Consider the following 61,810-nt stretch of genomic DNA (forward strand, 5'->3'; position numbering starts at 1 on the left):
TCCGGTAAAAAATGTTATTTTTCGACGCACCATAGTGCCCATACGAAAGTCATCTGCAAAGTATCCCGTGGAGCGAATGGTCCGTTGTTCGATTCTCGTCGAAAGGAATTTTTACCCATGGCAATTAATTTGAATTTCACCGCCGCACTGGTTTGCAAGATACGATACCATGCGATGTCGATTTGGAACAAGCTTCTTATATCCATCTCTGCGGTCTTAAATACTGCGGAATCAACCTACTGGCGCCATCTGTCTGGCTTTTTCTCATCGCAAACCCTTCCCTCACCACACTTCGCTATATTCTCCTCCTCCCGTAACCCATTCCAGTGTCTTGGCGCTGCCTGTGCGTGACCGTTGCCCACCCTAGCCGTCCCGGCATCCTCCTCTTCGCTTCGCCTCCCGATAGTTTTTTTTTTTCTTTTGCCGGCCTGCTATCTCCCGTTCTTCTCCGCCTTGACGTTTCAAGATGGCTGCCGCTCGCGACCTTGGACACGGAAGATCATTTTGGAAAGCGGAGAAGATGCCACGCCTTTCTCTCCCTCCACCTCCGACTTCGAGATTTTTCATCCTCCCTCCCCCGTTCCATTGCTTTCGCTTTTAGCCTACGCTTACTTTTTCTTCTCATTTCCTTCCTCTACCGTACGACAACTACTGCTTTTCACTTTCTTTCTTTCTTTCTTTACGTTAACTTTTTTCCTTACTTTTTTATGGATACAGTTCAAATAGGTGTTAATTTCCGCTCTTTGTTTCGTGTGATAAGTCCTTTCAATTTTACCGAAAAAGTCTGAAACGCAGATTAAATAATAGATTTTAAAAATATTTTGTTATATTCCTCACAGTACAAGTTTTTTAACCTATAATTGTGTACATATTCGCTTCATTTCACTCGTCATCTTTGGAATTCTCGAATTATGCTCCCTGTCTTTCAGCGTGCTAAATTTTTTCTTCGCTCTTTTATGAAGCCAGTTCAAATAGATGTTGATTTCGCTTCGGTTATGTTATAAGTCATCTTAATTTTGCCAAATAGGTTGGAGACGCTGATGAAAACCTAAATATGCGACAAGAAGAACAGCAAGAAACGTTTTATAGCGTAGTTGTGTTTACATATTGACTTCAGTTAAAGATACAGTTTATGGGGTAATTCGGTGGAAGTCTTTAATATTTAACATGATGGAAGCACTTTTCTATTTCCACCGAGGAGGTTGTAATATACTGGAGGGGGCACCACCGGTTCCGAGCGTTGAGCGCAGTGTGGCAGGAATGGAGGTGCTTGGGTAGGATTAGCCACGTCTACTTTGACCGAAGCATTGATAATTCCATAAGAGTCTATGCTATTTGGTGAAATATTCGGTCATGATCGTTGCTACGTTAAAATAAACGATCGCAAACGAGCAAAGTAAACCTTTTTTCTATCATTATGGGATGGCTTCGTGAAAATATGCCTCGAATATCTTCGGAAAAATTATTATCAATCACCACGGTTCGGCTCTGCAACTAGCTTAGCCGAAAATAACATTTTACAAGTGTAAAATACAATCGCAAGCAGAAACTTTTCTAGACGGAAATAGGTCAAGAATAAGCAGGATAGGTAATATATTGGCCAGGATTGCCTTAAATTATCTTAATTTTGCCAAAAAGGTCGGAAACGTACAATTAAAACCAGAAGATAAACAAGGAGAACCGGTATTAAAATGTTTTAAACTCATATGGTGTACTTATTGGCTGCAGATTTGCAATTCTAGAAAGAGTCCACGTAATCGAATCTGAGTGTGTGAAGAAGGGTATGCATTTTTCGTTACGATTTCCAATTTGAAGCGTAAGCATCAGATTGGATAAAAGCATTACTATTAGACAAGCAACCCGGAAATTAGTTTGATGTTGATATACACTGAGTTCCTGTAACAACCATACAATTCGTGTTTACTCATTTCTTTATTTTTTTCAATATATTAGTCTGACGATGTTAAAACTGCAACGACGTTAATTACGAGAAAAATGGTCTTGATTTCTCGATTTAGTTTAAATCACGACACAATTTTGTCGCAATTTTCAAATTATTTTTTTCTCTTTTTTTCTCTAAAATGCAAGTCAGTTCTACTTGGTTATTAAATTAATAGTTAGTGGAAAATTTTCACAAATACTTTGATATACCTGTAACGACCGTTTAACATACGTTTTTTTATGAATTTCAGGTTCACCAACAGCAGGGTACCAATTTATTACTGCTCACCGAATTTTGCCAATACTTTGTTAGAAGCTATAAATTTTGTCTCACTTGCTCACTAGAGATTCAACCTCTAGGCTGGATTTGGATAGGCTGCTTAGGTAAAGGGCTCATCTTAGAATAAGCAACATACGTGTGATACAATAAATATCACCATTGGGAGCCAATTCCTTACCCTGGGTACATTGCCCTTCGATAATATTTTTTTTGGAATTTCCGAAAGCTTCAATGGAAATTTTCCACAAATACAATAGTTTTCTTATGACGTCCGGGTATCAATACATTTTGTATTATATTTATGTTCACCGGTAGTTAATAAAAAATGTATTTGTATTTTCAATTCAAAATTTTGTATCATGTTCAAATAATACGAAATGTATGAAAATCGTTCGTGAAAGGAAAATTTAATTATTTGTGGGAAATTGCCAGTAACTGCTTATCATTTCGTAACATTCTTGAAATTCAGATTAGTCTTGAAACAACTCTCTTCCTTTCCACGAAACGTTATCATCGATCGTAAAGTCAGTTGGGGCATCGTCAAACAAAAGCAACAATTTGTTCTACTCGGCTATTTCAAGGGGCTACCAGCAGTATTTCGAGGATTACCTTCCTTACCGTCTCCTTTGGAAGTTTCAGGGTATGAAAGTACATTTACTTGTGCATCCGGCTTCTGGAGCGTAACCTCTAAAGATTGAAAGACTCAATACCATTGTTGGCTTTTCATCTTAGAAAAAATTTGTACGAGAAACGAAGCACGTTCATGTCATTTTCATGATAATGTCTTAATGTAATTTAATAATTGTTATTTACCGAAAGTCACTCACAAAAGTGAGTGTTTGTTACTAATTTTTCTGGAAATCGAATTTGAAAATGTGCATTTTTTATAAGCAGTAATAAAGTACTGAAATCCCATTATTTTGTTGTTATTGTTCATTTAAAAGTTATTGTTGTGGCGATTGTTGATTTTAAAAATTGAAAGAAATTTCAGTTTAAATCAAGATGAAATGGACTTCGTTTTTTACTCAATAGCAAATGAATACTGTAGTTTTGATGAAACCACGTTAGGTATATGAAAATGGCGCTACGAACAGCACACATAGTTGGAGAAAGTGTTAAATTATAATTATATCATTGAAATAAAAATTATCGCCACTTATCGTATAATTTTTTTATCTCAATGGATTCTATTTGCATTAGCGAAGGTGGCGTTCATGAACAGGAAGGAGCTTCTAAGAGGATCGTTATGTAAGAGTTTAAAGAAAAGGTTAGTGAAGAGTTTGATCTGGAGTGTAGCTCTCTACGGTGCGGAAACGTGGACACTGAGGAAAGAAGACGAGAGAAGATTGGAGGCATTCGAGATGTGGGTATGGAGAAGAATGGAGAGGGTGAAATGGACGGAGAGAAAAAGGAGATACGGAGGAGACAGAAGGTATGGATGGAGGGAGTACTTAGCGGTGAGGGGATGTTGAAAATGGTGTTAGAGGGTAGAATGTTAGGGAAACGGGGGAGGGGAAGGAAAAGAATAGGATTTTTAGATAGATTGAAAGAGAGTAGGCCTTACTGTGAATTAAAGAAGGCAGTGCTGGAAGGAAGGGGAGGCTCCCAGATCGCTTCTTGAGTACTCCATGGAAATCTACCTTAATCGGTAGAATACTATAATAATAATAATGGATTCTATACATGGTGACAGTATGTTTTTTATCTACGTATGTAAAAATGGTTTGTTTCAAATCGTGCAGTAGTGAAACTAGCTTTATTAGTGAAATTAGCTTCCCTTAATTTCATTATATTGTCTTTAAACTCGACATATGTCCTTGCATGGGATTCTCAGTGTTGATGATTTTTTATGGCATATTTTTCATGCTAATTTCGATTTTTAATTTGATTTTCATGAACCAACTCTATTTTATTCAAGGAGGAGTGTGTTTTTCACTCTCGTAATGTAATTTGTTTATTAAAGAAATTTGGCAGCCATAGTTTTTATTTTAGGAAATAATCATCGGTGACTGAACTGTAAAATTCTCGCAATTATGGCACATTTAGTTTTATACGCCGCAAGATTTCGTGAAAGATATTGCAAATAGTCCTTATGATACGCATCTGCGACTTTTTTGTTACTCTCACGACCTTGACGAAATATAAAAAGGGCAGATATCCTAAATATGTTATCGTATGATACAGGTAGCAAATTTTTAAATATTCAATGAAAAGGGTTTCTTATTGATAGCTCCAGTATTGCGGGGTTAAATAAATCATCAACAGTGATAAATTCATTCAAGGAGGTTGCCCAATCAGTCAATCGGTCCAACCTATGATGAAACATCTTAAAATACCAACCATGAATCAAATTACGGCTCAGTAAATGCGAGAATAATTTCATTTTTGAGTTCTCAAAGCCTGTATTCTTCAGTTTTATGATATCAAACTGTATAAGAAAGAAATAATCATTTCGCACGGAATCAATCAGCTCGCACGGAAGAGAGCCTACTGTGAACAAAATTTCAAATTGATATCCAGGCGTCGTAGAAGTCTTGATATTCGCCGTCGGTGTCGCTAGTCAACGATGCCTTGGATTAAGAGCGCATCGTCCAATGTCTTAATAATGGCCTGGTTACACAATTAATTATCGCGTACGATTAATGTGTGATTTAATGAACGATGTTGATGGACCGGAAGGGAACATGTACGAATACATGAGCAAATTTAGATCAGGTTATATTTTCTATTCACGCCTGTGCACAAGTTTTGTGGTTACAATGTGAATTTTTGCGTTTATTCTCGTGTTCATACGTTTACGCATTATTTTTTACGTGTTAATGTATCGTATGTTCATGTATTTTGTGCCTGTTTATGTATCGTTCAACAAGGCCTTTGGAAGATAAGAAGGCTCCGTTAACTTCCTCCTCAAGGAAACAATTTCTCGGCAGTGAATAAAATTTTCTTGCCGTACATATTAATGTTGGAAATTTCGATTCATACATCATTCATCATTTGCTTTTTTCACTTACCGATTAAATGTTATCAGCTTGCAGTGGAGAAAACTACCTTAAATTATGTGCTAAAATTCAATTTTTAATTTTCTCAAAGAAGCTTAATTTTAGTCATTCCTTTATTTTCAGATATATAACGGAAAGAATAATTACAATATGAAGAGTCCTTATCGCATTTAGTTATTAAATTTGTAATCTGATGTTAGCCGATGTTTCATTGATGCGTGAATCGAAAACAGTTTACGCACGATTACATTATTATCCTCTTTCTTTTGCTGCATTTTAAAATGTTCTCTAATTTATCGTGAATGTATCTGTGCCGGAATATCAGTCCAAAGGATGAATAGGGAGATGCCTTGAGATATTTCTCAATTAATGAGGCATCTAAATCATAATCCTTGACATTTTTGAGGTCAGAACTCTCTATTACGATTTGAGTATGAAATTCACATAGGGATTTTTCTTTGAGACTGTCTACTCGATAATTCGTTTTCATTATGCCTAGAATCCATCATCCACAAAATCTTCACAAAAACGCTTGTTTGTGTAAAGTTTTGATTACTTCACTTAAAAATTACTTTTGAACTTAATTAATTTAAGGATAAAATTTTGATGTAGCTATGTTGGTCTTCGAGATTCTGTGTGGCTAGGAGCAGTCAATATGTTGAGAAGGTGAAGCTAAAACAATGCATGTTTTCTTAATCCATTCTAATGTATTTGTACCGAAACTAATTTCATTCATTCCTTCTCTTTTCTTTGTCAACGTAATTTTTTTGTAAATATCGAGGAATAAATAATGTGGACTCGAGTATAGTGCATTTTTCAGCATCATGTCTCGAGCCGCCGAGTAAACTCTTATTAAGTTAATATCAGGGCGATTCCACGCGTCACGGACTGACCGTCACAATGCGTTTTTGAACTTTTAAGAACACACGTAACGCGAACGGACTGACATACAAACCTTTTTCAACTTCCAAATTTCTGCACAATGGTGTGAAGTTTAACTTTGGTTGATACACTACTTTGTCTTGAAAAATACAGGACTTACGTGACTTAAAATTCACTGTCACGGACTGACAAAAATGAAACGAACTTTCAGCTCAGAGTAAAACCTCTGAGGTTTACTCTGAAACAAAGAGTGATCAGAGTTTCAGTAAAATACATCTCAGAACACCAAATGCAAATTTCATAATGCTGCAAAGCCCATTACAATAACTGATTTTACAGAGAAGTAATTCCTCTTGAAATGCATCGTCACTGACTGACCAGAAATGTCACGGACTGACTTTTGTGATTCCCTTCTGGTATAAATTTATTCACTGCCAAAATATTTTACAAAATAACTTCTTTAATTCAAAATAAACAAAACAAATCTGTGCAAAAACCCTTAAAATCATTCAAAATAATGAACGAACCTCAAAATAGAAAAAAATTATAATTACAGTGGCCATAAAAATCAATTAGCGAAACAGATGTTTTTTGCACGTAGATGACTCATTAAATTTAGTATGTGGCTAAAAACTGTGGTGAGCACATAAAAAAATTTCTCTTATCAGAGACACACGCGACTCATGTTAGTTCAGCACTTAATAACGAATGTCTAGACATTATAGCACAAATTTTTATCCATATCAGAGCCTCCAACCACTTTTTTTATTTAACCAGTCAGTATGACATTTACGTGGAATAGCTCCTCATCAATATGATTTAATTCTTTGTTCTGTTTGACCATTAAATTTATGTATTTGTACTGATAAGTTGAAGAATAACTAAAAAGTTTTCAAAGATAATCTATGCTTCTCATGAAGAGAGGAAGCTACCTAAAAATAATTGATATATAGAAGGAGATACGTCGGATTAGAAATTGAATAATTACGGATACGTTTCAAACAACGTAAAAATGGAAATGTCAGAGACTCAAAAATAGTATGTTTGTGTCTGGCGCTGTATGTTAAAGTTGCGATTGGGAGATGAAAATAGCTTTCTCTATTCAATGATGCGATAGTTTAGGGTAACATGAATGTAATTTAATTATTCAAGAGATTGATTTAGATAATAGGCTACATGGTTTGAGTTTTTATTTAATATTTTCAATGAAGTGCAGATTTAATTGAGTTTATTCAGCAAAGGATGCGATAAAGAACAAATGCATGAAATTATCCACGTCATGGAGTTTGACGTATAATGTCCAGAACCATCCTATATCTTGAGATTCCTTGGCATGGAAATATCGCAGCTGATTTTATTGATACTGCCATTCCTTCATTTTATTTTATCCCATTGGTTGTTCATGAATATAAAGTTTCATATATCATGTCAGGTATCATGTCGTCATGATCTTTAACCCAATTTTAACACTATAAGGCGTGAAATCTATGTTCTTTGCCGTCAAATTTTGTCCAATCTTGACGGAAAAGATCACACAATCCATTCATATTGGAAATTATAATTTATGAATGGAAACAGCATTCTCCAATTCTTTCCGATTCCTTTGTTCTGCGTACAGAAGTATGATTGAGCATTCTCAGATAAAGTCCTCACAGATTTATGCATTATTTGATTTATTGAATGAATTTTCGATTTTATAATAGTCAGCAAACCATAAAAATGGAATATCCAGAATTATATGCTTGGTAATGTTTATCAGCCGGCCATCTAAGGTGATGTTTTTGTGGATTTGAAATAATAAAATTTACTTTGATGCCAACATATGATGCATTAAATACATTGTATGCATACATGGTAGACATTGTTGAAGTAGAAATGAGGATTGCGTAAATTGTTTAAGGAGTAAAATATTATTAAAAAAATGACGAAACTACATGCACAAACATTTATTTCATTACAAAAGTCGACGAAGCATAACACACACACGTATTCCCCTATACAGGCATATATTACAGAGAAAAAAGATGGGATCTAAGAACTGATTGTTTCAGAGAGATTTTAGGATAGCCAGGATGTCGCTACATTCCGTGAGTATGTTTGCATCGAACCATCAACTTTCCTACCATTGTTTTTGGAAGGTAGATGCAACTTAAGTGGGTCTCGATACTAGCCAAAGTCCATTTTGATTTTAAAAAAACAAATAGATGTGTGAAAGTTCTTGTTGCAGGTGCAAGGTCATGATTCATATATTGATGACATTCTACCACAGATTCATATCAGGTTATTTTTCAATACAAACACGATCACAGAACACAACTTTCCTCCTTCTACTCCGAGCATTCCTTGGGACGATTTTGAGTAATATTTCGACAGTCTTTTTCTTACGCTAACAGAAATTTCACTTTTGAGTTATCAGTCAAATCAGTCTAAAGATTTGTAAGAGTCCTTGGTCTCTTCGATCTTCTTGCCAATGGATGGTATCCGGACATGTCCTAGTGGTGAGAAATGGTTTTGACTCCAAAAACTGGATGATATCTGTAAACGAAAAGAATAAAACAAGGTGAATGATGAAATTTGACAAAAATAACATGGTGTTGCACATTGAAGTGGTATTATTCATATATTAATTGATACGTTCAATTAAATTCGAGACTAAGGAATTCACGATTATGAAAGGAGCATGGAAATTTATGCTGTGAAGGAAGTTAATTTCCTATTGTTGGTAAAATACGTGATGATGTTTAAATTTTAATGGCTGAATAAAATTCTTTAAATAACATCGCAATAACTTTGTCGTCTTCGAATGTGTATTTGTATCATTCTCGTCCCTCATATTGTACTCCGTTCGGTTCTTATGACTTAGATGTTCGATCAGTCCCTACACGAATGATCTTACGGTTTGAAATTAGCTCTTAAAGGCAAACATGTGCCCCGATATCGACAATAGCGTTGTTCATTACATGATTTCTCTATGTTATGTAAATGCATTGATTGTTATTCAATTATCAGTAAGTCGTCAAGCCTTAGAGTGAAACCTCCATGGAAATAGAAGAAGAGGGAGATCGAAGATAACCTTGAGGAGATCCACCGAAAAAGAAGTTAAAAAGAAGGAAAGAACTGGATAGAAATAAAGCAAATGTCCTAGAAAGCAGAGGACGGCCAACAAAGCAGATGGCACGGTGAGATTCTTTGATGAGTCATCTCTTCTAGACTTAATTTCTTTATTACCTAAAGGTTATAAAGGAATTTAGTCTAGGAGAGAAGAATCGTCATAATCACTCGTCTAGTTTAATTTTTAAATGAAAATCAAGGTTCTTAAGACCGAAATTTATCGTGACACAAGGGTGGATTAAGTTGTACCTACCCGTGGGTGTTAAAAGTAACCTCCTGGGTGCTAACAGCATCTTCCTGCTGAAGTTCGGCGACTGGGACTCCACCTTGCACGTAATAGCCGTATGATGCATCATCGGAAGCAACTTGTGTTGAGACAGCTTGGCCGGTGGGAACGACGGAGTAGGCCACTCCAGATTGGTGGACGTAGGTGGGATGTGCTGCGGGTGTCTCGGCATGGACGGAGTAGCCGAAGGCTGCAGACCTTCCTGCGATGGCGACATTGCCGTGGTCAACTGCCTCGTAAGCCAGAGCAACCGGTGCGGCCGCGACAACTTGGTGGTGTGCCACTGGTGCGGCGGCGACCGGGGCTTCAGCATGGTAAGTATAGCCGAAAGATCCGGAACTCTTTCCCTCAGCGATCTTGTCTCCATAGTTGTACAAGGCGTGCTCGTAGGCGACTCCGACTGGTGCGGCTGCGACATAAGCACCGTGGTAGGCTTCGACTCTCTCACCGGCGTCCTTGAACTCGACGGCTACATGGGCTGGGACGACGGCATGGTGTGCCACCGGGACAGCAACTGGGGCTTCGGCGCTGTAAGAGTAGGCAAAAGATCCAGAGGTCTTTCCTTCAGCAGCAGCTGCACCATCATCGGATTTCACCACGGTCTGCTCGTATGACACAGGGACCTGAGAGTATGCGACCGGGACAGGGGCGACCACGGGAGCCTCGGCGTGGACTGAGTAAGAGAACGCTCCAGACTTGATTCCAGACACGCCTTCACCCTGTTCGACGGCATCTTTGTATTCTACGGCAACTGGGGCAGCGACCACGGCGTGATGGGCTACTGGAACTGGAGCGGCGACTGGTGCCTCGGCAGAGTAAGAGTAAGCAAATGCCTTTGAGGGCTGAACTCCAGCATCTACTTGTTCAGTCTTCACAACGGTATGTTCGTAGGATACAGGAACTTGTGAGTATGCCACTGGCACTGGGGCCACGACGGGAGCCTCAGCGTGGACGGAGTAAGCGAAAGCGCCAGATGGACCGGCGGCTTCGCTGTGTTCGACGTAGTCCTTGTGTTCCACGGCAACTGGAGCTGCGACCACAGCATGGTGGGCAACTGGTACAGAGATGGGTGCTTCAGCTGTGTAGGAATAGGCAAAGGCCTTGGAGGGTTTCTCTTCAGCTACGACTTCAGTGGATTTCACAACGGTGTGCTCGTGGGATACTGGAACATGAGCATAAGACACTGCAACTGGTGCAACGACTGGGGCCTCAGCGTGGACGGAGTAGGCGAACGCACCAGAGTTTCCGGAGACGGCCTCGATTTTCTCCCCATAGTCCTTGTACTCTACGGAGATCGGAGCGGCAACGACGGCGGGCTGGAACTCTGGAGCTGCAACTGGAGCTTCAGCGGTGTAAGAGTAGGCAAAAGCTCCACTGGGCTTTCCTTCAACACCAGCATCTTCGGTCTTCACGACGGTTTGCTCGATTGTCGTGGTGATAGGTGCAGCAACGTCAGCGTGGAACACAGCCGGGGCTTCGGCGTGCACGGAGTAAGCAAAAGATCCAGTGTGTCCGACATTTTCCAGAGAATCCTTGTATTCGACGGCCACTGGAGCTGCAACAACGGCGTGGGCGACAGGTACGGGGGCAGCTACGGGTGCCTCGGCGGTGTAAGAGTAGGCGAATGCCTTTGAGGGCTTAACTCCAGCATCGACATCTTCAGTCTTCACAACGGTGTGTTCGTACGATACTGGAACCTGGGAGTATGCCACTGGAACTGAAGCCACGACTGGAGCTTCGGCATGTACTGAGTAAGCAAAGGCACCAGACTGGCCGACGGCTTCGCTCTTTTCGGCGGAATCCTTGTATTCCACTGCGACTGGAGCAGCGTACACAGCGTGATGGGCTACGGGCACGGCGGACACAACGGGTGCTTCAGCGCTGTAAGAGTAGGAGAAGGCCGAGGACGGCTTTCCCTCTGCGGAGACCTCACTTGACTCGACAGCCGTACGCTCGTGCGAGACCGGAACGTTGGTCCAGCTCACCGAAGCAACTGGAGCTTCGACCACGGCATGGTGAGCCACTGGTACAGCCGCTGCAATGGGTGCTTCAGCGCTGTAAGAGTATGCGAAAGATCCCTTTCCTTCCTCGGCAGCTTCTCCTGACTTGACAACTGTCTGCTCGTAGGCGGCAACCAATGGAGACTGGACGTGGACGGCATCGCTATACCCCACAGCGACTGGAACAGCAGCAGCTACGACAGGTGCCTCTGCCTGGTAGGAGTAGGAGAAAGATCCAGAAGACTTGTCGCTCACGGCTTCCTCTCCAGACTTGGCGATCTTCTCTCCGTAGGCCACAGCCACTGGAGCGGGAACGAAGATGGGTGCCTCGGCTTGGACAGAGTAGGAAAATGCTCCAGACTTTTGGGAGATTTCTTCGGCGTTCACAGCGGCATCCTTGACTTCCACGGCAACCGGTGCGGCAACGACGGAGTGGTGGTATACGGGAGCTGCAGCCACTGCTACTGGAGCGGCGGCGTGGTAGGAGTATCCGAAGCGGCCAGAGGTCGCGTCCTTGGAGTCGGCAGATGTCTCTTCGTGGGACACAACAAACGGAGTGGCGTGCGCTGCAACCGTGTTCTGGACGAAGATAGGTGTAGCGGCCTGGAAATGGTTACATGCACTTGAGTTACATTGCCTTTAGAGACATTTATTCATTATTTAACACAAATAGTAAACACATACAAATAAGAGTGATTAAGTGGCCAAAAGGATGCAGCATCCTTATTTTTCACGGAAGAATTGAGGGCCCTGGAAGTCAAGGCGGATAAGTGCGAATTATGTTTGGTGGGGTACACAATTATGTTTTAATAAAGAGATGGGTGTAAATCTATATATATATACGCTTATTACTTATTAGTGATTCACTTGTAAATATTTGCCACAACAGTAATGTATTCCCCACCAAAAATTATCTGCACGTATCACCAAAATCATAAAAATAGAATTTATCCCTCTTGGCTACTAGAGTCCTCAATTATTGAATGTCCCGCTAGTATAACCTGATTTTTTAAATTTTTTTTCCTATTTAGGAACCGTCATTGATAAGAATATCTTTATTAAAAACAATTTCAGATTTTAGCTTTTTTAAGTATAATATTTGGTGTATTTAACGCAATTAGATATCTTCCCAATGATGAAGATAAGTTTGGGGCTTCAAATCATGGAAAAATAAAAAGGTAGATTATTATGTTTTTATAGAAAAAAATAATTTATTGAATATTATTGCGAAATATTGGCCAAATTTCTCGTCCCGAGGCATTTTCCGCACGCCTAAGAAGAGCCGATATATCAGTTCGCTGACAGTGAAAGGGTTCAATTGCATTAAAAATGTACGCGTTAAAATAATTAATATCGATCGCGGTCTTGCGTTTAGGCAACGCGATTTCGTTCTCCAGTGGTCTTACCTTGACTTTGTATCCAAAACCACCGGTCACGTGATCCTCGGACAGAGAAATGGGCAGGGCGTCGACTGATGATGTCCTAACACGGTAACCGTAAGCTACCGGTTTGGACACATCCTCGATGAAAGTCTGTTGAGCATGGCCTAGGAATCACAGCAAGAACATTAGATCAACGTAGCATCACAAATTTTGCATAGTCATTTACAAAATAAATTAAAGAAATTTATGTGTTAAATTTTTATTATTTTTTTTATTTTTGAAATCATTAATTTAAGAAAAATTATTACTTTAAAATATCTAGACGTAAGTCTGTTGTAAATTTTCAAGAAAAAACAGGAAAAAAGTCTAGTAAGTAATGCATAAAAAATCAATATTGCATCAAAAATATGGCATAGTCATTTACAAAATACTGTAGATTCCGTTTAATGGGTGAACCGGTTACTTTGGGCAGCCGCTTAATTGGGGCAGATCTTCAAGAACAGAATCCAATAGAGGAATATCCCAGAGTATTCTCCGCTTAATTGGGACAGCATGCCGCTTTATGGGGCCATGAGTCTGCGACATAGACTATATACTAGCGAAATTAAATTGTTTTGTTTTCAGAATGCTATTTTTTCATATTTTACTTCTTTGATTTACTCTTATTTTTCACAAATTTTCCCATTCTTGCCCTATTTTGAAAGCTCCTGTTGTTATACTATCCGCAAGAGGATAGGACTTAGTAAAAGACATTCATTCAGCGTCGCCCGAGGCTGTGAACAATATTTTTAACTAAATTGTTATAATTTTAAAAAATTGTCATAAATTTACTAAACTCGCTGATTTATTAATCAAGGTAATGGTTTAAGAAACTTATGTTGCATTATAAACATTCTTTAGTCTTCTTTCTATCATTTCAAAGTTTTTTATGCCCACATACGAGAGAGTTTGCCTAATTGAGGCAGCCGCTTAATTGGGGCAAAGTGCACTGGTCCCGATATGTCCCAATTAACCGGAATCTACTGTATATATTAAAGGAAATTATTTATTAAATTTCTTATTTTCATTATTTATCTAAGTGAAATTTATTATTATTTAATCAATCAAATTTAATTGATAGGTAATCATACATTGTATTAGCTTATTAAACGTTGGAGAAAAGGTATGTGCCGAAATCTACTTTTCATTTGAACCATTTGAAAAACTGAACTGAAAAAAGGTCCACGGTAAAGGATGATGTTGGGCTGATGTTATTTTATGAAATCTTTTAAGTTTCCGTTATTGGATTTTATGCAGTAAATATTTTTAAATTGTACTCCATTATTTTAAAAAAATATTTCTGACGCGTGTAATGACAGTTTAGGATACGATTTACTCACCAACTTCAGCTGGAATGAACCCAAATGGAGCTCCATTCACGGCAGTTAACGCCAAGATGACAAAGAGTGACACCTATTGTAAAGAAACCAAGAAGGAAACAATTAAAATTGAATTCTGATATCGAGGTCAGGAAATAGATATAATTCCTTATACTAAGAATGCATAAGCATACATTACTCGATTAATTAAACTCAAACGTCAATTTTTATTCCAAACAAAATAATGGGTGCATAGATTGAGAAATTGTTTTGAATAACTTCAATCAGTAATTTGATTTTTATATCATTTTCCAGCTATATGTATGTTCAACATTCTCATTTTCTTGGAATGATTTTTAGCTGCTGGTAATAGATTTTGAAAATTTTGCTTGGAAGAGTTTTCATTTTGAGCTAACCCTGCAATATGTACTATAAAGAAATAAATCGTTAATGCATATTTTTTGTGATAATGATAAAATTATCAACGATAAATATGGTATACACTTTTTATCATTTTTTTCTGAAAAATATTTTCTAGTTAGGGTTAGATATTAATATTGCGTGCACACCTTTATTCACCCATTATTTTTTCTGCACTTATTTCTAATAAATGTAATTAGCACTAACGTTGTACTTTCGCAATGATGAAATCTTATTTTTTTACTATTTTGCGCAATTTATATGGTTTTTGGAGAAAGGGTGTTCTTTATAAATCTTTTTTAATTCATTTTTTTCTGGCGGATTGCCCGCGTAAATATTACACTATCGCTTGCAAGTTTTCAGGTTATTTCCCTCATAGCAATGAATGTCTCGGAAACATATAATAATCTGGAATATCTCGAGCATAGCGAATTATAGTCTTCATTATAATTTTCTGCTGGCTGGTTCCACGTGACATATCAAAATATCCCTTTAAAGTATATCAAAGGCACTTGACTTTGAGAAAGTAAGGTTTGTGTTATTTATATATGCAAAGGCTAATTAAAATTGTTGGTATTTGAATTCCGATTAATTTGTTTGATTTTGCCGGTATACTAGGTCCACTAGTATGGCATCGTCTTCGAATTAAGACCACTGAACGATTCTAGCAATAGCAGAAGATTGATAATATACTTTTAATGTTTTTCGTAATACATATTTTATTGTTATAATATATTAGTTAAAAAGGTAAAAATAATTGTAATTGTCCCATGGACTAAGACCTCTCACGGACGTTCCCGAGATGTCTCGGATGCAGTTAGAATGTCTCATGAGACACACAAGTGACTTTCCTGAGACGTCTCCTGTGAGATTTCAGAGACAATTTTTTGAATTAGAGACAGAGGCCTCAGAGATATATCTGTAGCTCTCAAGAATAAATCTCGACATCACATGCGATATTCGTGATATCCGATTCACAGATACATTTGAGACGTATTTCTATTAGGGATGGTCGGATCGGATACCTCGGATCCAAATATCCGCGGATATTGCCCTTCATCGGATACATCAGATCCAAAGTCGAGGAAGACATCGGATCTGGATCCGAAATTTAAAATAATGGTTCAGTGAATGCAACGCCCCATAAGGGTGGAAAGAGTTCCGATTCTCTCTTCGAATGCGCCGTCGTATGCGATTCTTGTCCTACTCATGAACCGTTTTTTTAAAGCTCTCACAGAGGTCACGTAGTAGAATTTCAGCCGTGGAAAATAAAAAAGGCAAAATACGACTGGCAGATAGTGTGACTCTTCTTAAGAGATTGAACAATCATCGGGGGAATATAAGCGTCAGGAATTTGAAATTGCATTTGGATCCGAAAATATCCGATCCGAAAGATCCGGCTCCGATAATCAAGGATCCGATCCGAATCCGGATCCGAAAAAAATCTTGGATCCGTCCATCCCTAATTTCTATTTTGTGAGTTTAAGTAGATCGTTGTCATCTCGTAATGAAATCGATGGTTTGCGATTTTTCATTATTTGAGATATAGTGAAATACTGACAGCGGTAATTCATGTTCCCTGAAAATTTCAAAACGGTAGGATAGTTTTCAGCGAGCAAGAAAGACCGATCGAGAAAGAGGTATGGGCCTTCTCCAGCACAACAGAACTCCTCCCTGTCCTTGGAGCGACCGTTTGTGGAGACGTAGCGTGACTGGCGAAGCGTACGAAATTAGATTCATTATGAGTACCATCCCATTCGGAATTTTTTCACCCAAATTTGGTCCTTTTCTTCGTTTCCCGTAGGCATTCCGAACGAGTGAGGTTTTTTTAAAATTATTTATTCGATTTTTATCCTCTCCGAAGGGAACACTCTTCATCACATTCTTTCCGCCCAACTTCTGAGGCTCTTCCGAAAGTTGACCTTGACGAGATTCGCTCTCTGAGAAAACAAATGGAGTTTTAAGAAACTGGTTCGGGAGGAGCCGACCTTGAGTGGGACCCGCCCTGCTATATCACGTGCAAGACATCCCCACACCTCTTCCTGTATTCTCCGCTTGGCTCCGAATATATTTTTATACTTTTTTTCGCGATGCCTTCTTCCTCCATAGGCTCATTAAATTGAGTGGAAGAAGCCTTTAGCTACGTCTATAGTGACTTAAAATCACTTTTAAAATAACTTAAGTTTAACTAATAATTTCAGGCTATACTAGTGAAACCTCTCCTTATTGGAAATAAAGAAATAAAAACTTTGTATGGTTCACTGTTATTTAATTATGGGCACGACCCGGCTTTCGTAATTTGGTTACATCGTCAGGTGTAACCATGGTGACCTCGTCAAGTAAGACTTCAAGCCACGTTTGAAATAACCTAACTTTGCGGTATGACCGGTGTGTGGAAAGAAATTGCGATGAATTAACGGTAGATTATAATAAATGAATTATTAATGCGGTTATGTGGGATTTATAATTTATTCTTTAGATTTCAAAGTTTTTATTTCTTTATTTCCAACTTAAGTTTACCTAAAGGCAAGTGTACTTGGAAAGAAATTGCGATACATCAACGGTAAATTAAACCATTTGAATCAGACAAATTAAATTAGTGACTATTGTTGTAACGAATTGTTATGGGATTCCAATGTCGTATGGCCAATAGCGGATTCCATTGAATAATTAGCACAAACGCAAGCGAGTAAATGAAAGGATATGTTTGTTTTGTTTTGTTGTACAATAATATTATATTAATCTTCCATGAAGTAAAATCTTTCGTAAGCTCATTAAATTAAGTGGGATAAGTCTTATGGAACGATCATGGTGACTTCAAGCTAAATTACTATTTTTAGTCGAGTCACGCCATATATATTTGTAGTGAACTAGCAGAGTTATCTTCTTAATTTTCCACCTTGTTGTGTTGGTTAAGTTATGTTGTTGTGTGTTTGGCTTATCTGGGCTTAACATGGCGTGTCTTGGGAGCTTAGTTTTTCTTCTTTAGTGTTAATTCACTTACTTTGTTCGATATAAGGATTTACACTAAGAAAAGCCCCACTTGTATACATTATTCGGCCTCGGTGGCGGTGAGGTAGGTAACGCCCTCGTTTGGTTACATAGGAGTTACGGGTTTAGTTCCTGTTGTGAGTTCACCTATGTTAGTTTCAGCTGTCGAGGGTATGTGTGTGATTGTGAAACTTGTGAAATGTAATGAAGGACAATTTTGTTCTAATTTTCAATTTAAACAAATTTCAATAATGTTTCGACGAAATATATAAAATTCAACGATTGGCTTTTAATGACGAAAGTAAAAGAATTCGGCATCTAAATGTTTGTGTCTATGCAAAATAAATACTGAGAGCCGATAGAAACAATGAAATAAGTACATACGACAGTAAAATTATCTCATTTGCTTCAGGGGAAGTAATGCAAGAGTTCATTGGTGTATTCACAGTAGGTATTTATTTAAATAAACCGTAAAATGGCTATGTGATTCAAAGTTTTGATGATGAAATATCTCTTAAAATTTCCGCCAATAGCAAGGCCTCTTGGCACTAATGAAAACTAATGTAGGGCCACTGAAATTGATGCGCGCCCTTCCCCGGGATAGTTGGAAACTTTCACACAATTTTTTCCGTCATAATAAGCAAAGTTAAGTTACAGCAAAGATGGCAACCGCTTTGAAAAAATAGTTTTCTTAGCCGGGATTCGAGCCCAGATTTCCTAGTTGTTGGTCCAGATTGATTCCAGTCACTCCCAGTGATGTAATTGGTAGCAAACTTCACCGAATGTGTTGGTATAATTAAATGTCATAAAGGTGGTGTTGCTATCAGCGAACGAGTTAGGTATGCTTCGTTTACACGCAGTTACCGGCAATTGGGAGATCCGGGTTCGAATCCCGGCTAATATTTTAGAAATACGTCAATTGCTTTTTAACCTTTTTTTTAAGCTGGTGAAATAGTAATAATCGTAATTTGAGCGCCTTGATGATTGCCATGTTATCAGTTTTCCTAGAAATATCGTGGGGTGGCGGCCCCCTCCCTTAAATCACTACGAAATATATTTAAGAGTCAGGGAACTGTTCGGGGAATGTGAGGTAAAAGTATGGAGAAACAAATGAAAAATTTGGTAATGGTCGAGTAAAAGTAAGAGAAAAGTTAAGACAAGTTCGGAGAAAATTTTAAGAGAACTTAAGGAAATGTCGGGGCTAAGTCAGAAATGAATCAGGGAAATATAACGGAATATCCTAGGGAAAGCTATGGATATGGCATGGAAAAGCGGTGAAAAAGGAAATCAGTATTTTGGTGAGAGTCAGATAAACCTGAGGGAAATTTGAGGTAATATTAAGGTAAAATATATGCAATAGTTTCTAAAAATTATGCAGAGGTGGATTAAGGTCTTCGTTTTACGAGGGCACGGTGCAGTATTACACGGAGAGTATTATTATCACGGGGGGCGCGTCGCCTTAGTGGTATGCAATACATCTCAGTGATAATTATCAGTATGGCCATTTCCATTTCATTCTATCTATAAAGCCTGTTTTATTCCTCCCCACTCACCTTAAATTATCCCTCTAACTCCGTTTTTAGCGGAAAAATATAAATAAAACTTTGTAAGATTCACTATTATTTAATTATGGGCACGACCCGGGTTTTCTAACTTGGTTATATCGTCAGGTGACTGGTCTTGCATGCATCTTATATTTATACATACATATGACAGTAAGGACATCTATCGGCAAGGGAAAGGACTGATTGGGAGGGTGGTGGTTAAGCACGGAATGGAATGGAGATACAATTTTTACGTATTTATGCCAAATCCAGAAATGCTATTTGTGTTACCGTATGAGATTTGTACAACTTTTACTATTCTGAACTTTTTATTTATTAAATGAAGCGGTGTAAAGTCAGACGAATTTTTAGAATATTGTAAAGGAACTGGCTTGAGAGAAGGAGAGATATAGTGATGCATTATACCAACCCTAAGATTGCTGTGGTGTATGCTTGTATTAATCTTGTCGATTATATTGATGTCAAATATAAGCAATCACCTATTTACCGAAAACAGCACTATAGCTTTCACAAGTGCAAAAAATAAGGAAAACTACGCTTGCACTTTTTTTGGACTCCACCTATTTCTGGATACGAAGTATGAGGCGGCAATAAAGGATGCATCAGTAGCTCAGAAACCCTAAAGGCACCCCAGTGATATCTCGGGCGAAAGAGTCGTCTGAAGAAATGGGCCAACGCGGAGTCAAGCAATTTAGACATGTTTCTTAGCTAGCAACCACATGTGGAAGCCTTCATAAGGGTTATTTGTTTGTATAAATAAGGTAGAATGACCCGTATGTTGGCCCATTTTTCCGTTGTAATTGAAAGCAAGATAAGCTCTGGGAGCGCGTTAATACGTTGATAAATGTATGTGCATACTAATACACTAAATATTTCTCTTAAGGATACAAATTAATTTTTTTATGAAATTTCTAAGAATAATTATGAAAATATTTTCGTATATTCTATGGAAAACTTTTACAAGTCCACACAATGAGGATGTATTCCTTAATATCGGAGGAGAGCACCTTTTAAGAAACACGTAGGCTTGTGACAGTGAATTGTTTCTTGAAATGCTCTTAGATGAATTTAATCAAAGATTCACTAATTAAGAGATGTACACAAACGCAACGTCAGAAAAATAAATATGCAAGTAGTTTTAGAAAACAGAAACTATTATCCGATGTACGTTATTAATGAGATTTTGGTACCCCATAACTTGGTTACAAGATGAAAGCAGGGATCAATTTTTTGCGATACCATCAGCAGCGCCACATTGGAACCAAAAATTAATTAATTTTGCCTTTATATTTTAGAGAGAATAAGTTAAGGGTTTGGTGTTTTTTCAAACATCCGTCCCCAGATTTCGGTGCTGAAATGACGACGCTCCTAATTATCCCAAAATTCCCCCATAAAATGGGAGCAACGGCAGATTGAGAATAATTGGATTTCGAATTGGTGTGGTGTCTTAAGGTTTAGGCTTCCCACTTAGTGGCTCCGGATCCAAAGTCCGGGGGGGGGGGGCGTTTGTCGATATTTCTCAGAGTACTCGATCCCTGCTTGATTAATTGTGGAGTGTGCGTCAAGTACAGCAATCAATCCGTCAGATTGCCACCTTTCCTTATCTAGCGATTCGATCGATGGATTTTTCTTCCTCATAGGAAAATCCACTAGGATCGCTAGAACATTAATTGCTTATGCTTGGTTTCGCTAATAGTAGGGCCCCCTTCGCTTCTATAGCGTTGGGGTGTTTTTCCCTCGTCCCGTCCCTTTCGTACCTATCCCTTCCCAGAGGTGTCTGCGGGCTCCCATCGCGGCGGCGCCTCTATCCTTTTTCCTTCCCTTCCTTCCCCTCCCCGGGTGTCTGGGCGTATAAGCCACGGGCTTGGTTCCCGGCCCCGGTGCGTTGTATCCTTCGAAGGGTTCACCTAGAACCCTCAAACTCTCTTTGCCACCTTTCATATCTAACGATTTTATCGTTGGATCCTTCTTCCTCATAGAATGGTCCTCCAAGATCGTTAGAATATTAATGGCTTCGCCTGGTTTCGCTAGGGTAGGACCCGCCCGCCTTTGTGACGGTGCGGGATTCCTCGTCCCTTCCCTTCCTTCCCTATCCCCTCCCAGGAGGCGTCGTCGGAGTCCTATCGCGGCGGCGCCTCCTTCCTTTTTCCTTCCTGTCCTCCCCCTTCTGGGTGCAGAGGAATAAAGCTCGCGCTTACAGTCCCTGCCCCAGGAGTGTAACCTTGCGAGCCCGCCCAGGAGTCTCGTTTCCACTGCCACCTTTCCTATCCAATGATTTGATCGATGGTTTTTTTTTCAATAGGAAAATCCTCCAAAATCGTTGGAAAATTAATGGCTGATGCCGGGTTTCGCTGTTTAGTGGGCCCTCGTCGCTTCTATAGCGGCGAGGGTGCACCCCGTCCCTCCCTTTCAAACCCTCTCCCTATCCCAGTGGCGTCGACGGGCTCCTATCGCGGCGGCGCCTCTTTCCTTTATCCTTCCCTTCCAAACCCCTCCCCGGGAGCGTGGGCGTATAAGTCTCTGACTTGGTTCCCGGCCCCGATGCGTTGTAACCCTCAGATGACCCACATTGGGTCCTGATTCTCCGCCACTTTTCCTATCCTACCTTAGCTGTGGATCATCTCCGAATATCTACCTTTCTGCCAAATCTAATTCGTATGACTGGACATTCAAATAAAAAAATATAACCTGTTCACAAAAATGCGATTGAATGTCATTAGTTTATTTCATCTTCGGGTTCATAAGTTAAATGCAATAATTCCTGTGCCCCATCTTACACCGATCTGAATTTATGTCAATCAAGGAATTATGAATATCAAGACTAAATTATGGTGGTATTCAGACGAAAAAGAGCTAATTGCTACATACATGATCAAAATAGGTAATGTTTTTAAAGACTTTGTTTATTAATTCTACTCGGGTCCTCCATTGTATTCTGTCTCTGTTGTTAATATTATTGGTCTAAAGAAACTCTTCTAAAAAATCTAAATAGTAGATAATATATCATAATACAATACAACATTATACAGTATCGTATAATTTTATAATTGAGCTCCCTGTAACACGGTTTTTAGCACCTCCTCCCCTCTTAATATTCGCTCAGTCAGTACCCCCTGTCTTCTCCGTATCTTCTCCTTAGGGAGAAGCGCATGAGAACCGCGTCAGAGGGAAAAATTGTTACGTAAGCGGAGGAGGGGTAGAATGAGAATATGATTTGGGGGTAGAATAAAAGAGAGTAGGACTTATTGACAATTGAATAGAGAAGTTCACTTTGGAGAGGGGAACAGTTGGAATGATTCGTAAAAATGCTCTTGTAAATCCTTATAAATAAAGCCATGTAAATCTTTATTTACCGGTGGAACATTTTATATAAAAGTTATTAATCTGTCTTCACCGCTTTCAATGCCTTCAAAGCTGGGCAATCTAATGATTAATAACGTGGGAACATCACAGACACCTATGTCCTGGCTTGGGGCAACCTACCCATGTGGTAATTATATTTAATGACGCTCTATTTTAATTCCTCAGATAAGTATTCGTTATCCAGGGAATGTGAAAAATGACGGATCAAAGGAATATGTAAGCATATTTAACATTCTCGTTTTATTCAAGAACGAACTTATCATTTTCTTTACTTGCATGATTTTAGGCTTATCGTTTCGGTTGGGAATTTGATTAACTTAGATTTCGGTTTGTTTTAAGGAAAAATCATTAATCTTTACAGCACTTGATTCAGGTATTAGAGGTATTTACTATCCACAAAAGTGTACGTAGAAGTAATACGCAAGTCATTATCTTTTGATTTGTTGAAAGCCGATACAATTCATCGAAACAGGGCAATCTGATTCGATCAATTTGATTCATGGATCCCCGAAGGCTCAGCACGTCCAAACGGCGCGTTATAGGCCTTTCAGGTGCTGAGTCTTTGACCTTATGCAATCGCGGCTTAGAGAATCAAGGTCGAATATGAGCTAATCGAGCAGGGGCAATGAACAGGCGTCGATGAGAGCGAAATTCAAATCTTCTCCGCGTCTGCCAATTTGGGAGTTAATTATGCAAATTTGACGACAAGATTTGGCAGAGGAAAACCAGCTTCCCAAAAAAGTGATCATCAACAAAAGGGGTTCATTTTGTTCTAGAATGGAGCCGATCAAGTACCGCTGACAACAATTTTGCTTTTCTTCGATATAATTTAGTTCCTATGGTTATATCTTTACCTGGCGAATACAAATAAATTCCTTCGAAGTCAAGGAATTTTATTTTCAAATCCGGAAAGGTTTTTTTCAGAACTTGTTTTGAAAATTTAAGGGTAATTTTTCTCTTTTCCTATAATATCAATTCCATTACATGGTTACATACTAATTTTCTTTAAAAAATCGGTTAAATTTTTATTTCTTGAGCACATACTAATATTTTCATTATGTGTAGTTACATCCTGCTTATGGATATCATGTCACGTCAAGCCAAATATGTCAAGACTGTTTTAAGAAAAAATATTTTTATATTAGGATTTTCTAAAGTTTTTCATTTTTTTGTGTAAATTTGTCCCTACAATTATATTACCCTTTATATCTTTACGTACCACCTTAGTCATTATTTAGGGCTTCATTTTAAATTTTATTATTCATTTTAATCCACTTCCCATTTTTGTTAAACTAAATTGCATTAATAATTGTCTAGTTTAATATTTTATATTAAGTTTCTCAAATATTCACTCTCAGGAATGACCAAATTTTAATAAATTCATACAAATAACGTTAGATTTTAAAGAACTAACATTTAAAGGAAATTCATAAACGAATTTTGAATGCATGCATTCGGGGTGCTTTGTTATTTGATATATATTTTATTTTTATATTTTCGGAAGAACTAGCATGTACATGATGCACTTGGAATTGATGTTGTAGCAAAAAAATTCGTCAGGCATAAATAAATTCAGTGGAAATACTGCAATGTCTTATTTAACTAATATTAAAGAAATTCACCTCATCGTGCCACACATTATATTATACAAGTAATTGACTTCATAATGATGAAGAACGAATGCCTCATTGCCTTATGTTACTATTAGAAAACGGTCTCCGGTTTTGATGGGCGTTGAATGATTTGAAAATTGATTTATCTTATACTGCCTTTTTTGACTCGTTTCCTTTCGAAAGATTCATGCAGTACTATTACTGATTTAATATTCAAATTAGGGCGAAAGCCTACATAGGATTAACTTTGTAGAATTGAGATAGAACTATTCATGTGCAGGTACATTGGACCAAATGAAAGTAAGGGTATCTGAATACGTTGATAAATATATGTGGATTCGAATAAACTCATGTTCACAAGAACTTTTTTTCACTGTTATCACCTTTGTCACAGCACCTTATAACACTGTTTGTAATGCTTGCCACACAGTACCCTATCAGTTGTTTAAAATTCCGATGCATTATCTCCACCTGGATTTTAGCTCGAAAACTCTCAGGGACTATAGCCTACACACTCTCTGTCGCACCAATTAGTTTCCCTATATGGAATGAGAATATTCTTTAAATTTGACATCCACGTCAAGCATATCCTCGCACATCGAGACGAAATTAATGACTCAGGCGAAACGTTTTTTATCGTCAGACCTTGAACTAAATAGAGGTGTGCACTTGCACGTGACATTTACCTGTTTTGCTTGGGAGAGGTGAAAACAGATTTATCGAATCATCGGAGAGTTTTGTGCATAGCTTTCTGCTTATTAATTTGTGGGACTAGCCCATGTTATAAACCTTGATAAAATACCAATATTCTGGGTTATATTTCTCAAATGTCGTTACCAATTGAAAACAGGAGGGAAGAAACCTGGAAAATATTAAAAATAAATAATGGCTGAAACGATATTGAAGTTGTCTTTTTACCAAAGTATGACGTTTGGTTCCAGAAATGAGGTATTTAAGGAGTAAAGTGAATTGACTTAAAATAATTCTGCCCTGATAAAATTGATTCAGAGGATTTTTCTTCGAAGATTTTTAACTCCGTATTTAACAAAAAGTGGTGAAAAATTTATCACCATTTTCTATGCAATTGTTGCTGAAACACCAAGGTCAATGATAGGTCAAGAGTATGCAGTGTTGCCTTCTGCGTTTAGTGATAATGAGAATATTACTCAAAGTAGCCATGAAGGATTGCATTTGATTACTTTAAAATGTAATGAATTATACTACGGTATTATATTGTTCCTACTGTTGTTGTTGTTGTTCACAATTTTATGAATGAGAAGGTAATAATATTTAATTTACATAACCAGGTATTAAATATTTATTCCTAATTAAATTGATAGTTACCATTAGAGTTGACAGTCTAGTACATTATATAATGAAACTAAGGTAATATTTGTTGCTCCATTTTAATCATAAATTTCTACCAGTCACTCTTAGTTCATGTTATTCCAAGTATAATTTCCTACCTGAATTTATGCCAATGCCTGTTGGATAACATGTGGTGTAAATACTGAAGCGAAACCACCAAAATTTGGCTGTAAAGTTTGATAAGATCCGTGTTAATGCTATTTATGAAGGGTAATTTTTATTTAGAGTTGAAATTACTGACATAATTGAGAATTTTTCAGAGTTAAGTAAAATTGATCCATTTAACATTTAGCTTTGAATCAAATTTGAATATTTTACCTCTAAGCCTTGCCTTTAACCTTTAACCATTTAGCTTTGAATTTAATTCCAAAATTTAATAAATTTTTGAAGTGAATATTTCAAATTTAAAATACTAGTCAATGCCTTCAAAGTTGTACTATGTGTATCCTGAAAATATGGAGATGATAACTTACTTTTTAATCGAGTAATACGTAACGAAAAAGGTAAAATACTACCGCCTGAGGAGTGATGTGTTATTGTATACTTTTTCCTGTAAAAGAGTAAGTAATTACAAAATTGAATTTCACATTTTCTACGCGAAACACCCTCTGCGATATTTTTGCGATGACGTGACTACAAAATGGAAATGATTTTCGATGTTCGTTGGAGGCATATCCTATTGACCTTGAAGCCAAGCGCCTCAGGGCAGGAAACCATCATCGCCTTACGTATACATAGGAGGGATTAAAAAAAAACGAAGGTCTGCTAACAGAAAAATCTCAGATAAAAGGATTGCGATGAAATTAAGTGGATGTGCTCCAAACTTTTTCTTTGAGGATAATGCTATTCTGCCACCAGTGCCAAGACTATCGCCTTAAGAAATGTGTATGAAACAGCAGGAGAAGGCGTGGGAAAAAATACTTATTTCAGATGATTTGTTTTCAAAAGTTGTTCAAATCCTTATTAACTCAGAAGTGGTGACATTTGTGTCACTAATTTCAATTAACTAAATGCTGAAAACACCCAGGTCTATGAGGGATCAAGAGCATACGGTGGTGCCTGCTGTTTTTAGTTTTCATGCAAATTTTGTGCGAAATAGCCTATGAAGGATTGGATACGAGTTTTTGTGAATTTAATGTTGTGAAATGCCGGGATTATATTTTTCCTCGTGGTGCTACAATATTGTTAATGAGTAGGTAATTATAATTTCTACTATCAAATTTTAAATACACATTTGTAATTATAATGATAGCTACCAGTATAGTTGACCGTGTAATGCATTATTTTTACAATTATGGGAAAAACTCCTGATCTACTCAGAATATTAGGAAAGGAAAAATTAATTTCAACTCAGGGTGAAATCTTAAACAGTGGAGACAGATATTTTTTTGGCTCACTCGCTCAGTGATTCATCACATAGGTTGATTAGTAAAGATGAGGGTAGAGCTCACCCCGAACTAAGGAATAGGGGTGTGATTTTAACACATTGAGAGTAGGGGGCCAATTCATTTCCCTGAGCTATCTCTCACTTCGAGGCTGTTGTTTTGGGGTGTCCGAAGGATTAACCCAGGATATGAACCCGGTACCTCTCGATCATCAGCCAAGCGCTCTACCCGCTAGCCTACCACGCTCCCCTACTTCTTTTTACTATTTTCTGAGTTATATTTTTTTGTTTTGATTTACATTCTGTGAAATATTAAACAAATTAAATTCTGTGAAATATTTTTTGCTTTGATTTGTATTCTGTAAAATATTTTTTCTTTTATTTATATTTATTATATTTTTGTATACTTTATATTTATTGTATGCTTAAATTTGCCAAAAATGTGCATTTATCTATGTAACAGATAGGACCCTCCATTTATAGGCTAGAGACAAACTCATAGTTGTAATTTTTATAATTCATTACATATTTTCATGGATGCTTCAGGAAATTGCACGCATTCCGAAGTAGATCAGGATAATGTAAAAGATGAAGCAATATTTGTATATGACCAAGAATTATTGATTTAAAAAATTTACCCACAATGTTTTTTTTGGAGATTTAGAAATGGTAAATTTTGTATTACAATTCAATTCGTAAAAGGTATTGATTTTTCTTGTCGTTATTTGAAAATTAGTAATAGTAAAATTTTGTGTTAGAAATCATTTTGAAATTCATTGATTTTTTTTCGCTAATATAACATATGTCATGTAATCAATCATGTATGCAATTGAATTCAGGAGTGTGCAGGTAACAATTTCAGATGGAAAACGTCGTAATCGGAAATTGAATGCAATATAATCGATACCTATACATACCAAGAAACAAAAAAGTGAAAGATTAACTAAGAATACCAAGTGCATTATTTTACATTAATTTATATTTATTGCAGAGAAAAAATAATGCAATCTTTTACATTTCGACCCTGCGGCGTGAACGGCGGGGATTTTCACATAAATTGATACGAGAGAAAATTCCCCTGCACCGGGCAACGGGTTACAAAACTTTGGCTTTCCACAATTATTAATAATTAGTAAAAATTTGTTAATGGCGGACGGTATGTTCCCTCTATTTATACGATTATTAATTATTTGTAAACATTTGTTAATTGTAAGGTAATATTAACAAGTTAACTTGGATGGCGAAGTGTTCAGCGCGGTGACTCGGAAAGCCAGAGGTCTTTGGTTCGATTCCCGACCCGGGGGAATTTTTTTTTTCTCGTGGCAATTTATGTGAATAATGTATTCATTGAAAAAGAATTTTATTTAGTGATGCATCAATTTAAAAATCAAAGATGAATTAATTTAGCTGTGGATAATATTTAAGTGATGACCGTTTTATATACAAGGTGTAACATAATGTACAGAGTTTCAAGACCATAGTACTGATGAAGCACTGGCAAAATATTCTTTTTTTCCTTGCCAACGTTTTTTGGATTACATCTTCTATGAATGGTAGATTATGGTACTCTTCGTAAAATATCTGCTCGGATGTTATTTCCCCTCCATGTATTACTTGTTTGATATTTCTGCTATTATTTATAGACCGCTCCGAGCCGCAATGTAGTATCTCAAAAAATCAGTCCGTTCAGGCGTAGTTTAAAATCCAGTTTGTATGAAATTTGAACGATGTTATCGTATCTGAAATTTCGTCTATAAACTCGTATCACAGAATGCGTCATATAGCTGTATCTCGAAAAACGAGACCGGATAGGTAAGGTATCTCGACCTATAACAATGGATTTTTAGACCTCTCACAAATGGAGTCAAATTTGCTGGCCTCGGTGGCGGCGGGTTCGAGTCCCGCCTAGGGAGATTACCCCTATCCAGGGCATGGATGTCAGTTATATTCTGTCGTCGGTATGTTCTACCCCACCGATGTAAAGACCAAATAGTACTGTTTTCGGAATTAAGAAAATAAAAAAATAAAAAATAAGTAAATTTTATTGACGAAATTTAGTCCAGTAACCTGTTAGAAGATTGAGATAAAACACGCATTTTTTTCGAAAAATATTTTTAATTCACAAAATGAACGTAACTCAGTCAACAAAACGAATTATTGGCCGAGATACGCCTTCTTGGGCTGTATTCTAATATGCAATTTTATGGACGAAACCTCGGATACGACATTATGGCTCAGGTTTCATGCTTGCGATTTTGTGAATTAAGAATTTAAGATACGCTTGAATGGAATTATTTTGTGGGACACTACTTCGCTGCTAGGAGTGGTCGATTTTAATTTTAAGGCTACATATCTGTTATCCTTGCAAAAATTTATCTGGTTCTTAAATGTGAAACGTTTATCTCAGTATTTACTCATATGTATAAAAATATGCTTGAGACGAGCAAACGTTTGCTCTATATACCCTGAAATTTTCAAGATGATCAAGTCAGTTTAAAACAAGTTATTCGAGGCGAAAGAATACGCAATACGACCGGTCGTGAGAAAATGATGCTCTTCCTCTTAAAACCGGTCGTTGGCGAATAAATTTTCTGGGGAAACTTGCTTCTGGGGAAAAAAAGCTTTCCCTTTCGACTCAATTTTTGGTAAATTGTCCAGTAAGACATTTTAAAGGATAAAAAAGTTTCATAAACCATTTTACCAATGGGAATGCTGCACCATTTAGTTATAGAACGAGCCAACACCGCTTAACTCATAGGCGGATCTAGGAGGGGGGGGGGGGCACGGGGGCACGTGCTCCCCCCAGACCCATAAAAATATGCAAGATTTTTAATGCGGTCCCATTATCGTTGCGTTCGTTTTGTATTACGAGATATCCTTTTGTCCCCCCCCCCCCCAGAACAAAATCCTGGATACGGCCTTACTTGTGCCCCCCCCCCCCCCAGAAATAAATCCTGGATCCGCCCCTGGCTTAACTTATCTTTTTTATAGACAAATAATTGGTCTATTAAACTTCCACTATCTTCTTGAAAATTATCATGGCATATTGAATGTTCCTTGTCAACATTTTCCCGTATTTGTTTAATTTTTAGAATTTTATCTCAGCACTGGCTTTTGCCACGCCCCCTTGGAAAAGGCCTTGAAATAGTCCAAGATGAAAACTTAAGATTGATTTGAATATTTTCGTGAAAGAAGTAAAGATATGTCAGGTCTAAAGGGAATGAAACCAATAGGAAAATAATATTTCGGTAGAAACTTGACGCACGTTTTCTTTTGAAAGGTTAGATTCATTCAGAAAGGAAACGCAATGTAAAAAAATTAAAATGGTTAAAAAAGATTCTTGATGAGCAATTCCAAATGTTAGGACCCAACACCAATGATTTAGCTTAGACACCTTAGAGTTATAAAAATGGATGACTCACAGCTATCTTCATCTTGTAGTAGTTTTCCTTCCGCCCGGGTGAATATGTAATCCTGCTGAGACTCTTCTGCTTTCCTTGGGGCAACTCCTATAGGATCTCCCGAAGGTAAACTCCCGTCTGAAGCCAAAGGAGCATCCCCGGTCCATTATATAGGCCTCGGCGAAACAGCAGGGGGAGGCGGGGGGGGGGGGACGAAAAGAGAAGGATGCGGTCCACGAACGCACCGCTGATTTCCACCCCCAGAACTCGCCACAAACCAAACCTCCCTTCCCCAACCCCTGCTCTGATTCCTTTCTCCCGTATTTCCCCCACCCTTCCACCAACTTCTCCCTCCCCCTTTTCGCGTCTCCCCCATAATTCTACCCCCCTTTTGCTCCTCTGTCTCGGTCATCCTGAGGAGGAAAAACGTCTTCTTCAACCCAGGCATAATTTTTTGCCTTTTTCTTTGGAATTATACCGTTTGCATCTGAAAATGCCTCATATATCCAGCCAACCCTTCGAAATGTGTTGCTAAAGAAGAATGATGAGAACCGTATGGATCGACTGGATTATTAACGAGGGAGTCCTAAGAAGAGTTTGAGAAAATAGAAGCCTCTTGAATAGCCTCTTAACAAGAAGACGGAGCAACCTTATGGGCCATATCTTGAGATATCGTGGCCTGTCGAAGACAATCGTGGAGGAGCAAGTAGATGTTTAGAACGGAAAAAGGAGGACCTCGAATGAAATATGTAAGGATGTGGAAGAGAAGTAGTTAGTAGATTTGAAAAGATTAGCTGATGGGAGAACTGAGTGGAGAGCTGCGTCAAAACAATCTTTGGATTTGGTGATGGTTTTCCGGGTTTACACCGCGTTGATACATGTTTTGCGGACGACAGTTTCGGGCGCGTTCCAGCTCCCGTCTTCGGGTCCAAATGATTTGCAGATCTGTGATCCTTATTTATTTACAGCTAGTCAGACGGATGTTGGATTTGGACCCGAAGACGGGAGCTGGAACGCGCCCGAAACTGTCGTCCGCAAAACATGTATCAACGCGGTGTAAACCCGGAAAACCATCATCAATCAACTAACCGCGGAAGCCTCCGTAATAATCTTTGGATTTAATTTTGTTTTCTTTCCCGGTGAACAATTGAAGTAAATATTTCTCGGGTTTTGCACCGGGTAAGGTCCTCCATGTATTTTTCCAACGTTTCGATGAGCAACTCGCCCAATCCAATGAATTGGATTCCTGAATCCCTGAAGAAGATGGGCGAGTTGATTATCGAAACATTGGAAGGATGCATGGAGGACCTGACCCGGTGCAAAACCCGAGAAATCTCAGCTTGAATCTCAGGATTGTTGACCAGTGATGATGATTATGATCACGCAAATCCGTGTACGTGTCGCATAGCATGCTTGAGTGCCAAACATACGTTTAATTGGCCTGAAATTTCACCAACTTTGTGATTTTACTCAAATAAAAAATAAACTTCTGCTAATCAAATCTCCTCATAAATATTGTTTGTACATGTATTCATCGCCTGTAGTGAATTTTTATGGGTTTCCATCATTTTTAAATTCGATACCATGTAAATTTTTCCACAATCTTCGACCATTTTAATTATTGTTGATTTAAAAAAATTCATTTCTCTGTTTTTTTTAGATTGATTACAACTAAGCCCTTATTTTCAGACTGATAATGTTTCCTCTTTTCATACAGTTTCTATGATATCTAGAGAGTGCATAAAATTGTATGAACATTAAACAGAAATGTATTAATCGACCCTTCCCAGTCCGCGGACTATATTCTGCTATCATTTTATGCTTTTCCTGTTGAATTTCACGAATACATTTTTTCATTTTCCTGTTGATAACTATGGACAAATAACTCTATTTCTGTCACTTCAATCATTACTGATGCTATTTAATTAATGGGTCTCCAATTTGTTTGTAGGTCATTATATAATTAATTATAAAATTGCCTTCATTTTATGATTTAACCGCTTTCGGTTGAATATCTATTTTCCAGACTCATGCGACAATCGCAAATATATTTCAATACTAAATATGCATCAAATAAACAAGGAATCGTTGTAAATGTGTTGATAAATTCTAATAGAAAATGTAGTGCTAGATCTCCTCGTAACTGTTGAGGGTAAATGAATTAATTTACCATTTAAGGTCACATTAGCATGCGGTTTGAACTTTTAAATTACCCTGGTCTCTAATAGTTTGTGTATCTTCATTCTCCTAATATATAACCACGAATATTTTGATAAAAAGTGATTACAAAAATACCATTGAGGTCTTGAAAATACTTTTACCATCTATTCCATTTTTTCTATTTCTTTTTCTCTTCTCCATAATTCTACATTCTCAGTACTTTTATCTAGATTATGCTCCATAAGGAAGTGCGTCTTTTTCAGTCAGAACCAAATCCCGCAGTTATATTTTTTGCTCATTTATTCCAGATTATACCCTTTCTACCGGAGTATGTTCAAATCTGGAGGTTTCTGAATAAATTTTCACCTTATGGTTAAATGCTAAATAAATTAAAGGATCGATAGAATCTGCTGTACTTGAAAGGGAGAATTGTAATACAAAATAATCTCGAGCAAATCTCCAAAGAGTTAATGTGGGTAAATGCATCCATGAATAAATCCCTGTAACCTGCACATTTCATTTGCTATTTTAAGCTGTCTTGAAATCGTTGGTGAGGTGTTCTTATTTATTCTGCATTCTATTATAGAGGCCTCGCTCCTTTTATCCTTATCTTCTGACTTATCCCGTTCTCCAATTGGTAAATGTATCCAAAGTTCTGTCAAACCCTAAATAAAGTTGAATAATGGATGAATGCTAAATATTTTTTAAAATAAAAAATACTAACGCACTTTTGATTTTTGAACGACTTGGATCATGAATTTCAATACCAAATTAAATTATTTTATCTACATGCATTTATTGAGAGTAGGAATCGTATGTATATAGATCAACGGTTCCCAACTGGTTCGTCGCGTACCACGTAGGGGTTCCGGTCGGGGATACGCCGTTAAATAATCGTTAATGGCGGAAGATCGGCGAATGGCTACGTTCACTCTATTTATACAATTATTTATAACTAAAAATTTCATCTACCCGTAGTGAACTATGCACTAAAATGTGCACTTTTGTTGTCATTCTAATTTTCAGATGTTCGTTGGTAAGCGACCAAATGTATTTATGTTTATTACTCTGCGTAACAATACTCTTCGGATATGATGTTATTTAAAAATGAAGCGTCTTGAGTTGAAGTTACATTTTTCACTTACACCAAACTGGTGTCTTATATACCTCCGCGTTAAAGAAACTAACAACTTTGCATTTTTGGGGGTACAATATTAGTTATATACATATAGAGGGGTACGGGAGGAAAAAAAAGTTCGGTAACCGCTGATCTAGATTAATATCGCTAGTACCGTTTGAATGTAATGTCTCGTTCAGATTACGATTGTTCCAGCAATCGTTGGAAATATCGTGCATTCACACGGCGATGGTTAAAACCTGTGCTGACCTCTAGTGCTGACATATAAAGTGAACGGGAAATTGACGGTTAGCAAAGCTGTTGAGGTATGCAGGGTCAAGATATTACTTTGTTCAACATGTGTTTAACGAATAATTTTTCTTCCGCCCATATTCTTCCTTGCTTGGACAAATTCATGAAAAAGGATAGAGCTAATAGAGCTTCACGAAATTTTCGTCTTTCTCTTGTCGCTTCCCTGCCCCTAACCATCGTAAAGTGGCAAAGTTCGGAACTACGGTAACTATTGTCAGGACATGCATTCACATTAATAGTTCGGCCAACTATCGTTAGGACGAGCGCTCGGACAATCGTAATCTGAACGAAGCATAAATAATAATCCAGTTGCGACAGAAAAATGTAGCGAGGGAAAAATATAAGAAAGACGCCTACTTCGGGCGCAACCTCTATAGATTTACGTGCTCTTCTTTCGCCAAGTTACCCCTTCAAAAATTCCTCACGCAGTCCCCCACTCCTCTATGCCTCCCTGTCCACATCTTCCTCTTCTTCTTCTTCTCTCCTGACGACCTTCCCGAAGTGTCTCGTCCCGTGAACGACGAGTAATTTCGCTCTCGACGAGTCTTTTGTTTTTTTTTTTCGATTTTGAATTTTTTTTCAGCGTCACCATCTCTTTTTCCTTCCTCCAACGACACGATTAAGCTTGAGAGTAAAAAAAAAAAACGAAATGTTGCTCCAAATCGTAAATCGCTCTCTTCGTGCACCTCCTGGAAGTTTTGATTTTAATTTCATTTACATGCACGTGATCTCCACCTTTTCAGTTCGTTTATTTATGGCGGCGTTCCCAGAATAATCTCTCCTCGATATTTTGAGATATATTCCCTGTTTATTTATGCTTTTTCTTAGTTTCTTTCTTCAATTTCTCTGAAATCTCATAATTTCTTTGCTGCCCAAGCACGAAGTTTTAAGTATAAATAATTTTTTCCTCTCCTCAACATATCTTGTGATTTATTCCCTCCAGGTTACTGTTGTACATTTTATATTGTGTTCTACCCTAGTTTGTTAATTTTTCCATATCCAGACTCGAAGTTGTAAGTGCACTCAAGTTTTTTCTCCAATAATTACCCTAAAATAAGAAATATCTTCCTTATTGCCCCCGATTGGTTGACGGGAAATTGGGATTCAAACTCTCAAGGATAAATTGAGATGTCCAATTAAACTCCCCGTAAGACTTGTCTTGCGAAAATATTTTATTTATGTTCGAGTAATATGCATACTAATATATCTTATGGCTCTTGAAATGGTCGAGAATGTAGTTCAGACGCAGCATAGCAATTTAAAACATTTTCGTGGTCATAAATGTCATTGCCTTTCAAAATTTCCATGAACATGCACTTGAAAAAGAGGAAGTCAAGTTTCTAATCACATCTTCGGTTATTAATTAAACTTAACTTCCATGTAAAGCATAGTAATCTATTGAAGTCGTGGGCTAACATTGTATTCTTTGCCTTTCCTCATTAAATTTTCTCTATCATATAAGAGCACTTTTCATTATTGTCAATCACAGCAATTTTGGAACAAGGAATAAATGCACGCGTCAAGCAATTTGAATTAAAATCTCCAGTTAAAATTGTCTACAACGTATTGTTTCCAGGGTTTAAATTTATAGATGACTTTCAGTTAGAGAGATATTAATGGAGTCGTTAACACAATGGCTCCACCTAAATGTTGGTTTCCGTTAGTTAGGGTATGGCTCAACGTAGGCTGAGCAGCAGGCATGTGATTTTCACTAATTCAGGTTACGGCGGCTAGTTTATTTTCCTTGGAGTTTTTTACCTAGGGTGTTCCAATTCACCGGAGATTTGAACCCGGTAGACTTCAATTGTAGCTAAGGGGATTTCGCACCCTACCAGGATCCCCCTAATTAAATTTCTTGTGACATAATCATTAAATTTTAAATTCGTGGGTTATTGCAATACTCCTTCCCTCGCTACTCCATAATTATCAGTCAAATTAGAAAACTTGGATCATCCGTCATTCACAAATAATAGAAAGAGGCCGAGAAACTAAAAACGTGTCCTAAGAAAAAATTAAATATTATGTCAAAATTTCATTCCATATATTTTGTTTATTTACAATTGATTAATTTTTAATTTTGTTATTTTTTATTGTAAAAACATTGTTTTAACCTTTTATGCTGTTTATGTAACAAAATGGAGCACTCATTTTCAAGCCAATCCCTAATGAAGGTGTATAAATGTACTGAAAAATAACCAAAATATTGCATTTAAAATTTTTCAAGACCTACGCTTTAAGGCAATGATTTAATATTTTTATATTTTCAAACTTGTGGGCTATTATATTATTCCTTCTCTTTCCATACTTTAATGCTCTATCATATTAGAGAATATTTTTATCATCCACATGTACTATTATCTAAAAACTTTTAAGTTCCCTGTATATTTATACCAAGATAAAAAAGTCGCTAACTTCTGCTACTTTCAATATCTTACTCTAAAAATTTATTTTTGTGATTGATTTAAGTAATATCCACGTTTGTTGCTGGGAATTTTGGCTAGTAGAGGTTTTAGGCGCAACTAATCCTGAAGGGTCTGGGGAGTATGTAATACCCGCCAGGGTAAGCGGGAGATGCGTGTGCCCTTCCTTCAGAAAAAAATTAAGATAAATGGTTCAAAGAGTTGAAAGGCTTTCTGAGGTATATTTTTTTAATAATCCTTACACTATCCAATAAGTATTATTAACCCAATTAGTTAAAATGAATTAAAATAAAAAACTTTTCTGAGCTATGGGGGGGGGGGGGAGGTTTCACTCCCAAAAACCCGCCTTTTGTTGCGCCGGTAGTACTATCAACTGCTTTTATTTCGGTTTAATGATATATTACAAAGTAAAAATATATTATATTATATCATTTCATATTATATTTTCCATTGCCATATAGTAAAAAAAACTCTGCGCCATACAAATTCCACGAAAATAATTTAAATTGAAGTAAACTACTTATATATTCAAATTTAAATGGCTATGGAAAGATCTTATGCGTACTCAATGGGAGTAATCAACCTAAAAAGCAAGCATTGCCGTTGCTAACCAGATCTGGTGACATATTCAAACTCGAAATACCGGGCTATAACTTCGTTTCGGACAGAAGTGAGCAAGGTCAAGTGATGAGCTGGTTTTTTCCTCGCAGGAGAGGCGTCGAAAACGAGTTTAAAGAGGCCCATCCCTGGAAATTCTAAGGAAATGAATCAGGTGAGAAGGATGACTCTTTTCCGCATTGTTGATCTCAGCGGAAATAGGGTAGTTTCCTTCATCAAAGAAGACGAAAGGCATTGATGGCGATTCGTTAACCACCATTAGTGTTTTCATAATATAAAAATTATTTGCTTTTAGAAATCCCAGTTCAGACGATTGGCAATGGTCAATTTTAACCGCATTTGAAAAAGGCCAGAATTGGCGCCCATGCGATGCCACTCCACGTGACGTCACAGGGACCTAATTTCTATACAAGTAGATAGGAGTTTTACATTGTCTGAGATTACCAATGCATGTACAGAGCTCAGGGAAACATGTCTTAATAATCACCTATTAAAACTGCCTATGGTAGGAAAGTTTCCTTCGGTTGATAAGGTAGTAATAATCCTTATTTAAGCCAAGCGCTACCTGCAAGCAGGGTACTCTGCTACCTGCTAGCAGCCAGCATCGCAGCAGCGCACACATTCTCGCCCCAAGGTCACCTCACACGGTGGAAGCGGAATCCAGAATGACATCACACGGGCTTTCCACAGCATTCATAGTTAGCCGTCGCGTTTTCGCGCACTTGAAATTTTTCGCTTTTCATTTAATCGACATTTCGATGCCCTCTAGTGCTGACATCTATAGTGAACGAGAAATTGACTGTTAGGAAAGCTGTTGATATATGCAGGGTCAAGATATTACTGTGTTCAACGTGTATTTAACGAATAATTTTTCTTCCGCCCATATTCTTCCTTCCAGGACAAATCCATGAAAAAAATAGTGCGAAGAGAGCTTCACAAACTTTTCGTCTTTGTCTTGTCGCTTCCGTTTCCGGTCTCCCAGCGCCTAACCATCGTGAAGTGGCAACGTTCGGAACTACGTTAACTATTGTCAGGACAAGCATTCGCACGGCTAATTCGGCCAACTATCGTTAGGACGATCGCTCGGACAATCGTAATTTGAGCAACGCATGGTGTAAATATTGATTTCGATTAAAATCGAAAATCGAGTTTGAATTTTCAAAGATAGAGGGAATTGAGATCGAGCCATGATCTTCGAGATTCGATCCAAACTCGATTTTACAACTTCAATCGGGGGATCGGGTTGTTTTGGTGACTAGAGTGTTGGTTTCCCACCTGGCGGACCCGGGTTCAAATCCCGGCGGTGGCGGAGAATTTTCAGAGACTGCCCGACCCCTGCTTGAGTGTTGTGTGGAGGACATTTCATGCGCAACACTCCGTCCGTCGGATGGGACGTTAAGCCGTGGTCCTCATGGCGCCTTTCGTTAAGAGCAGGCTAATGCCGACGCCGGGTTTCTCTCCACCCTTCCTTCCATACCCGTCCCTCATGGCGCAAATGACCTCAGCTGTCGGTCGCCTCCTCCAAGTATCATACATTACAACTTCAATTTTGACAATTTCGTTTGATCTTAGCAGCGTCACCACCGGCCTATGATAACTTCATCCGTTCCATGTGAGAGACTCTTCTTCGAAGTTCGCCCTTAATCATCAAGAAATCATTTCGATCAATAGATCTTTCTTAATTAATTTTAATGTAGCCGAATGGTTCCAGCCCACGTCTATTAAAGATATGGTTTAAGAGTCGGTTCCTGCCGTCATTTACAGTACTGTAGGCCGGGAATGATATATTATTTAGTCTTCATTTACTTGCCTTTGGGAAAGAAATGTTTACTTAATTTGTGATAAGGTAATTATCCCACTCTCGTACAGCACTCATTATATTTTTCATTATCCAAATTGCTTTTGTGCCATTAGATTTTTTTTTTAATTTCATACATCTCACCAGTCGCTGCTTTAAGGTAGTATATGGTGATAACCCCAATTTAGGTTAACCTACGGAGTACCTATTTTCCACAATACTGTTTCATTAATTGTATATATATAAACTTTGTGAACTTTCATAAGGCGGATTAAATATATTTATTATTTTACTTTACGTATCAAATTTTTATTTACCTTAAAAACGAATATGCTGTCAAATTCGTGGTGTCAGGTGTTCTGGAAAATTGCTAAAGAAGTCTTAAAAAGTTAGGGACATTGGGGATGAAATTTAATTGGTCAGCGAATAAAACCAAACGATATACCAATTTCCCTTTTTTCACGCTTGATTAAAACTAAAGGCTTAAAACGGCGTGAGGTACCCTACATCCAACTCCAGTGCATTTTTCCGACATCAACGCATTTCTCGGTTGAAAATCGTCAGCTCAATTCGGGATGGAGGGAAGAATTTCATCTCACTGTTAACCCGGCGCCACAGTCTGCCTTGATTACTTTTTGACGCTCAGTGACGCGCCGATGCATCTTATACTTTGTGGAGCCGTCCACGCCCATCAAATGGGAGACTATAATGACCACCGTGGATTTGAAAAGACCCGATCCTCATTCCACACACTTAGGAACAAGTGATCACGGCTTCCAGTTCTTGATAAGGTAGGAGAGGGTGTGATACAATGCAAACTTACCGCGTGAACGGCCGTGAAGTTCACAGGACCGCGTTTTTCAAAACGAATAGTGCGGGCGTGAAGGAACAACACGATATTCAAAACGAATATCGTATTCTTCCCTTCACGCTTTCCAACGACTCGATCCTTTGATTTTACTTATTTTTGGTAAAATATTACAAAATTGTTGGCCCAATAAAATATGGTTTCGGTAGTAGTGGGCCCCGGTCGCTTTCATAGCGGCGAGGGTATACCCTATCCTACCCTACCACTCCTATCCCTACCCACAGAGGCATCGTCGGGCTCTTAATCGCGGTGGCGCCTCTTTCCTTTTTCTTCCCTTCCACTCCCCTTCCCGAGAGCGCGGGCGTTTCAGCTGTAGCACTGGGTCCCGCCATCCCTGATTCCGACCTCCTTGGAATAATGGAGCAAAAAGTCTGTGTATTCATGCTGCAGCGTTTTAGGGGATAGATTTTGAAGTAAGTGGTACTTGTTTCGTGTCTTCGCATGATACGATGTCTAAACCCAGCAGGCGTCAACCCGTGACGAGTGGGTTATTATATCATAAGGACCGCTCGTGGCCTTGAGAAACGGGACGGTTCTCTCGTGAATTTCGCTTGAGGTAATTCCCACCTCCAATCAGTCTTCCCTCTTCGTCTTGGTCGTTTCTTTCGTCTCCTCCCTTTCTCCACCATTATCGTCCTTCCATTACGATCGCCGATGCCAACGGCCGCCGAAGGGGGCGTGCACTGTTCGCCAGGGCGTCTCCTACCTTGCCCTTGGTGGATAACGAGGAGTTGGCTCGAGTATCCCGCTGCAACGAGTCTTTTCAATTCAACCATTTTGCGAAATAAAAAAAATTCTTGGGAAAGTTTTCGTAATTGAACTAACCTTGTTATAGCCCACAAAACTAAAATAAAATCTCTTAACCTTTTTTATACTCATGCTGTCCGTACCAAAATGATAGAGACTCGAGTTTGAACGTTTATGAAAACCATACTCTTAAAGCTAGTTTCATGATATTGGTACTATTAATTTTCTTGTTAAATTTATCGTTGATTAATATGGTTTGAAATTTTTTACTCGTCAGTTAAATATAGATATTAGTGCATAAACTAAAAAGGTTCAGGGTTTTTAAGCCTATCTAAGTAAACCTCAACTTTAAACAACGTTAAACGGGAATTACTAATTACATTGGCCAACGTTAAACGGGAATTACTAACTTTACCTGATGTATATATGCCATGGAGTAAATCTTTTTTGTCAAAGTTTAATACACCTCCCTCCCACATTTACAAAAAAATTTATTGTATTTTTGGTGAAACAATAATTTTGCTGTTCATATTCGGTTGCCCATACGAGGTGAATTTTGACACTTTTGTCATTGAATAGTCTTCTGGAAGGATGAAAGTGGTTATCATTAGGTCAACGATCAAACCTTAAGGTTTGATGGGGATTGTGGAGGGTAGAGATCACCCCAGGCTAATCCAAAGGTTACTCTTTTATTCTAATGGTATCAGTGAAGAATTTTCTCTGGCCTTTTATCCCTCACCTTCGATTTGTGATGCTAACTCCACAGCGACTTGGTCCAGCGTGATCTTTACCCTCGCCTATCCCACTAACCTTCGGGTGGAATTACGGAATAAATAAGGCTTATCGCGAACCGAACAAGAGTCTTCCGATATTTTTTTCAACATTTCATTTCGTGAGTAGGAAAAGTAGAGTTGGATTAAAATGTGCTGAATCCAAAGACATCTTTCTATCCTAATGCCAACCTTGGGCCAAGTCGGTGTTAATGACCTTAACCCCTCTAATGGACCACCCGCCAACGATAGCCTGCCCAGCCTGTTTCCATGGAGTATCTTCGAAGTCCACTGCCAGCCTTGAGGCATTAGAAGATCCCAACTTCATCTAGGTCCCACGTTTTTTTCTGAGAATCGTTTACATGACATCATTTTAATGACCACTTTCGTTTAAAGCATTCCATAGACCACTCTTGGTGACCTTTAGAGGCCAATAATAAATTAGTCATCCTCATGCATTTTTTATGATGGCATTATCTGCTCTATGTTTAGCATGATGTAGGCCACGGCCCCTTGAGAGGGTGTCGCTTTTGCGTAAAGACGCGTTTACACTGAGTAACATGTTATAAAAACAAGTTACATATAACATGTTTTACGAAAAAGTAACAAATCCGTGTAACATGTTACATTTAGCATTTTATTTGGTTTCCGACGTGGTGCAGGAATTGTTTTATAACACTATGTTACATGGAGCATGTTTCGCGGATTTGTAAATGTTTCGTATTACATGTTATATGTATCTTGTTTATATAACATATCACTCACATCATTGTCGACGCAGCTTTAGTCTTATAGTTCACTGTTGCAATGTTCACTTTTATTTCACAAATCAAATTACAATTACCAGCAGTATTGTCCGGGGTAATTACGAGGAATATTTGGGAGAGTGGATACACGCCGTTTCTTCTTAGATCAAATTAACAGAAATGATAGACGCAATTATCGTGGGTTATCATAATCATAGACACAATTATCACGAAGAAATATCGGGAGCGACTTTACGTACCATTACTTCACAAATCAAATTACACACAAATTGCAAACACAACTGATAAGTATTCAGGACGAAGGATAGGAAGTATTCAGGATAAGTATTCGGGAGCATCAAAACGTACGACCGAAATCCACTATTTCCATTATATGAATCCCTTTTTGTTTATATTCGCGTCGTCAACGAGAATTGTTGCCCATTATTATTTGATTCCCATTGTTTTTTCCCGTCGTCAAGGAGAATTGTTACGCTGTACATTTAGCACAATCTCGAGTTCTCTGAAATGTTGCTTCCACCCAAAACGTTTTAAGCCACTTATTGTTCCGTTGATATGGTTGGTTGATCATAATATCCGGGAGGTTCAGTATGTAGAGTATCCATGCTACGTGCCCTGCTATTTTCGGGATAACAAGTGAACGTAGACGAGGAGAGATATTGATGGTACCTCGTGGTAGAGCGTACAAAATAGCCTGATTATCAACAAAAATTGTTAAATTAGGAGTCCTCTGGAATATACTTAAACCTGTTTCAATGCGGATAAAATTAAAATATTTTTTTGCTCTACTTGCAAATTTTAAAATAAAAAATTATCCGTCTGATTTTTTTCGGTAGCCTAAAAAAATTCAAACGAAACCCGTTTATTTTTTATTTTAATAAAATTTAACAATTGAGTCATTTTATTTACTGCTGGATATAGGTTATATTGATTAGGATAGGTTATAGTGATAGTTTATAAAGGAAAGGTTATATTGATATATAGGATATATAGATTCTGATATATTATTTTATGAATCCTCGAATACTCTATTTTAAATGCTCATCGCTTTACGTTGAGTGGCTCGAGGTCTTACAAAGAACAGAGTAATATCTAGCAGGAAATCGCTTTTATCAAGGTTCTTGGGTTTCCCAGAATTTGTGAATAATTCAAAAGAAAGGGTTGGTGTTTTGACGTAAGGTATAATTTTAAATCGATATTTTTCTGTGAACATATTTTTCAAACTTAATTACAGTGTAGCAGTCTGAAGCGGGAAATATTGTGTCTACCCCGCATACGCAAGAGGGATTTATCCACTTGCTTTTATCCTACCCATCACGGATAACGGCTATATAGACGGGAAATGCCTTTTTTAAGGATGGTTACAAGGAAGTTTAAGCTTAAAAGTGAATCTTTGATATTTTAATGACCTAAAGACCTTCATGGGAGGATTAAAAAGATATATATCGAATTGTAAAGGTCTCTTTTGTCTGTGGACATTTTTTCTACGTTTGGGGTAAAGTTTATACTGTATTACCTTTTTAAAAGGTTTTCTCTACATATGTGTGTGCATTTTTTCATTGCAACCTCTAGTAGTATTACAATGGGTAAAACCAATCCAGGTATCACTTGATCAAATGGTCGAATTTCAACTTTATTTGTAATAATGTTATAATAAATATAATGGTCACTTTTGGGTGGAAAAGTTTGATTTGATTTGCATTAATATTTTCATCTTGAGAATCTGTTAGTCGATGAATACTTTTCATGGTAAAAACACTTGATGGTCTAGTTCTCCTCATTAAAATATATATAAATGATGGACTTTTACCTGGTTCGTACTTGTTTCGACCTATGATTTCTCGGGAAAGCTTAATATCTTTTTTGGCTCTTCGTCATTGTCAGAACACAAATGTCTTAGTAGTGGAATTAGAGGGTGTGTACCGTAAAAATCACTTTTCTCGATCTAGCTTGGGTCTTACCTTTATTATTTATAAGCATTATTATTATTATCGGCACGTTGTCAAAAGTTGGCTAAACTATTGAAGTTTTTATTCGCTGACTTTCTTCTTTGAAAATTTTGATTTCGCTCATAAATCTGCAAATAAAACGGTATTTTAAGAAAATGGGAGTATAAATTTATGTAAATTATAGCCGATGCATTAAAAATTAATAGTCGTGATTGAAACTTGGTTTTTATTTTCGAAGAAGTTTAGTGGAAGCTTATCTCCATTACGTGTGCACTCATAGCTTTAAATTTTAGCATCGAAAGGTGTCACTTGTAAAATAAATTTTGTGCACGATACCTGAAACTAAAGGAAATAAGTTCTTAATTATATATTTTTAAGTAAAAGGGAAGTTCAATTTGAAGTGCGGGACAGAGGCTGAGGTAATTAGCAAAACTTTGCATATGAAATCCGGTGCAGAAAGACTTAATCCATAACTTGATTAAAATAATAATATAACTTTATTCCACTCATACGCAATTACATTACAACAGAAAACCCTTTTAGGATGGTTGAATATATAGATACCCCTTGTGAAATCGTCTTGGGGCTACCATCATACACTGTTTATACAGGAATGGTGCTATCAATACATGACAAATAATTTTCTTTTGTTGAATTCAATGATATTTTTTTCTGATAGTTTGCAATCAGTTGTGATATTCCTGTAATGTTCAACATGCACTCAATACTAGCACAAATGGTTTAAACTAACTTGCATTTAGAAACGCATAACAATTACATACATACGTACGATATTCACTATGGAAAGCTGCGTGAGTCGTCAAAAACTGATACTGGTGTACAGAAAGGTTTAACAATTAAGGACTTTAATTAATGGTAGTCGGAGCTCTGTTAGAACATTCCCTTTCTATTTAGCCCGGTCAAATCACCCCAAAAAATAGAGGCACCCTCACAAAAATTCCCGACAAGCTGAAAATTTACAGTAACGCTAGGAATACCACTCTTACGAAATCCTGAAAAGTCCCCATCGATCCCGTGTGTGCTAAATGTTTTATTCAAGGTCAAATGTCACAAAAATGTTTTTTTTTGCATTTTTTGGCTTTACGATAAAAATTGTCCATACCAAAATTGTAGATCTAAAACTCATCCACAAAATCATCAGACATTTTTAGTCAATCAGTGCATTTTTCTATACGGTCTACCATTTCTGAAAAAAAGCCATTCGAAAGTTAGCTGGATCTGTATTCTCAGTAATATATTACAACAATATAGTCATGCATATATTGTTGCGCTCTCCGAACATTATTGGACCGTTCCAGCTAAGGCCCCTATTAGCCGAGGCAACCAGACGCGCAACCGGTTGCGCGTCCGGTGGAACTGGTCAGTCGTGGGGCATAGAATCAAATGAGTCCTATTAGCCGAGGCAACCAGACGCGCCACCAGACTTTCCAGTCGCCTGAGCCCCGCAACCGCGCCTTCCACCTTGGGTTGCTCAGGCCCCTATTAGCCGAGGCAACCAGACGCGCCACCGGACGCGCCACCGGTTGCGCGTCTGGTTGCCTCGGCTAATAGGGGCCTAACTGTCGAATGACTTTTCCTCAGAAATGGTAAACCGTAGAGAAAACTGTACCCTGACAGTTTTGTAGATAATTTCCTAATCTACAATTTTGATCTGAGAAAATTTTATCTTAAAACTAACCGTTTCGCCAAAAAATGCAAAAAAATACATATCTGTAACCTTTGACCTTGAATATTTTTTTTGCACTCACCGAATCGATGGGGACTTTACAGGATTTTGAAGGAGTGGTATTCCTAACGTCACTGTAAATTTGCAGCTAGTTGATGCAAGGGTCGATGTCTATTTTGAATGGGCTAATTTGTTAGCTGATGATGTCCTAACACCCCCGCTACATGATTATTGTGTTGGCTTGCGGGGTAGTATGCTGATGTTGATGATGAATTGTGTCATGAAGAAAATCACCGCATGTCGTCGCACCAGGTGCTGACACGATTCTGGGGCGACGAGTTTATTTCGAGGATTCTCTGATTACCTTGATATGAAAAACGCACTCTCCAAAGTGAAGCGTGTGGTTACTTGAATTCGTTTCCGCATGGCGTCACTCCGCCGAGGAATGTCACGACATATGTGAGTTGGGAGGAAACCTCTTTCTTGCCTTCCTCTTGCCTTTCTTGTCTTTGAGCCAATGTCTTCACGTCCGCAGATGACCAAACGACCTTCCCAACGAACAGGACTTTCTCGAATTCGTCTTTTTCCGCGTTCACCGCTATTAACCGGGCATCCAAAACTGTCTCGACGTAAAATCGATATTCTCCTACCTCGGAATAGTGCGTTGAGTTGTATAGAACACTGAAACATCTATTGAGAATACCCAGTGCTGGAGTTGGGCCGGTACGTCTTACCCCTTAAAATCCAAACTCGTCATAAGCGTACCGGATAAACTACCTTTTTAAATCTGCAACAAAAGAGCCTTACTGTATATTTTCCAATGGATTTCAGAGAGAAAAATCGGAAATGATTATTTACCTGTTCAGAGTTATCTCGTCGCGATACTTGGAACTAATATAGGAGTTTTGAGTTTGACATTTCAATAGCGGCCGGATGTATAATTCATGCTCAGCTGTTGGCAATTTTTGGTGAGTACCGCCTAATTTTTTTTCATCTACAGCACTGTCTTTGACATTGTATATTCAATCTCTATCCCTGAAATGGTTTTCACTGGCATCAAGAATTAATGATAACCATTAAGTATGGTTGGATGATCAGCGTGTCGCATCCAATAAAAATATTTAAAAAATAAATAAAACAATCACAGGAAAATAGGCCTATAGAATGAAATAGATAGTATTCAGTGGTTATGTGAATATTGTCAGAGGGCTCTTTTTTGAATTTCGGCTTTGTATTGCAGTTGTTCATTGATAGTAACTCATTACCATTATTTGCATTGCTACTTATATAGTAAGTAAGACGTTTTGACCTTATATTTGTTGGAAAAATACACTCTTCCTTCCAATGCCTCCTGTATTGTCAAACGTAATTTTTTCTAGATCAAATTTCTAGAATACATGTCCTAAGTCCGTAGTACCATTAAAAGAATTAGAAATTATGTTTGTATTGCCATAGATGGGTAAATAAGGAGTTTTAACCGTTTATTTGTTGGAAAAGTATTCTTTCCGGTCTAATGCCGCCTATAGTGTTAAAATTTATTCCCGAATCAATTTTATAGAATAGATGGCCTAAAATCCATGAGATAAAATCGCTTTACTATGATCAGAAGTTTGGCTTTTGTTTTACCCCAGCACCTCGTATTTTCTTTGCGACTTCTCCAGTTTCATCTCTATGGGCCACTCTCCGTTCTGAACTGGATCTGGTGTCGTCCCCCGTCCTTGGAATAACGCTTTCAACTTCTTTTCTCAATACCTTTCTTGGCTTTCTTGCGAAGAATTATGGCGCTTCTTCTCCTTCCCTTTGTGCCCGACTCCACAGCGTCCTATCTCCGGAATGGTGGTTCTTTGTTGAAATAATGGGGCCATCTGCGTAGATTCTGGTTTTTGCCTTCGCCACAGTGTATCCGTGATAAAATATAAGACAGAAATACTAAGTTACACAATTTAATACATAGCTTTATTACCGACCACGGTTTCGAGACTAAATGTCATTTTCAAGGAGTCAATTTACTTCACTCTACGTCATTTTTCATTTTCAAGACGACAGTGTCGAGACCATGGTGGGTAATTTAGCTATGCATTATAGTGTGGAAATTACTATTGGTGTATATTTTTTATTATGGATATATCACATTTCCTCCACGTCATGCCTGAAACAATTTCACATGTTCGCTAAAGTCGCCTTATAATTGGGAAAAAGCTAAGTCTTGTGTTACACTAATTTTTTACCCTCAGCTCGCCGGAGAGGATGACTTGGTGGTCGAAATACGCATATTTGACGCTCACCCTCCATCCTGTTTGTGTCTGTTTTAATTGACCACACTCCATTGGAGCGGTCCTCCAAGAAATATGTAAATTACTATTGGCGTTTATATTTTGTCATGGATATTTCGCATTTCCTCCACGTCATGCCTGAAACGATTTCATAACCTCGCTAAAGTCGCCTTAAAATTTGGAAAAAACTAAGTCTTGCGTTACACATATTTTTCCCTTCCGCTCGCCGAAGAGGATCACTTGGTGGTCGAAATACACGTATTTAACGCTGACCTTCGATCCTGTTTGTGTCTGTTATAATTGACCACGCTCTATTGGTGCGGTTCTCCAAGAAACTTGCGCCCAACTGTGTGTTTGAGTGAATGTTTTTGAGTGCATGCGCGTGTGATTGCGGTAATAAGCTGGAATCTTTAGTAGGGTCCCATCGACTCCACGAAGGACTACAGGTTATAGCCTGGGTGTCCTTAGCTAGGTCCCACTAGACTTGCGAAGGATTCTATTTGGGTTGTATGTGTATGCCCGTGGTGGTTCCTGGCGAGGAAGTAACATTCCCTTAAACGACCACAGGAGGATATTCTGGTAGATAGGCGAGGCCTAATGTCTGTCATGAAATTTCAATTCACGCAAATCAATATAGTAAGTGTTTTTGTCTTCTATACCGAAGAGTGGTGCCAGGGTGGGGAGATCCCTAATTTTTTTTAGATATTCCTGGACTTCCTTGGCTTATCTATTGGGAGATGAGGTGATGGATACCCCCCAAAGCCTGAGAAAAATAAAAAATATTTCAAACTTATATTCTAGTTTTGACTTATAATAACTGCTTCTGCTCAAAGTTAAAGCAGTGGTGCATGGTGCCGAAACACGCCGTAACGCCGCTCTGCCATTGGTTAACAAAAGACGTACTATTCAAATAACACTGTTATCAATTTTTCTGTCTCAACCTTTCTTATTTTCATTCGTAAACAAAACAATAAATTTATGAATAATACGTAAATAATGAGTTGTAATAAAAAAACACGCTTAGTAATATATCACTTCTAAAGAAAGTTAAGGAAAGGCGTTCCGGCACTGCTAATTTTGATATGACGTCACTGAGTTGAAGATCATTTATTAATATCATAGCAGTAAGTCGTTCGAGTCATTGAGACTAGTCATTTTTCAAAAATTTTCCCACGTTGCCTTGGAAACGGGGGTCGCCCCCACCTCCAGGCTCCTCTATCCCCCGAAAAGCATATTCCTAGTTACTCCACGGATGGGCTTGATATGTACCAACAGTTATTATGAATATGTTTACTGGTATTTATAACCTAAATAATAATAACAATATTTATTGTCTTGGACAAATTCTCCATTATGAACATAAAATGGATATTACATATAAAAGACATTACAAAATAAACTTGTACAAAATATATAAAATATTTCCGAATGGAATTCAGCACAATTAACACATCAGGGCATAGAAATGAAATCTTGAAGTTAACTTTATCAATCATAGCAAAAAAACTAAGAATGCACATATACCCATCACAACATTTAGGGTAGAACACGAAAAAATAAATAGGTGAAGAGACTCCATTCTTTCCTATGTTTATCCTGTTTGTGCGCATAAAACCATGTGTCTTCAAGTTCAATTTATGTTACATTTTACAAGAAATGGTTGCGGGATTTTTTCATATAGAGTTTGGAATTAAGAAAATTATGACACGCTTTTTCTTCACTTGCTTCGTCCGTCGGTTTAATCGATGGAATCTTTTAATTGATTTTTAGCTCACATTTTTATTCGCTTGTGGAAAGATAGTTTTTATCAATAGATGGAATTGGTTATAAAATTTAATAGAAATTCCTTTACCAGCTCTGGTTTAACCGATTAAGTGATTCACTTCTAAAAAGTAGAAAATAAAAATAACGCCCAAAATTTTTTAAAATATTCATTTCCCAAAAACAGTATTAAATCCACAGAAAAGTAAGCTTTTTATCACATAAACAGTGAAACTTGGGTGTCAATGCTTAGCATATTACGCTCTTCTGCATTAGTTAGGTGGACGACCACGACTTCATTTAAACTTAATTAGCACCCGAGCTTTATTCTTCGAGAAATGACAGGCTTATTTTTTACTGTTTTGTGTATTTTATACCGTTTTCTGGAAAAAGCATATTATGTTTAAATCTTTATTTTATTTTTATTTTCAGCAGATTACTATTATTGTGATAGGTGAACCGTTTTTCGCTTTCACCTCCATAGATTTCTGCCCTTACTGCTGTTTTCTTGGAAGGTTGCTTCTTTCTTGCGATATATATAGCTTCTTCGAGAAATTAAATAGAAGAGAAGATGTGGAGAGGAGGTATTGAATTGCGTGGTCGTAACATACTATCTTGGTCTGTTTCGTTCTCTTTTGCTCTCTTCAATCCTCGCTTCCCTGCGAGTGGTTCGTCCAGTGGTGTATTTTGAGAAGGCGAGAGCGCATAACGATCGTATTTTGTTCTCTTTTTTCCATCTGTCCCCGTTGCACTCTTCGCTGAAGCATGGTTAACGGGCGTCCTTCGTGCAACGACGCACATTCGTAGGGGGGAAGATAATTACTTTTTTTACGTTTTGAGGGTATAACCGTCAATGTAGCAGTTACGAACTTGGAAGTAAATGGCAGGTACAGAGTATGGCAAGAGGCAGTATGCAATCAGGTGGGATATAAATACGGAAAGAGACTTTGGACTCACGCCAGACATAGACATTGTTGGAAGTATACTTGTTTATTTTTGATGAGTTACCTACGAGGTGCATTATAACGATATCTCCACTGCACAAACGCTCAACGATCGCCCAATCAAATCCGCTCATCTTTTGGTATCCCGGTCAAAATAGACATTGACCATTGCCTGAATTTCCAACCAGGTGTAAATTTATAGGAACGTTAAGAATATCACTATTATGAACTCCTGTCGATCCCGTGTGTGCAAAAAATTTTATTCAAGGTCAAAGGTCACAAAAATGTTTTTTTTTGCATTTTTTGGACAAACAGTTAATTTTACGATAAAAATTGCTTTGACCAATATCGTAGATCTGAAAATTATCTACAAAATTGTTACTGTATTTTTTCTCTAAGATTTACCATTTATGAGAAAAAGACATTCGAAACTTAGAAACAATAATGTTCGGAAAGCGCAACAATATAGTCCTGCATATTACGGAGAACACAGCTGAATTCGCACACACGGGATCGATGGTGACTTTTCAGGATTTCGTAAGAGTGGTATCCCTAACGTTCCTATAATTTTTCAGCTTCTTGTGAATTTATGCAAGGGTACCCCTATTTTTGGGGCTGATGACCGGGCTATAGCCCTATTAGTACTAGATGAGAGGATTTGATTCGGTGGGCGATTGTTGAGCGTTTGTGCAGTGCAGGTATCGATAAAATTAACGGGAAATAAATTTTTAAAATTATCGCGAGTTTGGAAAGTCCGATAGTCAAATTTATCTATTACGTTAGTATACTTTCCCCTGAAGTGTGATAAAATTCTCAGCTATATTCATAGTGTACTTTGTTTGCGGCAGCCGCAAAGGATAGACGTGTTTTCATGAGCTCGGCGATTTTTGGCTCACTTTTCATTGCTTGTTCGTGAACTTTTCGCCAAAAACAATACTGTAACGAAAAGCCCCATCCTCCAAATTCGCCAGACATGACTCCGTGCGACATTTAACTATTTCCAAAAATATAGCGAAAGAAGGCGGTTTAAATACAATACATTTCAAAAGAACTATTCAGTATGCATATTGGAGTGAGTATTTTCTCCTGGATGACCCTGCTTTGCTCCAAAACTGGGGTCAGCAACCCTTTAATGTCGCCGAGCTGCATTACGACATTAAACGCTTATCACTCCTGATGACTTTTACACAATTTAAGAATGAATTGGAAGTAAAAAAAAAGTTCACAGTTGACCTACAAGAGAAAGCAATGAACAAATTTTCCGAGCACTTCTTTTCTATTCAATTCTTTTTTTCTGATCCCTTTCGAGTAGCAGTGGAATATATAGTTACAGCATATGAATCTATTTTGGGGCAACCTTAATTAATTTTTTCCAATAGAATTGGGAATATTACGAGGAATATTTACTTGAATTGAATTCAGTGATTACTTTTATTTTCTTATCGTTCGCGCATTCAGTTTTAAGAATCCAGTTGTCCCTTTCGAGTAGCTGTGGAATATATAGTTACAGCATATGAATCTATTTTGGGACTACCTTAATTAATTTTTTCCAATAGAATTGGGAATATTATGATGCAAATTTACTTGAATTGGATTCAGTGATTACTTTTATTTTCTTATCGTTCGTGCATTCAGTTTTAAGAATCCAGTTGCTATGAATACATATAAAAATAATGCACATGATACGTAATTAAGTATGCAAATAATATCCATGTAAACAAAAGAATTGGTGTACACAGATACAGGTTTGTTTATGTAACGTCTGACGCATTCTTGAATCGATCTTAAGCTTTCTGGGAGTTAAAATGGAAATTATCGTGAGAGAAAAAGGGTTAAAATGACCTGCGGTGAACGGAAATCTGTTACCCTCGTGTTAGGCTCTTTATTCAAAAAAATAATTTTTCGTCACGCGAGTGCCCTCTGGACAAATGTTTTTACCGTGGATAAAAGGGTTTTGGGAAAACAGCGAGTGACTAGCAAGGCCACTTGGCGTTAGGTTCGCCCACGGCACGTGCAGTTAAGTTCATGCCTTTTCCATTTTATCAGTTCCTCTTCAAGGTCTCGACTGTACACGCTTTTTGAGAGAAGCCTCGGGAAGAGTTAAATTACGACTCAAATTGTAAGGGAAAAAAACACAGATGTTCAATTATTTTCGTAAGGCCTAGAGCGATGTGGAGGAACTGATTTGTGTATCTTGAGAGCTTTATCCGCCCATCGTAAGGTTTTGCTTTTGCAGGGCAGCCTGTCTTCTGGAAAACGTGAAATTTGGAAAGAGATATTTTCTTCGAACTGTATCTTGGATAGAGGGGTTTAAAAGTGATGAATATAAATTGTCAGCGTTTTCTTGTTTCCGTATAGTGCTATAAAAGATTTTCCCCATATGGGGAAGCAAAATTTGTTCTTCATTTACTGAGTATTTGAACCCGAAAGTTGATTTGAATATATGCGAGTGAAGCTCATCCCAGATTTAGACAAAGACGTGTAAACTTTTACACATTCGTGGAAGGATTACTGTAGGAGCTCTCTCTAAGGCAAGTTTCCATGATTTTGACGATTAAATTTTCCCGTCTTTTTCTGAAAGTTTTCATAAGACTATTCTTCTTAAGATACTATTTCTCACATCATGTAACCATTTGATCTTTATCATTCTTATACAAGATTTGCCATGAGAAAACATTCCCCTGGACTGGGAATCGAACCACGGACCTTTGGCATTCCGGGCTACTGCGCAGACCACTACGCTATCCAGGTTCCTCAAGTCCCATGGCAATTACACCGAGGCTCATGGTACTAGGTTATCATTCTTGTTTACAACTTTCATTTCGAAAGTTTCCAACATTGACTCCTCGGCTGCTGTCATCGTCCATGCCTTGCTACCATGATGAAAAATACTCCAAATGTAAGTCTTAATGATTTGCTTCCTAACTCAATACGTATTTGTAATACGTACAAGGATTTTTATGTCACCCTGGGAGTTATACCGGTCGCTTTTCAATAATGTTTCGCGTGATGCCTATGTTAGCCGAATGACCAGAGGCACTCCAGTGAACAGATAACCTTGGCCTCTATTCACTATCCAAGCTTAACTGATTTAACGCACACTCCCATATCACGTCTCTTAATGAAGTGGTGTTACGCTTAAGTGTTGTTCTTCACCCAGGCATACTTGAAAATACGTTTCAAAGGTTAAATTACGAAATAAAGTGTCTCTATTCATCATCACCACCTATATAACTGATAACTTCGGATTTAGCTATGTGAAACCTTTCCATTTTGGAAGGTAAAATAATAAAACTTTGTTAGGTCCACTTGCATATTCAAATGGGCTCGACCCGGGATTCATAACGTAGTTACATCTTCAGACCTGTTAGGTGTAACTATGTCATGAAACCCGGTTCGAAGATATTTAAATGTACAGTCACTCTCAAAAAGTTTTCGGACAAGTTTGTGGCGCCATTTCTGCTCCTTCAGAAATTTTAGTTTCCTTTTCTCGTTTTGTTTTCCTTAGTTACTCACCAAAAATATTGCATTTTCGGGCGAAGAAATAGGCACTCAGAGGGAGATTTTACTTGCAAATTGATCGTTCTGTTTCGTTTTATATCGGATTTAACGATTATTTCGCGTGAATTTACATTGTACTTGCCCCAGTTTTCACGGTTGGTTTGTATTGTAAAACCTCATATGCAGTATTTGCGGTGGCCTAGTGGAGTAAACATGCTACTGAGATAGTGGTGATTGTGATACCGAATCCCCGACGTGGAGAACATTGCTTACATTTTTTTCAAGTCATTCAATCGTTTTGTATTCCTTTATAGAATTCAATTAATTTTAAATTCGCTGAATAGATCATCCTCGCCCGAAAACGTAATATTTTTGGTGAGTAACGTAGGAAAACAAAAATCGAGTAAGGGAAACTAAAATTTCTGGAGAAGCACAAGTGGCGCCACAAATTTGTCCTAAAACTTTTGAAAGTGACTGTAAAAGTGAACCTAACAAAGTTTGTCATTTTATTTTCTATAATGATGAGATTAGCTGGTCGAGAGCACTGCTCAAGTTTCTCATCAACCAACGTTTACTTATTTATGTATGCTTTTTTTATTTGCCATCCTCCATGTCTTATCAAGTATAACTCATTTGAAATCTTCCTGTCCCAATTTATTTGCGCATTTGTCCTCATTAGGCCATCATACCATCATTTGACGGACGAAATTGTCCACTTTTCAACTGTCCAATTCGTCTCAGAGTTTCTTATAGACTCTTCTCTGCCAATTTTCAATGGACTTAGTCGTTGCTATTTCGATCGTTCAATTTGAACTTCATAATTATATTTTTTTATTTATTATGTATTTATTCATTTTCATACCACCGAAAACAGCTCGTGTTGGCCTTTACATCGGGGCTTTTCAACCATTTTTAACAAATACACGTTCACGAAGAGCCTCGCCCTGGATAGCGGAAACCTACCCAGGCGGGACTCGAACCCGCGACCTCATGCTTGGCAGGCGAGGACTATACCCCGCCGCTACCGAGGCCGGCAATTCTACTGTTGCTCAAAGGGCATAGCCTGATAAAGAGGGTGAAAAGTCCCCCCTCCCGGATTTTTCCCGTACTCGGGGTATGCAATTTGGGATCAAATAGGACAAACCTCCCCATATTTCCAGCCCGCTTTGTGCCCACCAGGGCCGGCTAGATCGAAAATACGATTTTCACTCTTTTTTTAATATCTCGGTCAAGAATGCATATTTTTTAATGCAGTTTGCGGCATTTGAAACCTTATTTAATGGCACATATTTTCAATTTTTTTCAAGAACTTCGGGCCGGGAAAGAAGATATGGCGTCGATTTGAAAATTTCTAATGCAAGTTTTCATAAAATTTTCTTGAGAGGGCCAAAAAGAAAAAACGTTTTCTGGAAGTGTTTTTTAATACCTTTCGGCTGGCGTTTTGAAAATATAACTTTTAGGTGGTGGAACATCGCGAAAAATGCGATTGAAAATATGCGATTTTGGCCATTTGGCTCTACGCTCTGACCCTCCATAACACCCAATTTTAGTTATTATAGTATTGTACCGATTAAGGTGCTCACCACAGGGACAGAATTGTATTGATACTGGTGCCGAAAATGCATTCAGGGCCCTTGAAAACTGCCGGAATGTGAGAATTTAGATTAAGAAAATGAGCTCGATTTGAGTTTTCCCCGCGTTGTGTCTACGCGCAAGTGTTGTTTCATTTGTGGATATACCGCTACAAATTACCTCCATCCTGTTCCCGTGTAAGCTAGATTGAAGGGGGTGGAGGTTGGTCATTTCTTTCAAAAATGTGGTCTGTAAAGGTTATCTACATGATAAGCGGTTTTTACCAATGAAATTCCCACTTTCCGTATCTACTGCATAAGTATTTCCTTGCATGTTTCTAAAATTCGTCTATTTGTGGACATAGTCGAATATTTATCTAACCGCAGTTTGACGGCGAAACTTAGTGAATTCCTTTTTCTAGAGAACTGATTGTCCGCGAACTTTTACTGGTTTGTCATGGGACTAATTAATACAGTTACTTAGTGTGTTAACGTCGGCGAGATATTCGAATATTAGGTCAGTCACTCAAGGGCTGATAGTTTTTCTTTTTAAACTCCAAACCGGAAACATGAACAGTACTAGCTCCTCTTTGTAAACCATTCCCTATTTTTACCCTTGATGGGTTGTGATTGTTATGCCCGGACCCTTTTTGGCCAATCAAAATGATGCCGATTCTCTAAAATCAATCTAGCAATCGGCATATCCAGTAATAATTTCATGAAAAAAGGTGACATTTTGATTCTGGATAGAGGATTTCGGGATGTTGTGTCATATTTAGAAGATGATTTAGAGTTAAGCGTGCTGATGCCGACGCTGAAAGGCATGCGAGCTCAGTTAACGACTAAAGAATTGAAAAAATTGTGATTTCGTGGCTAAATTAAGACGGGTAGGTATTGTTAGTATTAAGGAAAAATATCATTAAAATATAAGGAACTATAATTTTTATTTAGAATATAATTACAGCGAATGGCATCGTATGGGGCAGCATAATGAGATATTTCTGTGACTGTGGTAATGGAATAGAAGAATAGGGTGTTGCGCTCATATAGCAGCAACAATTTATTATTTATCCTACGGGAAGTACCAAGATAAAATCGCAAGACCTTGACTTTATTAAGTAGGTAATATTAAATAAGATTTAAACTAGCATTTGTTTTGGCGGACAACGTAATAACATGCATCAATGAATATTCAGAGGATGACGAATAACCTTTCTAGAGCGATTTTCATTGACATCCTGGAGTCAATATAAAATTGTATGGTGAAAATTCATCTTTTCGGCTAGTTACTGTTCACCAGATTTTTTTTATTTGTATGCCAACTGGGAACAAGTTGAAACCCATATTTTTTTCATTTCAGCAAACAGCTATCATAAAGTTATAATGATATCCACATAGTTTAGCATAGGTGAGGTAATTTCAATGAATTTATATCTGATAAGGACATTGAGGAAGTTCAATAAATTCTCACTGAAAGGAATGACGGAGGGGTTGGAAGCAGGGAAATTCTTTTTAGCTTACTCGGGCGTTTTCAAGGGCCCTGAATGCATTTTCGGCACCAGTATCAATACAATTCTGTCCCTGTGGTGAGCACCTTAATCGGTACAATACTATAATAACTAAAATTGGGTGTTATGGAGGGTCAGAGCGTAGAGCCAAATGGCCAAAATCGCATATTTTCAATCGCATTTTTCGCGATGTTCCACCGCCTAAAAGTTATATTTTCAAAACGCCAGCCGAAAGGTATTAAAAAACACTTCCAGAAAACGTTTTTTCTTTTTGGCCTTCTCAAGAAAATTTTATGAAAACTTGCATTAGAAATTTTCAAATCGACGCCATATCTTCTTTCCCGGCCCGAAGTTCTTGAAAAAAATTGAAAATATGTGCCATTAAATAAGGTTTCAAATGCCGCAAACTGCATTAAAAAATATGCATTCTTGACCGAGATATTAAAAAAAGAGTGAAAATCGTATTTTCGATCTAGCCGGCCCTGGTGGGCACAAAGCGGGCTGGAAATATGGGGAGGTTTGTCCTATTTGATCCCAAATTGCATACCCCGAGTACGGGAAAAATCCGGGAGGGGGGACTTTTCACCTTCTTATCCGGCTATGCCCTTTCGAAGGTCTCCCCTCTCGACTTCTCTGCTGCAGTAATCGCACACGCCTCTCTTCCATTGAGTGACATATTCTTGATGTGGGTTCTGATTTCTAGTTTTCTCGTTCTTTTACTACTTATTCCTGCTCCTGAGTAGCTTCTTCTATTTTTGGAATGCCTTTTTCGTCAGGAAATCTCAACCGGCATTTTCGAAAGTTTCCGACCATAGGCAATTTTATTTAATGATTATTCAGAGATGTTTCCCTGAGCTCTGTGCCTCATCCATGCATTGGTAATCTTATACGATGTGAAACTCTTGATCACTCGTATAGCATCTAGGACCCATTGACGTCACGTGGAGTGGCATCGCATGGGCGCCAATCTGGCCTTTTTCAAATGATATTAAAATTGACCATAACATTCGTCTAAACTGGGATTTATAAAACCAAATTATTTTTACATAATGAATACACTAATACCCATACCAATCGTACCATATACCATACCATATACCGTACCATATACCATATACTATTCGTTACCCACTAAGTGGGTAACGAATCGCAATCAATGCCTTTCGTTTTCTTTGATGAAGGAAATTACCCTATTCAGGGAATTCTGTCTTGCCTTGAAGTCATGGATTTACCGGGAACACAACTTTTGAAATATTTTCTCGTTGGAGCTAAATATTATTAGAGGAACTTAATTATTATTACTGGAGTCACCAAGTTATTTTTCTTAACCTCCTATTCGTACCGTTTAAAGTTACGCATGGTACGGTTGGGTTAACGGTTTTTCTCGTGGCGGGAAGTTATCCTTTCAAGTCCCAAGGCGTCCCAAAATCCGTGACCACGCCCTCTAGCTCACCGCCCCCGCTTCCCTTGTGCTTAACGCCACAGCATTTCATTCTTTTGGGTCCAGATACCTCTTCTCCGTCCTGCCCTACCGCAACCGCCCGACAATATGGTGGTTTCCTATTATTTTTTTATTGCCTAAATTGAAAGATTATTACTCCTGGAGTACGAATTTCACGCTTTTAGATTTGTAAATGACGATATCTATTTTTTGCGATTAAATGAAAAGTGAAAATTTCAAGCGCGCGAAAACGCGACGGCTAAGTATGAATGCTGAGAAAACCCCGTGTGACGTCGTTCTGGTTCCCGCTGCCGCCAAGCGAGGTGAACTTGGGGCGAGGCTTTGAGCGCTGATACGACGGAGGATGCTAGCAGATAGCAGAGTACCCTGCTGGCAGGTAGCGCTTGGATTAAATCAGGATTATTAATACCTTATCAAACGAAGGAAACTTTCCGACAATAGGCAGTTTTATTAGGTGATTATTAAGAGACGTTTCCCTGAGCTCTGTGCCTCATGCATGCATTGGTAATCTCAGACGATGTAAAACACCTATCTACTCGTATAAAAAACTAGGTCCCTGTGACGTCACGTGGAGTGTCATCGCATGGGCGCCAATCTGGCCTTTTTCAAGTGCGGTTAAAATTGACCGTTGCCATTCGCCTAAACTGGGATTTCTAAAACCAAATAATTTGTATATTATGAATACACAATTGGTGGGTAACGAATCGCAATCAATGCCTTTCGTTTTCTTTGATGAAGGAAACTACCCTATTATCATAACCCTTGAGACCGTTTTACACGGGGCACGGAATTGCGCAGGTTAGAGCTGCATTAATTTCTACAATGGCGTGGAATTGCGCGAATGGCATGAACGAAATTAGAACAGGGGCTATTTTTCCATCTCACGTCCTCGCATTTTCGCATGTGTTCCAGCAATTCACCGCTTTACACGACGCAATTTTGACTGCGCCTTCGTACACACGTCAGATTGTGCAAGTACGTGCCCCGTGTAAAACGGGCTTAAAGGACTTGAATAAATGCCAGTCGCAATTAAGTTAGAGCATTTCCTTTTTATGTGAAAACAGCTGGTGTCCTAACACCCCTACCATACGGCTTTTAGGCGACTTGCGGGGTAGTATGTAGGTATAGATGTATCCCAGGGTAACCTTTCCCGTGGCAACCCACGCATGTATTTATTTTCATAATATCTACCACTGAATCAAGTCGGGGAAAAATCCATAATTCAACCTCCTTTGCAACAGGACAACATTTAGTGATGAATACAAAGAAAAACTTTGGAGCATGACACTGAAGAATAAAAAGCACACTGTTGTATCATCAATGTCTTTGTGGCAAAGTGCATTTATCTTTGAACCATACTAATCGGAAGGGTACACCAGTCAAAGAAGATGCCTCCTCACCTCTTCTGTTCCTTCATCCTACGAAGTACAATATCAGGCACTCCACTTTGCATAAAATATGTAAAACAGCCTTTACACGTGTCTACCTCTTCCATTCTGAGGGAGTCTTTGCGAGTTTGAATCGAAGTTGTGACCTCCCTACTTCACCTACCTAGACTATCAGTGTAACACATTTTAATCTTATGTTGCTCGTAAGTAGCATCAAAAATGTACGAGAGGGGACCGAATAATAACTGAACGGAAATCACTGCGGTCGTCGCTCTTATATTTTGGGCTTCTCCCACTAGATGGGGGTTATTTCATCATTTCTGAGTCAGTATACCAAACGGCGTGGATCATCATCATCATCAGTCAACAATCCTAAGATTGTACAAGAATTGCCATGAGAAAAAATTCCCCTGGACCGGGAATCGAACCACGGACCTTTGGCTTTCCGGGCCACTGCGCAGACCACTACGCTATCCAGGTTCTTTAATTCCCATGGCAATTATACCAAGGCTCATGGTACTAGGTGTTAGGCCCTCGCGGTCCATCAAGGATGGCATTGATCCTAAGATTGGTTTGACGCAGCTCTCCATTCCTCTCACCTATCCGCTAACCTTTTCATAGTTGCATATTTCTTTTCTTTTACAACCTTTATAACCTGTCCTATATAACTCATTCGGGGCCGTCCCATGTCCTTTTTCCCTTCCACTTGTCCTTCAACGATTGTCTTCATTAGACCATCGTGCCTCAAAATGTGGCCAACTAAGTTATCCCGTCTTCTCCTTAAGGTATTTAGGAGGCTTCTCATTTCTCCAGCTCTTCTTAGCACTTCCTCGTTACTTACACAGTCAATCCATTTTATCTTCATCATTCTTCGGTATTACCACATTTCGAATGCTTTCACTCTTGACTTCTCTGCTACTGTCAACGTCCAAGCCTCGCTTCCATAGAGAAACATATTCCATACGTAGTATCTGATGAATTGTTTTCTTACTTCTGTACTTGTATTCTCAGCTGTAAGGAGATTCTTCTTTTTGTGGAAAGCCCTCTTTGGCTGAGCTATTCTACTGACTATTTCTTTCTTGCTTCGTCCATCGTTGGTAATTCGGCTTCCCAGGTAAGAAAACTCTTTCACCTCTTCAAGCTTATGCTTTCAGCTGATATCTTGCCATTGTTCTTTCCATATTTGTCAAAGTCTTCTTCAAATCCTTCTCTGTCTCGGCTAGGACTGCTATGTCGTCAGCAAATCTCAGCATATTAATTTTTTCTCCGTGGATATTGACACCCGGAGCTTTCTCATTGATTTCATTAATGGCTTTCTCTATGTAAACATTAAAAATTATGGGGGAAAGTGCACACCCTTGTCTTACCCCTTTTCTTATTCTTGCATCTGCACCGTTGGGTCCACATTTTATCACAGGTACTTAGTTTTTAACGGCGTGGATATAGGGGTCAATCTCCAAAAAACGTAATTTTCTAATTGAAAAATTAAGAATGTAATAATTTTTGTTCAATGATAACCAAAGTTGTATAATTATAGTCAGTCATGCAATCTAATGACGTAAAAGGCATGGATCGCTAGTGATATTTACGCTGTTTTTTTTATTTTTACTGTTGTGCTGTCTACGGACATGTTATATATTTTTCTTTCAGGGTTAAAACATTCACTAAACCAAGTATAAACTCAAACAACTCAATATGGCTGACAACATCTTTCTCTATGCACTGGTTGTTCAGGGCTGCCACCATTTGCTATGAATAATTCCCCTTTTTTCCTGTGTGTCCACAGACATTACTTTTTTGGGTAGAGCAAATGTTTATTTTTATTTTATAATAATTATTATGAGA

At 38.1% G+C, this 61,810-nt stretch overlaps 1 protein-coding gene across 1 annotated transcript; it reads right to left on the reverse strand.

The window, feature by feature from the left end:
• Positions 1-8,033: 8,033 nt before the first annotated feature.
• On the reverse strand, positions 8,034-30,498 carry LOC124169398 (calphotin-like). The gene is made up of 5 exons (XM_046547998.1): positions 30,366-30,498; positions 14,261-14,333; positions 12,906-13,045; positions 9,467-12,102; positions 8,034-8,637 (listed from the first exon to the last, which is right to left on the reverse strand). The coding sequence occupies exons 1-5, from the start codon at positions 30,375-30,377 to the stop codon at positions 8,595-8,597; spliced, it is 2,904 nt and encodes a 967-aa protein (XP_046403954.1). The 5' UTR covers positions 30,378-30,498; the 3' UTR covers positions 8,034-8,594.
• Positions 30,499-61,810: the final 31,312 nt, after the last annotated feature.

This window comes from Ischnura elegans, chromosome 12 (genome assembly GCF_921293095.1).
Source record: "Ischnura elegans chromosome 12, ioIscEleg1.1, whole genome shotgun sequence".
NCBI lineage: Eukaryota > Metazoa > Arthropoda > Insecta > Odonata > Coenagrionidae > Ischnura > Ischnura elegans.

Bases quoted from the DNA above. Each gene is read 5' to 3' on its own strand.
- LOC124169398 (XM_046547998.1), bottom strand. The intron at 12,103-12,905 runs GTAAGACCACTG...AACCATTTCCAG, and splicing joins GTTTTGGATACAAAGTCAAG to GCCGCTACACCTATCTTCGT. The intron at 8,638-9,466 runs GTAGGTACAACT...TTTCGTTTACAG, and splicing joins GTTACTTTTAACACCCACGG to ATATCATCCAGTTTTTGGAG.